Source organism: Lactuca saligna, chromosome 2 (assembly GCF_052625555.1).
Source record: "Lactuca saligna cultivar CGN05327 chromosome 2, ASM5262555v1, whole genome shotgun sequence".
Classification (NCBI taxonomy): Eukaryota; Viridiplantae; Streptophyta; class Magnoliopsida; order Asterales; family Asteraceae; genus Lactuca; species Lactuca saligna.
Window position 1 is genome coordinate 188,807,254 of NC_136418.1, and position 55,101 is coordinate 188,862,354.

The following is a 55,101-nucleotide window of genomic DNA, read 5'->3' on the forward strand; positions in this document are numbered from 1 at the left end:
TTAAAGCAAACTCGATAGTCGCCAACCGGAAATAAAAACTCTTCTAAGTCAACTGGATCAAAAGTAGTAGCTTCCTCGCACATAAGATAGTGGCATAGTAAAGGGTGGCATTCAACACTCTTTGGCATGTGCACATAATCACCAAAACATGATTACCTAAACATCGCCGCACAAACTGGTCGATTTTGTAAGCGCGTCATGATTTCGCGCCCAAATTCAGGTCTGTAGGTTGTAGTAACAACAGTTGGGTATGTTCTATCGTGCTACAATCAAAAGAATTATTAATTCAAGAGTTTTGTATATATGTTCCGGAGTGGAATTAAGGTTTTTGAGAGTATTCCGGAATGAGGGTTTTTTATTGTATTCCGGAATTAGGATTTTTTATGTATGTTCCGGAATCCAAAAATCAGGTATGGTATTCCGGACCATAAAGTCTGAACCAAAATTTCGGACCCAGTTCATTATATTATGAACATGATCTTCGTATTCCGTACTTGATTTTCGGATTCCGGACACGTTCCGGACTAGCAAAAATTAGGGTTTTTGGTTATAATGTATCATGTAGCATAGATGTATAAGTCTACGTAATCTTATAAATGCATTAACAAGATTAAAATTCACAGAAAACCCTTTAATACCCATATAAGCGCATAAATTAAACATTTTTTAACCTATACTAAAAAATTAAATGCATTTTATTAGAAACAAATTTGAAACTTACAAATAAAAGTTGCATTTCTTCACTGCTAGCAGAAGATATTTTCAGTTGTAAAGGTGTCCGGAATGAGATGTCAAAGTGTAGTTCGAAACAGGTTAAATGGTATTTATAGGAGAACATGATTCTTGGGTCAGAATTACTACCTGTTTAACTCAATTTGAAATCGGACTCGGAGCATTTTATTCCGAACCAAGTGGTCATTTTGTCAAAAAAAAAAAAAAAAAAAAAAAAAAAAAAATAGTTAGATTACTCAATTTTGTATTTTAAAGGCTTAATCACAAAAATATCATATAAGTAAAAGTGGAAATGAGTTTTTTAAAATTATCTTTTGCGTAATATTGCCTTATCGGTGGTCTCAAAAGAAAAATCTTCCAATTTGCAAAAAAATTTATTTCATGAAAATGATATAACTTTTTTCAGTGAGAATTCTAGGAAAATTATAGCAGAGCCCAATAAAAAACAATGATGTGGAAAAAAAAGTATTTCATGAACATAACATATCCGGTTCTAAAGCGTCTTTTAAATTAGGGATAATGATTTGAAATGGTAATGAACTTTCGATTTTGTTCACATTTAGTTATTATTTTTTTTTCTATTTGCAAGTGAACTATTGAAACTGTTCACATTTTACCCTTATGACCGGTTGTTACCGGTCATAACCGTAAAATGTGAGCAGTTGCAATAGTTCAGTGACAAATAGATAATGAAAAAAAGTTTAGTGACTAAATGTGAACAAAATAGAAAGTTCGTTTCCCTCAAAAAAAGTCCAATGACTAAATGTGAACAAACTTCCTCTTGTATTATGTTTTAGCAAATGATTTATTTTTGTTAAATTTTAGCAACATTTGTTGATGAAGAAATCTATATTAAAAAAAAAAAAAAAAAACACACACACACACACACACAAAAAATATATTAAAAAAACCAAAAAACCGAAACTGAAATAAAAAACCAATGGTTTGGTATTTTCCAAAATAAAAAATCAAAATTTCCAATCTAATTTTGGTTTTACAAAAAAAAAATGAATCATTCTCACTGATGTAAATTATGACCATTGGTTTGGCATGCGGAATTAAAGAACACACAAAGAACACGGTGATTTGGGTGTTTAAAAGATGCATTCGATTATGAAAGGTGTTTACAAAAAAAGATCTAGATCTAAATCTACATAATTAACACTCACTAACACTCTCAATGTTACATCTTTCAAGTACACCTCTACATATGGTATGAACCCACCTTATATAGAGGTGTTTACATCTCTCTCTCTCTCTCTCTCTCTCTATATATATATATATATATATATATATATATATATATATATATATATATATATATATATCATGGTTGCAGAAATCGCTAATCGGTGGACTAGCGATTAGGGATTAATCGGCTAGGCGGGGATTAATCGGGAGATTGATCGGGGACCATTAATTCTTAAGAAAATTTTTAAAAAATTTATAAATCTAACTTTAATTCTCGAAAAAAAGAGATTAATCGGCGATTAGGTCTGATTAAGTCCGATTAGGTCCGATTTTGTTCTGCATTGACCAAACCTGATTAGGTCCGATTAATTCCGAATTTGACCATCATTAACCAAGCCCGATTATAGTGACCGATTAGCAATAAATCTCATCGGGGAGGTCCGATTAGCGATTAATCGGCCGATTAGGCCGATTTCTGCAACACTGATATATATATATATATATATATATATATATATATATATATATATATATATATATATATATATATATATATATATATATATATATATATATATATCATGTTACAATGCTACTTTACCACATTCAAGTGGGTCTATAAAAGTCAAATCATTTACAAAGTTATACATGGATAACTTTGTACCAAACATTCTCCCCCTCAAAGTTAGAAATGAATGACCCACTTCAAATCATCCAAACTCGAGCAACATCACGAACCGAGTTCGTTTTTTGTAAACACCTTTATAATCGAATGCATCTCTAAAACACCCAAATCACCGTGTTCTTTATGTGTTATTTAACTCTGCATGTCAAACCAATGGTCATAATTCACATCAGTGAGAATGGTTCATTTTTTTGTAAAACTAAAATCAGATTGTAAATTTTGATTTTTTATTTTGGAAAATACCAAACCATTGGTTTTTATTTCAGTTTCGGTTTTTCGTTTTTTTTAAGATATTTTTCGTGGTTTTGTTTTTTTTTTTTTTTTTTTCATAGATTTCTTCATCAACAAATGTTGCTAAAATTTAATAAAAATAAATCATTTGCTAAAACATAATACAAGAGGAAGTTTGTTCACATTTAATCATTAAACTTTTTAGATGGAAACGAACTTTCAATTTTGTTCACATTTAGTCATTAAACTTTTTTTCATTATCTATTTGTCACTGAACTATTGAAACGGTTCACATTTTACCCTTATGACCGGTGGTAACAACCGGTCATAAGGGTAAAATGTGAACAATTTTAATAGTTCACTGGCAAATAGAAAACGAAAAAAAAAAAAGTTTAGTGACTAAATATGAACAAAATCGAAAGTTCGTTACCTTTTCAAGTCATCATCCCTTTAAATTACAACATACTTTAGTGTGACACATAATTTTATAAAGCAACGTAACAAAAATAGTTTATACACATTCATTTATACACATATTCATAGTAAAAAACTTCAAATAAAACAATCTCATATATATTTTTTTGAAGCAAAATTATTATGTAATGACTTTTCTTTTACAATGATTAATTTCTTTATCAATCAATTTTCGTGATCATTTGAAACTTTTAAACAACAATAATTAAAGAATAGTTACTTAAGTTAAGAATAAAAATAAAACTTGCTAGCAGCCAGTTTATTCTTTACTTATCGAAAGTTTTTTTTTTTTCAAACTCCACACAATCTATTAATCTTGAAACGCAAAATTGGTAAAAGTATGACAAAATTGCAAAAATATCCTTGTGGTATGCATTTTTTTGGGGTTTTAGTAATGGGTTTTATACAAACAATCCTATGTGTGCATGCAACCCTAGATTTGGATCTATGTTTTCACTATTAAGTATACAACTTTATGAACACATGAATAAAACCCTAAAGTAGATTGTTATTTTCGAAATTCATATATAAGGTTAGATCACATACCTCTTGTTGTTATATTACAATAACAACTTAAATCTTCAAACCCTAAGTCTTGAAAGCAAGCACCACAAGTGTAGTGCCTCTAATGGCTCACAAACACCACAAGCAATTGGAGATGCTATAGAGAGAGAAGGGGAGAAGTAGAAATCGGCATAGGGATCTCTTAGAAGCAAGTGTATCGATTTCTTAAGGCCTAGGGGTTTTTATATAGGGTTAGGATTAGGGTTTCAGTTCTTATCTTTATCCAGTTACTTGCCCACCTAGCAACCATACGATAAGCCTTAAAAACCCTTATCTCTTGGACCATATGGACGATTTCAAGGATATCCAATCCCTTGAATTCGTCCACCTTTCTCCAAGGATAACCACTGCCTTATTTTGCAACTATCACATAATTACAATTCAGCCCCTCTAGTTTAATTAATTACACTTGATCACAAAATTAATTCCGAATTAATTATTGACCAATATTAATTAACAAAATATGATTTCTCCTTTAATATATTATTCTTATAACATATTAATAAATCATAATAACCTCTTTCTCTATTTATTTCTCCATTCAAGTTGCTTTGGTGAAGGCAACCGGGTCAAGTATTTACCAAATATGGTTACGGCCTTAGACACTAATCCAACATTTAGTACAAACCCCAAATTTTTTTGGCTTCGTGGTCCTTTTGACCATGTTTGTATGTAAATTTGATCCCTCGTAAAATTGAAATTACTGTAATGCTGTAACGACCCAATTTTTACGTCCGAAAATTTCATTTTAAAATATTACTTTAGAAAACATTAATAAATAAAAACATTGTTTGATCACACCATAACACATCGTAACCATGTTCCAAAAGGTCAAACCATACATCCCATCAAAATATCAGAGTACAATCCCAGAAATTCTCGTAAATGCGGAAACCGAAGAGTGTGTGTATGACGTGCCGCTACCGCGCCGGCTCCTTCCCCTTCGATGCAGAGGTACCTGAAAACAAAACTGTAAACGTAAGCACAAAGCTTAGTGAGTTCCTCCGACGTACCACATACCATACAAACACATAACATACGTACTGCCAGGCTATTCTCGGGTGCCTGACTACCCGGTACGGCCATTCTGGGGTGCCGACCTACCCATACGGCCATTCTGGGGTGCCGTCCTACCCGTGTCAAGCCATTCTGGGGTGCTGACTACCCATGTCAAGCCATTCTGGGGTGCTGACTACCCATCGGTCCTAACAACCGATCCTCGGGGACTGGTCCCCTACCGCTACCTCTATCGCATAACATAATAGACCAACATACAAGCATACCATCACATACAGTCAGATAATTCTGGGGTGTCTGACTACCCAGCGGTCCTAACAATCGAACTCTACTACAATTGCATATAACGTATCATGATAGCATGCAACATAACAGATAATAGCAAACCTAGATGATATCACAAAGACAATCATCTATCATACATCTCCTACTGGTGGGCTGGCCGTGTGGCCTTAGACCCACTACGACTGGAAGGTAACTCACCTCAAAGTAGCTGCTGAACTGATCGGGAACTAACTGACTGCTGCTGCTCCGGGAGTCCTCCGGCTGCAATTCCCACAACATACTCAATCAAACACTGCTAACTGTCCTGTAGGTAAAATGACCATTTTACCCCTGGTCTAGCTCTAAGCCAATGCTAGAGTCAACTTTCAGTTGACCCGACTCGCCGAGTGGATCACCACTCGCCGAGTCCCTAGCAAACCATTGTCCTGGGTCCCTGGTTCTACTCGTCGAGTCGGGCTATGACTCGACGAGTTCACCTTCTAACTGTCATTCAACTCCTTCATCCTACTCGCCGAGTTGTATGAACAACTCGTCGAGTTCATCTTCATCCGAAGAACACTTTATGCTAAGACTCGCCGAGTTGTATGAACAACTCGCCGAGTCTGTTCTTGATCTATGAAGATTGCCTTGGACTCGCCGAGTCAGGGCATTGACTCGCCGAGTCCTAACATGGGTGAGTCCAGCTCCCAACTCACCGAGTCACCCCCTGTGACTCACGGCTCAACTCGACACATCATGAAGGGACCAAATCGGTGACTCGCGACCAGACTCGCCGAGTCACCTATTCGACTCGCCGAGTCGCCGCCATGCATCCACCAAATACACAGATTTACTCGATTTCAGTCCATGCCATTCATAGATCTGGGCTTCTAGGACCCAAATCACACGTAAAGTTTCCAACTTTACGTGTGGATATTCACTAATGTGGATTTTAGGGTGCAAAATGCCTCAAAAGGGTAGATCTAGGATGAACAAGCCACATGGGGCCATAAAGCTCACAGATCTGAGCTCCTGGAGCTCAATCCTGCCTAGATCTAAAGGTTAATCCACTTATTACGAAACATTAAGCACAAACAAGCTTGAAGAATTGCTCAAGAGTGTCCCAAATGAAATCCTAAGCATAGAAACAGGGGAAAAACGAGATATACCTCAAGGAAAATGTTGAAATGACACAAAGATGGCTGATCTCCTTCTCCTCTTCTTGATCTACTCCTCTTTCTCCTCAAAACCTTCAAGAACACACCAAGAACACTTCAATCTCTCAAAGAAATAAGGGAAAACGATGTTGGGGGAGTTCTGGGGGTGAATGGGGACGAGTTGGGGTGGAATGAGGGTTTAAATAGGGTGCAAACCCTTGAAACTTAGGGTTTCATCCAGCAGCGGTGACTCGCCGAGTCCATGATATGGACTCGCCGAGTCGCCCACTTAAAACGTGTCCTGAGTCACGTCCCTACTCGGCGAGTCGGACCCTATGACTCGCCGAGTCCAAGGCTAAATTAGGGCAATGCTCAAATAAAATTCACATACCGGAAACCAGGTGCTACAAATCTCCCCCACTTATTTTAGACTTCGTCCTCGAAGTCTGCTGCCCGGTCCTGAAACAGCTCGGGGTAATGCTCCATCATCTCGTCCATCGGTTCCCAAGTCCATTCCGAACCCTTGCGGTGCTGCCATTACACCTTTACTAGTTCTACCCTCTTGTTTCTCAACGTCTTGGTCTTTCTGTCAAGTATTGCGACTGGGCGCTCAATGTAATTCAAGCTGCCATCAACCTGAATATCCTCCAACGGTACTACTGCTGAATCGTCCACCAGGCACTTCCGCAGTTGCAAAACATGGAAGGTGCTGTGGATCTGACTGAGCTCGGCTGGCAGATCCAGCCTATACGCCACCATGCCCACCCGGGCTGCAACCCTGAACGGCCCGATGAACCTTGGGCCCAACTTGCCCCGCTTCCTGAATCGAATGACACCTTTCCAAGGTGAGACTTTCAGGAGGACCATATCCCCGACTTGGAACTCCAAGTCGGATCGACGTCTATCGGCGTAGCTTTTCTGCCGACTCTAAGCAGTCTGAAGTCTGCTCCGAACCTGCTGGATCCTCTCGGTCATCTCTAGCACCACCTCGGTGCTTCCCATGACTCTCTGGCCAACCTCCCCCCAGCATATCGGGGTTCTGCACTTCCGCCCATACAACATCTCGAACGGGGGTCGGTCAATACTCGCGTGATAGCTGTTGTTGTAGGAGAACTCAGCCAAAGGAAGATAGGTATCCCAGCTACCACCGAAGTCCAGTACACACGCCCGCAACATGTCCTCCAAAGTCTGGATGGTCCGCTCACTCTGACCATCTGTCTGCGGGTGAAAGGCGGTGCTGAAATGTAGACGAGTGCCCAACTCGTCATGAAATTTCTTCCAGAATCTGGAAGTAAAACGCACATCCCTATCCGAGATTACCGATACTGGCACCCCATGCCGTGCCACAATCTCCCTGATATAGATGTCGGCCAATTTTTCGGCCGATATGCTCTCCTGAATCGGAATAAAGTGAACACTCTTGGTCAATCTATCCACGATGACCCAAATCGAATCCACTCCCCGTGCGGTCCTGGGAAGCTTTGTGATAAAATCCATCGTGATATCTTCCCATTTCCACAGTGAAATGTCCAACGGCTGCATCTTGCCATGCGGCCTCTGATGTTCGGTCTTGACCTTCCTGCAGGTCAAACACCGCTCGACGTACCATGCCACATCCTGCTTCATGCAAGGCCACCAATAATCCGGACGAAGATCCCTATACATCTTCGTCGCCCCGGGATGAATAGAAAATCGGGACTTGTGCGCCTCCTCCATCAAAGTCTGACGCACGCCACCGTGATACGGCACCCACACCCTACGGTGTAATGTCAAAAGTCCTCTGCCATCATAATCAAAGGAGGAAACCTGACCCACCACACGCTCGCTCTTCCGATGCTCTTCCTTGATAGCCTCCTGTTGAGCCTCCCGAATCTGCTCCAACAGGGGAGTCACCACAGTCATCCTCAAACAGACGTCCCTGATCGGCACCGTCTTGCGGCTAAGCGCATCGGCCACCATATTGGCCTTCCCCGGGTGGTAAAGGATCTCGCAATCATAATCCTTCACCACGTCCAACCATCGCCGCTGCCTCATATTCAGATTCGGCTGGTCCATGAGGTACTTCAAACTCTTGTGGTCCGTGTAGATGGTACACCGAACCCCGTAGAGGTAATGCCGCCAAATCTTGAGGGCAAAGACCACCGCCCCCAACTCCAAATCATGCGTCGGGTAATTTGCCTCGTGAGGCTTGAGCTGCCGCGAAGCGTAGGCAATGACATGCCCCCTCTGCATCAGAACCGCGCCCAACCCTGAAATGGACGCATCGCAGTAAACCACAAAATCCTCTACGCCCTCAGGCAGGGCTAGGATCGGTGCCTCACACAATTTCTGTCTCAGCATCTCAAACGCAGCCTGCTGCTCGGGTCCCCACCGAAAGACCACGGCCTTCTTCGTCAGACGTGTCAGGGGTACGGCTATCTTGGAGAAATCCTGGATAAATCTCCGATAGTAGCCCGCCAATCCCAGGAAGCTCCGAATCTCGGATGGAGACTTCGGGACCTCCCATCTCATCACGGCCTCGACCTTGGCCGGATCAACCAGAATCTCGTTCTGGTTGACGAGGTGTCCAAGAAATTGCACCTCGCGCAACCAAAACTCACACTTGGAGAACTTGGCATACAAGCTCTCCCTCCTCAGGGTCTCCAATACCTCCCTCAGATGCTCCTCGTGTTCCTCCCGAGTCTTGGAATAGACCAAGATATCATCGATAAAGACTATCACAGACCGATCCAGCATCGGTCTACACACGCGGTTCATGAGGTCCATGAACGCGGCAGGAGCATTGGTGAGCCCAAACGGCATCACCACGAACTCGTAATGACCATAGCGCGTTCGAAACGCAGTCTTCTGCATATCCTCCTCCCTGACCCTCATCTGATGATACCCTGAACGCAAGTCAATCTTGGAGAACCAAGATGCTCCATGAAGCTGGTCAAATAGGTCGTCAATCCTTGGAAGCGGGTATCGGTTCTTCACCGTTACCTTGTTCAGCTCCCGATAATCTATACACATCCGATGCGACCCGTCCTTCTTTCTTACAAACAGAATCGGTGCTCCCCAGGGTGAACTGCTCGGCCGAATAAATCCTTTGTCCAGCAGCTCCTGCAGCTGCGTAGACAACTCCTGCATCTCGGGAGGAGCCAACCGATATGGTGCTTTGGCTATCGGAGCCGCACTGGGAATGAGGTCAATCCTGAACTCCACTTGTCGCTCCGGAGGTATCCCAGGTAGTTCCTCCGGGAAAACATCAGCAAAATCTCGAACCACCGGGACCTCGCTCACGGTCGCCTTACCCGCCTCCCGGGTATCCATCACATACGCGACATAACCCGCACATCCCTGCTGAAGGTAGCGCCTAGCCCTCGCTGCTGAACATACAGTGGGTCCACACTGCGGCCGCTCTCCATGAATCACTAACTCTCCACTGCTTGGGGTCCTGACTCGCACTAGCTGTTGTGCGCAATCTATCACTGCCCCATTAGGGCTCAACCAATCCATACCAATAATCACCTTGTTCCCACGCAATGGAATGGGAACCAAGTCTACCAGGTAACGCTCCTCAAACAGTCGCAGAACACAATCTCGAAACACCATCGATGCTCGCACCGATCGATCGTCAGCAATCTCTACCTCTAACGGGCAATCTAACTCGCCTGAAGTCTCATGAAACCTCTTGCTAAGAGCAAGAGAAACAAACGATCGGGATGCACCCGAGTCGAACAATACCCGAACCGGGATGCCGTTCACATGGAACGATCCTAATACACATGTATACATACGGAGCACATATCAATATCGTAACAACGAAAAATAAAAGATAGAAGGAAGGAATCATACCCGTCACCACATCGGGCGCGGCGCGTGCCTCCTCGGCAGTCAACTGAAATGCCCGACTCCTCACCACTGGAGCCTCTGCCTTGCCCTGACGGCCATCCGTGATCCGCAGGGTCGCTGGAGCTGGCGCCTTCACTGGCGCTGAAACTGTCAACATGGGGCAATTGGCCTTCTTGTGGCCCCTCTGGTTGCAGTGGAAACACAGCAACTCCGATGTCTGAATAACTGTCGCGGGAGCAGTGCAATCCCTGCTGATATGCCCAAACTTGCCGCACTTGTAGCAGCCTGACGATCCCATCCTGCACGCCCCCTCGTGCGGCCTGCCGCACCTCCTGCAGCGGCTCGGTCCCGACTGGCCTTTCGGCCTCCCATCTGATCCCTTGGGCTTCTTCCCAGAAGCCCCTGCTGCCTGACCGTCCTCAAGTTTCCGTTTCCGGATGTGCTCCAAATCTATCTCTCTCTCCCTAGCCCTGGCAATCATGGAGTCCAGTGTAGGGCAAGCCGAAAAGCTAACATGCTCCCGAATGTCAGCTCGTAGCATATCATGGTAACGAGTCCTCCTCATATCCTCGTCACCTGCATACTGGGGCACCAATAAAGCCCTCTCCCGAAACTTGGCGGTGATCTCCGCCACGGTCTCTGTCGTCTGTCTCATGTCTAGAAACTCCCTGGCCAGCTGCTGAAGCTCGACCGCTGGTGCAAACTCCGCCCTGAACCTAGCCACAAAGTCCGACCAGGTCATTGCCTCGATAGCCGAGGCTCCCATCGAGTCACCCACTGACTCCCACCAATCCCGGGCTCGGTCCCGTAAACACCCTGCTGCGTACCTCACCTTCGACCCCTCAGGGCAGAAGCTGGTCAACTGGGCGGACTCAATATCCGCAATCCATCGCCTGGCGACAATGGGGTCCTTCACCCCATGGAAATCCGGTGCACCACTGCCCCTGAAGTCCTTGAAGGTCAGTGTGCGAGATCCCGACTGGCTAGAGGCCAAGTCGCTCCTGAATGCCCGTAGGTGATCCTCCATCAACTCCACGATCCCTTCCTTGATCGACCCAAAGATGATGGGGGTCGACTCAAGGATGCCCCTAGTGATCTCCGACGTGATGAACTCACGTAGCCTCTCATCAATCGGCTCGATGCCTGATCCCGAACCTGACCCCTCTCCTGACCCGCCATCTGTCGGTCTCGGTCGAAGTACCACCATTCTGCAAAACATCATAATAATCATTAGTGGTACTGCTACTTTCTGAGGGATCTCAACTACTTACAGGTTCCTTGGTCTCGTCTTGGCCTTCCTCGGCTCGGGTACGGATCCTCTGCTTTCAGTAGTACGGGCCCATACTACCTTCCACATCTATCCGTACCTTCTCGAGGAATTCCTCGACTCCACCAGCTCCCCTTTACTACTGCTACTCTCTGTTATTCTCATCCTAGGCTTGCCCTAGGGAAAACTCAAGTTCAACACGACTGGTCCTCAGCTGCTGTAGGTCTCCTCATAATGCCAGTTAGCCACCACCTAAACACCATCACATGTGATGAGGATTAGATAGTCCTTCAAGTGAAAGATCCGTCCCTACAACGGTTGGACTCAAACAAGAGCTGCGCAGTAGGGCCAGTTCCAATACTTTGGGATTATTCAACCCTGATTACATGTGGTGTGATGTGTTTACCTAGTGGCTAACTCCCATTACTCAGAATCCCACCAAGCACGAAGCAAGCAGCATTCGGATAAGGGAAAACAGACTCAAGCCAAATCTATTTTTATAACAAGAAACGACACTTAACATAGGATGCTAAGCTCATACCTTCAGGCATAACCTAAACAGGCTATCCTACTGCTGTCTACTCAATTCTAGCATGCAATATTCATAAAACTGTAACACATAAGCAAGCACATAAGGCATCACTCCTAGATCCTTAGCCTATTCTAGCATGCAGTTCTACGTAAGCTGATAAACATAACATAAACTTGTATGGGTACTATGGGGAATACTTACTTGAGCTCGGTCGGTCGCGCACGTCACACACTTGCTCTTTCTTATGACTCTTTTCCGGGTTTTAAAGAACCATTTCTTTTGGAAAATCTTTCAATCCCTCGATTTGAGTCCAAACACTCCCGAAGGCGTGTCCGAATCCCTCAAACCAGGGCTCTGATACCAACTTGTAACGACCCAATTTTTACGTCCGAAAATTTCATTTTAAAATATTACTTTAGAAAACATTAATAAATAAAAACATTGTTTGATCACACCATAACACATCGTAACCATGTTCCAAAAGGTCAAACCATACATCCCATCAAAATATCATAGTACAATCCCAGAATTTCTCGTAAATGCGGAAACCGAAGAGTGTGTGTATGACGTGCCGCTACCGCGCCGGCTCCTTCCCCTTCGATGCAGAGGTACCTGAAAACAAAACTGTAAATGTAAGCACAAAGCTTAGTGAGTTCCCCCAACGTACCACATACCATACAAACACATAACATACATACTGCCAGGCTATTCTGGGGTGCCTGACTACCCGGTACGGCCATTCTGGGGTGCCGACCTACCCATACGGCCATTCTGGGGTGCCGTCCTACCCGTGTCAAGCCATTCTGGGGTGCTGACTACCCATGTCAAGCCATTATGGGGTGCTGACTACCCATCGGTCCTAACAACCGATCCTCGGGGACTGGTCCCCTACCGCTACCTCTATCGCATAACATAATAGACCAACATACAAGCATACCATCACATACAGTCAGATAATTCTGGGGTGTCTGACTACCCAGCGGTCCTAACAATCGAACTCTACTACAATTGCATATAACGTATCATGATAGCATGCAACATAACAGATAATAGCAAACCTAGATGATATCACAAAGACAATCATCTATCATACATCTCCTACTGGTGGGCTGGCCGTGTGGCCTTAGACCCACTACGACTGGAAGGTAACTCACCTCAAAGTAGTTGCTGAACTGATCGGGAACTAACTGACTGCTGCTGCTCCGGGAGTCCTCCGGCTGCAATTCCCACAACATACTCAATCAAACACTGCTAACTGTCCTGTAGGTAAAATGACCATTTTACCCCTGGTCTAGCTCTAAGCCAATGCTAGAGTCAACTTTCAGTTGACCCGACTCGCCGAGTGGATCACCACTCGCCGAGTCCCTAGCAAACCATTGTCCTGGGTCCCTGGTTCTACTCGTCGAGTCGGGCTATGACTCGACGAGTTCACCTTCTAACTGTCATTCAACTCCTTCATCCTACTCGCCGAGTTGTATGAACAACTCGTCGAGTTCATCTTCATCCGAAGAACACTTTATGCTAAGACTCGCCGAGTTGTATGAACAACTCGCCGAGTCTGTTCTTGATCTATGAAGATTGCCTTGGACTCGCCGAGTCAGGGCATTGACTCGCCGAGTCCTAACATGGGTGAGTTCAGCTCCCAACTCACCGAGTCACCCCCTGTGACTCACGGCTCAACTCGACACATCATGAAGGGACCAAATCGGTGACTCGCGACCAGACTCGCCGAGTCGCCGCCATGCATCCACCAAATACACAGATTTACTCGATTTCAGTCCATGCCATTCATAGATTTGGGCTTCTAGGACCCAAATCACACGTAAAGTTTCCAACTTTACGTGTGGATATTCACTAATGTGGATTTTAGGGTGCAAAATGCCTCAAACGGGTAGATCTAGGATGAACAAGCCACATGGGGCCATAAAGCTCACAGATGTGAGCTCCTGGAGCTCAATCTTGCCTAGATCTAAAGGTTAATCCACTTATTACGAAACATTAAGCACAAACAAGCTTGAAGAATTGCTCAAGAGTGTCCCAAATGAAATCCTAAGCATAGAAACAGGGGAAAAACGAGATATACCTCAAGGAAAATGTTGAAATGACACAAAGATGGCTGATCTCCTTCTCCTCTTCTTGATCTACTCCTCTTTCTCCTCAAAACCTTCAAGAACACACCAAGAACACTTCAATCTCTCAAAGAAATAAGGGAAAACGATGTTGGGGGAGTTCTGGGGGTGAATGGGGACGAGTTGGGGCGGAATGAGGGTTTAAATAGGGTGCAAACCCTTGAAACTTAGGGTTTCATCCAGCAGCGGTGACTCACCGAGTCCATGATATGGACTCGCCGAGTCGCCCACTTAAAACGTGTCCTGAGTCACGTCCCTACTCGGCGAGTCGGACCCTATGACTCGCCGAGTCCAAGGCTAAATTAGGGCAATGCTCAAATAAAATTCACATACCGGAAACCAGGTGCTAGAAATGCCCTTCTGATATATATTTTTATGTTTTTTCTATTTAATTTAAATGAAAAAGAAAATAAATAATTATTCTCTCTCTCTCCCTCCCTCCCTCCCTCCCTCCCTCCCTCCCTCCCTAGATTAATTTCTTCAACTCCACCAATCCTTCATTTGTTCTAAAACTAGCAACTTCATCGAACAGCATGCACTTCGCAGGGGAAACACACACACAATCAAACAATGTTCTTCAGTAAGTGTCATCTTCCCCCAAAAACCAGCAAACCCCATATCAAGAAATTAGCTTTAATTTTCTGATCATACAATCCTCTCTACCATGTTGTTCTAACCATTTCAAGATCGATGAAGAAGTAACCATGGTTTCATTATTGACCTTCGATTTTGAAACCTTCAAAAACTTCATTGATGAAAACAGGAGACCTACTTGCTCTAACCTGATTCATTTAAATCTCATAATTTTTTGCAATACCCACATCGTGATCTAGTTCAACATATGTGTCGACATTGATGGTGGTGATTCAACTGTGTTTCGATCTGTTCATTTCCAGTCTGCAGTTGATCACTAGCAACAACGCCTCCTACACCTACCTCCGGCAAAGACACGTCTGAATCGATTTCTGGTTTGGGAAAATTCTTTTCGGTAAGCAGGAATTAGGAGATATGTGTGTGTATGCATCTGAAATTGTTTCAAGAAGGTATATTTGTGAGTGAATCAGAAATCACTCCTTCCTCCGGTCACTGCCCCTCCTTTCTTAATCGGAAACAATTGTGCTTGCCACCATATTTGGATAAAAAACTGGAGCTGGAGAGGACGAGATTGGAGCACTGATGAGGTTCTACAACAAGAATGACTCTACAAGATGAAGATCGGACCTGAGTTTTGATGAACACGATGAAGACCAAATATGGGTTTGTTCTTGAAATGGAGGTTGAAGATAGAAGAGCACAAGAACCAAGAACAAGAAATCGTTTTTCAATTCCAAATCGAAGCATATCATTTAGTGTGTGTATATATGTGTAATTACAATGTGTATCTATGTGTGAAATTGTGTGGGTTTACTTGAGGAAGAAAATGATCATTTAGGAGAGAGAGAGATATGTGGGTTTTTTTTTATTATTTTTTAATTGTTAAAATAAATAAATAAATATTAAATTAAAAAAAATGAAAGAAAAATGAAAAATAAATGCCTCAAGGTATTATAGTCATTTCAATTTTCGAATGTACTATTTTCATATACAAAGTAGTCCAAAAGGATCACGAAACCAAAAAAAAATCGTGGTTTGGATTAAAATCCTAAAAAAAATACATACCAGAGAGATATTTTTACAGTTTTATCTAAAAATATTTGCAACAAATTGATTGTTGCAAACAAAGCTTACTCAAATGTCAATAATCAAACTGCTACAACTAAACAATCCATATAATGATGAAAATATACCTACTCTACTAACAACTGAAATTGACTGGGTTTTTTTTTAATTGAAACAAGAAACAATTTATAAATGAAACTTATAAACAATAACCAATTGAAACATAAAAGTAGAAGTGAATATTGAAAGATGATCATTTTGTAATATTAATTTCACTTTTTTTTTTTGGTTATTGGTGTGACGAACCCTTGTTTTCATATGACTAATGTAAGGAAAACATAATTTTATTTAGAGTAAACTACAATAAAAATGGTTCATGTAATGTGCATTTTCTTTGGTTTGTGTTGAAATATTTTTTTTGCTTTTTGCTATTTTTGGTCCTAAACACTTTTTTCTTTATTTTATGTTTATATTGCTTTTCATATTTATTGATTTATTACTAAATATCGTGATTATTGTGCAAAACATTTCTAAATGTTGGCCTAGATTAAATTAAGATTTAAACTTTAAAGGCATGAATGCATGATTATTTGTTATTCTTTCACTTGAGTCTTGACTTGCCCAAGCTCACAAATGGCCCAACCGCTCATTATTTTATTATATTTATTGTTTTTTTTTTAAATGCATGCACAAATTAATCTACTCTTATATAATATTTCTGAATTCTATTTATCTCGACTTGAACCTCCAATCTTATGGAGGGAAGCATCTCACCACACATATAGATTAAAAAACTGTTGGTTATTGTTTGGATAATTGGACATTCAAATTTCACAACAACGCAATAAACTTTCATAGTCGTCGTGTAATTGCTTATTGAGTTTAGTATTTGATTGCAATTGCGTATAAAAGGTATTTGGATATCACTGGAATCCATTTTTAAACATAATTTGTTGGCTTTTTTTTTTAATTTATTTGGCATTTAAAGGTTAGAGACGTGAAAAAGAAAAGAAAAAAAAAATCATATCAACTTAAGGCAGGGATATAGTTCGTTTTTTTTTTTTTTTCATCTCTCACTGTCCTCTTACATCTTTACTCATAAAAAATATCACCTTTCATTCCCTCAAAATATACAACAATGAACATTATACAGTACAACAACATGAAACATGAAAAAAAAAAAAAAAAAACACGGTGTATCTTCTTATGTAGGGATCGGACCTCACTGCACACCAGAGGGTGTGGTGTTCACCGCACAACCATCACAGTACACCTCATCTCTCACTGGGGTATGTGAGTACACTCTTGCCTAACAATGTTCGTGTTCAAGAGAAAACAAAGGTATCTAAATTTAGATATAATTTGTTGTTTTATTGGTAAAATAGTTTAGAGTACATTTATGAAATTTGCATTTTCAAAAACTATGACCCCGCACGGGGAGAGAAAGACTTTTCACTTTTATACGGAAACCTTTATCTCCTTAAAGTTAAAGCCAAAAACAAAAGGGACATGAATTGAATATCAACGGGGCTTTTTAAAATCAACTTTTTAATTTATTTTTCAATGATGATGATGATTGACATATAGAGAAAATATTATTGTTTAATACTGAAACGTCCCCTCCTATCCTCCACGTCCACTTTCCACAATAAATATAGATTATCTTTTAAAAGGAAATAAAAATAGGTTACAACCCATGAAAATTATGGGTAAAATATTTATAAAACATTTAAATTATTTATAAGATTTTTTTTTTTTTAATTTCTTGGTTTACTCTCACTCCACTTACACTAGGTGATTCGATTTTTTCATTACATTCCTACTTTATTGCTAAATAACTTAGATCCAATCTGAAACTAAGATTTAGTTAAACCTTAAACAAAAATGGATTGAAGGTGTTTGGTGTTGGAACTTTATTGTTGTTTCAAAATTTTCAAAATATGCTTTGTTTCAGATTTTTTTTTATTAGATTATACATTGTTTCAGATATTTAGTGTTGGAAAATAATGTTGTTTTTTTTATTTCCATATTATGTCTTGTTTCAGATTATCAATTATTCTAGCTTATGCCTTGTTATCAAAAATTTCAAATTATCAGATTGTTATTTGAACATCTAATGGTGGTGAAGTTACGGCGATATTAATATCAAATTGAAAGCAAAGGTTATCACTTGTTTATAATATAATGTTTTTTAAAATAAATCAAAGATAGTGATATCAAATTGAAAGTAAAATGTCATCTCTATAATGTTGTTTAAAATAAATCAAAGTATTACAAATCATGTTTTTTGTATTATCCCCTATTAGTTACAAATTTGTATAAATGGTCGGTCAAAACTCTAAACTATAAGATTATAATGATATTCACAAAATTGGTCCTGGTATCATGGGATTTTATTTAACAAATTTCTATAATGAATTTCGAATTTTAAGCATTTTAAATTTGTTGATGATATTGTTGATTTTGAATTGCATTTAAAGCTTATCATATTCCAACCTTTCTAAACGTAAATTCAAATTAAAATTAAAAAAGTCAAATTTGTGAAATTTAATTTAAGATACTAGGATATGCAATTAAGGAATACCAAATTTAAAATAATCAAGGGTATTGAAGTAATTTAACAATGAATTGAAAATGAATTGTGAGAGTAACATGTCATCAAAAGGTTTCTTTTATTAATATAGGAGATTAAATTTAAGAAAAACATTATTTATATCTTGTTTTTGTTTTTCACCACTTCATTTTCTTTTTATGAGAAAAGCCCATCTGGTTTTTCTAATTTTGTTAAATTTGTGGTTTTCGCAAGTGTTTACAAGTTGTTTTAAAAGTGACAATTATTTATCTATGTGGTTTGAAATAACATGATAAGATCATATCAATATTGACGAGTATATATCATTGTTTGGTAATGAACTTTCACCAATTAGTTTAAATGGTCCCTAAGGTTTTTTCCTTACTTTCTATGGACACAAAGTACATATTGACCTGCTTAATTGGTCATTGTTACCTGATTTAACCGGTGTAGAAGGAATCTAATTTAATTCATTGTCTCCAACACATTGTTTCCAAATCAAGAACAAAGAAAAACACAATTTTTACAAGTTTTGGAGCTTTGATCTGAACTCTCCTTTTTTTGGGTTTCACTTTTGCTTACAAGAGATTCAACAACAAGAAGATATTCAAAAACAAAAGGAAAGAAACTCAATTTCATAGAGATTATGTAAGAATAGTAAAAGCTTGTGTTTTGCCCAACACCGATGCAAAATGGTTATGTATGGTCAAATTTCTAGGAAATGGGTAGAGCTTTCGATGAAATTAGGCATACCCTCAATCACACCATATGGAATTGTGAACCGGCAGAATCGCACAGTGAATGGGTAATCATGCTCAAGAAATCATAGATGAAGGGGTCATCATGTACCTTAATCTGCTGCAAGGATGGGTATTTGTATTCTCACAATAGGGGGCGTCAATAGAACTCTAGAATCATAGCTGTGTTCAAAGTTGCAGAGGACAGGGTTAATTTGAGATTCTCGAGTCGCACCAGAGGAAGTGTACTCGGTAAGCGTCGATTGTTTGGGCCCTAGTAGTCTTTGAGAGGGGCGTTGGTTAAAATGATAATGAAGAGGTTTTAAGAAAAGCGTGTGATGCTTCTATTTGTTCATGAGAATAGCGAAGAAATCCAAATCATCAGAAGGTGTTGGAATTTTTTTTTGTATAAATTGCATCTTATGTTGCAAAACATGTGATCGGTATTTAGTAGTGGATGAGAGGGGCTTTAGATTTGTTCAATCTCAAATTTTCTTTTCATTTAAACAAAAACCAAACTTCCACTCTGTTGACTAAACTGCCACATAGATTTATACCGCCAATGGAACCACCAAGTCGTCTAAGTTACCTAGTTATCCAGTCATATCTAAAATTGACCTTTTAAACCTCAAAAAAATGCACTTTGTGCCCAACATATGAAAAAAAAACTTAAATGACCATTTAAACCAATTTATAAAAGTATGTTATCCGATAGTGATATTATCTCCCTAACATTGACATATCTAAAAATGTAATTGTTTTTTGTTTTATTTGCATAAAAACTTTGTGCCAAAAACGAAAAGCACGATATGTTAACAATTATATATATATATATATATATATATATATATATATATATATATAAAAGTGTATATATCTTTGCCGAATATTTATATAACAAATAAAATTAACAACTATTCACTACCAACTACCCGTTAGTTTTGCCAAATACGTAAACTTGGTTTATTTTATATATGGAAAAAAAATAGTAGATTGGTATTCATAGACCAATTATTAGGTTACTCTCTCTATATTTAATGTTGTTACGAAAGATAAAGTTTATAAAAAAAAATTAAGGAAAATATCAAACTAACTTTAAAAAATGAAAAAGAATATCAAAACCAGATTTTAAAGATAAAGGAAATGTTTGGCAGTTTTTTAAAAGAAATTATGGGTTTTTACTTTTTTTTCTTTTCTTTTTTTTTTGTAAGAAGAAGGAAAGAAAACACGATATTAAAAACAAAAATAACATATAATGTAGTGGCTTTTTTTAAGGTTTGCCTAATATAATAATTTGTTACTAACGCAAAAGAAAAAAAAACGTTGATCAATCAAACTTCTTTTCTTTCATAGAAATCTAATAAAAAACTACAAAAGCACTTATAGAAAACTCGAACTTATAAGGTTGTGTTATAAGGCTATTCCCGTTAGCAATCAAACACAGCCTAATCTTTCTATAAAAAAATTTCTTTCTCTTTCATCTTTCCAAAGCAATCCAATCCAATTATTCATACTCATAAGCAACCCAATCCAAACATATTTTTTATTTAATAAATATAATCTATGTTTGTTTTTATTTTACTAAAAACTAATAGAAATATTAAATCTAAATATTTTATTTCAAAACAAATAAATAATTAATTTAAATATAAAATTAAATAAAAAGGATTTAGATATAAAGAATTGGAATAGGATATGAAATACGTTTACAGGGCAAAAAATTTACATATTTTAGTAATTTTTCTATATATTTTTTATTAAGATAATATTTGTTTGTTTAAAAATGATATGTTTTATCTAAAAAAATATTAAATAACCACTTCAAAGATGAACACATATCAAAAAGTTGATAAGGAAAGCAGGCAAAGATCTAGCCTAGGCCACCAAAAATAAATCAATTTTAATTTTTTCTTTCTTAAAGATTTAGTAAGCGGCTCGTCAAAACCTCCGGATGGAGTAGCCTAAGTACTCTTCTTAATTAATTTTATCTTCTAATATCAATCTAATCAATTATTTAAATTTGATTTTACATCATATTTTCTTTTTCTTTCTCATTTTGTTTTTTTTTTTCTTTCTTTTATTTTATATTTTATTATTATTATTATTATTATTATTATTATTATTATTATACATTTCAATAATCATATAAAATTCGAACAACATTTTAAAATTCGGATAACATATTAAAATTTGAACAACATTATAAAATTTGAACGGCTATATAAAATGGAACAAAAGCAAAGTTTATCTTTATTTTAGAAACAAATGATACAATTATCGTCTATTGATAAATTATGATTCACCCTAACCGTTATGTTGTAGTTGATTACAATGAGCATACCTAATGTCTGATGTTTTGTCTAGACTTCTCCGTATATACAAATCAGAATATCCTGCAGCATGAGTATATAATTGTTCAACTAAATGCTTTCAGTCCGCATAACGCACCATGCAAATGTAATACCAAATTAATTAATATTTATGATAAATAAAGACAAACTTTGTTTTTATTCCGTTTTATATAGTCGTTCGAATTTTATATGGTTATCGAAATTTATAATAATAATAATAATAATAATAACAACAACAACAACAACAATAATAACAATAATAATAATAATAATAATAATAATAATAATAATAATAATAATAATAATAATAATAATAATAAAGAATTAGTGTAACACACACGTTCAGTTATCATGTTTTGTAGTTTAAAAATAAATAATATTATGAAATATTATATGATATTGAGCGTTGAGTTCTAACAGATGGTGTTTTTACTAGAAATAAAGTAAAACTATGTTTAAAATCTCTCGGAAAATATTGGAAGTCTTAAGAGATTCCAATCAAATGTCAAATATTGAAATTTCACGAAAATATAAAATTTGAAATAGTAAAATTTTATTATTGAAAGTTGTAAAGAATCTCGTTAGAAACATTTAGGCAAAAACTTCATCGAAATCAAAGTTATAACAAAGAAGTTATGACCAATCGAAGATCAACGACAAAACCGGCAAACACTATTTAGCATAAAAAGTGAGTTTTTGATAAACTGCTTTTTAGCCCTAGTGATTTAAATGAAAGTCGTAGTACTCGTTAAACCGAGAATTTTCATAAAAAGAACATCCAAATCCGACTCCGTATTAGGAAGTTATGATTTTTATAAGTTTTGGAATAACAGTAGACAACTAAAAATCCGAAAATAAAGATCGAGTGATTTTTAGTCGACACAATCTAAATGAGAATCGAATGTCTCGTCAATAGAAGTACAACGGTAAAAAAAACAGACGAAAACAGACATCGGATGAAGAATTTATGAATTTTTAACGGACTTTTCCTGTCTCGGTCTGTTAAAAATATAATAATAATATTAATAAATTCAAAATTAGCCGACGGAGTCTAAACGAAAGTTTTATAGCATAATTTCACCTACGCGTGCATATAAAGAACGTAAAAAAACGGAGCTCGTATGCGAAATTTATGGATTTTTGAAGTTTGGGACACAAAAACCGAGAAATTCACAAAATCCGAGAAATTTCGCATGGCCAGGGTTCGGCCACGTCACCCTTGCCCGCGAAGTACCCATGTGTCCAATCTGATGAGTCATCCGAAGCGGAGGTCCAACTAGAATCCGACGTGTTTCTTAGTCACGCCACGTCCAAAGTGAGCTGTCTCCGGTTCCGACGTGTGTGCTGCCCTCGCATCTGTTGCCGCATGTCACCCTGTGTGACATCCCCATTTTCACGCCCAGAAAAGACCGATTTTGTTTATGCTTTATAAAAATCAGAGTACCCCTTTTAATAAAAATGTTGCGGAATTTGTTCCTAGTAAAACATGATAAATACGTTGTCAAAGCATTTCCAAAGAAAAGTATTTTTATTCATTTTAAAACGTTTGGGATGTTATCGTCAATACAGAAAAATAAGCATAAACAGAACTTACATTCATTATCACTAGTGATTTATATCTCCTTAATCTCTCAGTGTAATGTGACTTCATATCAACACCTGTGATATAAATAAATTGAATGGGTCAGGTTGGGAAATCTAGTGAGTACATAGGGTTTCAACCCACAATAATATAATTATTATGTTTAATCATCAAACAGTTAACCCAATTACTCATCCTCATTATCTTCTTTACTCTTAACGATCTACCCTAAGAATCAGCTATTTCGCATTCATTTATTCCTAAGGATTATCCTAAGGAATAGGTACGAAGTCCATCGTTGTTAATGACACAACTATAAAGCATAGTTGCTAGTTCTATCACTTAGGCGCAGCTGCCAGGATTGTGACATTCTCTATGAGGCGCAGCTGCCGGTATTGTCCTTCGGGCACAGCTGCTAAGGTGATTTCGTTTATTGACAGTATCATTTTCGAGAGTTCACTCGCAATACATGTCAATGGGTTTTTAGAGTACACCGGTGAACACATCGTTCACAACACCAGAGGTTGCGAGCTTGCTAGTGTTCCACTGGACCGTCTAAAATAGTCTGCGGTTGTCATCCATACTCTACTAGATGACGAGGCCAACATTTGGGAACAAAGCTTCTCACATTGTCCACCTCACACCCTTACCTCATGGTCTATATCACCTCTCAACTCATCATCCAACTCATATTTCATCTACCCATGTTTTACCTAACATATTATGTAGATATAAAGATATATACAGTTTAAATCATATAAAACTTGTATAAAATCATTCATCCAGTATATATAGAAAGTATACAGATAATATGCACACATAGCATGTAGTTTATATAAAATACTTCATATCTATGTGTAAGATGAAAGAGACCATGCACTCACTTGAAAAGTTGGTGACTCGGCACTCGGACAGCACTTCGTTACTCTTAACACAATTTTTCCTTTGACAAACCCTAGTATCATTACCACTAGAGTTTAGTCTAATATTCACCGAGACTAATTAATGGTCTTGCTATTATTACTAATATATAAGAACGAAACAATATTTCTCAACCACTATATACAGACAGGGGTCAGACATAAAACACCAGAGGGCAGGACCATTTTAGCATATAGCACTTCTGAAATCCAACAACCCTATACAGCCCTTTAAACCAGATTCTCCGTACCGCAAATGGTTATAAGATATTATAATGACACTTATATAACTCATAATATTAGCCCAAATACTTATTATAATGTCCTAATAACATTGCTATATTAAAACATAAGATATACTAACGAGAGGGTAGGCGTAGCTCACTTACAGCGGGTTTTTCGCAAAACCGGGCTTCGCTGGAGCAACGATCCTGAGCCAAAAATCTCTTTTTCTCGGAGCCTTCTGGCGCTCCAGGACTTGCCTCTAGCACTTGGAAGTTGTTAGGGATTAGGTAGGAGAGGTTTGGAGTATTGAGAGAAAAAGAATGGTGAAGGTGTGAGTGATTTACGCCTCTATTTTTAGGCTGAGTTCGGTGCGAACGTAGTGCATTCCCAAAATGAACGTCGCGCGTTCGTGAACACGGCATGTTCCCTACATGAACGCAGCGCGTTCGTTGCCACGTGTCGCCATCTTGTTCCAAGCCGTGGGGAAGAAGGTGTGGCCTAGATTACGCCACGTGGCACTCATAGATTACCCCACAAACTAATTATCTTCTAAAATCCGTAAATTTTGCATATGAGCTCCGTTTTTTATGTTCTTTATATCCACGCTTAGGCGGGACCGTACTTTACAAATTTCGTTTAGACTCTATCGGCTAATTTTGACTTTATTTTTAAAGTTATATTTTTAACAGGTCGGGACAGGAATAGTCCGTTAAAAATTCATAACTTCTTCATCTGACGTCCGTTTTTGTATGTATTTTACAGTTGCACTACTATTAACGAGATATTCGATTCTCATTTAGGTTGTGTCGGGCAAAACCGCTCGATCTAAAATTCGAGTTTTGGACCCTGCACTGCTATGCCAAATCTTAGAAAATTCATAACATCCTCATACAAAGTCAAATTTGGGTGTTATTTTTTTGTATGTTCTCAGTTTAATGTATACTACAACTTTTGTTTAGATCACTAAGGCCAAAAATCGCTCTACTGTAAATTCACTATTTACGTTACCCGGTGCTGCGTCGGTTCCGTTGTGAAACTTCGACGGGTTGTAACTTCTTCGTTATAACTCGGATTTCGGAGTTATTTATATGTACAAAACCCTTTAGAGATATTCTAAAACTTGGTTAATATTATTTATTCTAAATAATCTTTTGTCGAAAAGTAGTTTTCGACCCCTATTATCTCTAAATTGACTAGCCCGGATCTACGGTCGTTACACCCCGTGTCTCGGTCTCGAACTCGCCACCTGCCCCCTCGCCTGCGAAGCTGCCGCGTGGATCCTCCTCCTCCATTCGGATCCGAGCCTCGCCCTATAAATAGGAAGGTGCGAACCCTCCCGGCTAATGTTAGAAAATTTCATACTTTTCACTCATAAACCCATTTCTAAGCCATTCCAACTTTCCCCCAAGCCTCTGGATCATACCCAACACCCGAAGAACGTCCCGAAGTGTCCGAAGACCTTGAAAAATTTATCCTTTCGGTTTGAAGCTCAACCCTCGCAAGGCCCGATGTCCAATAAAGTTCCCGGTTTCATCGAAGAAAGTTACTTATGGTAACGAAGTGCTGCCCAAATTACTATTTTAACCCCTAGTAAAATCACGGTGAGTTTAATATATATATGAAAAATTGTATGTTATGTGTTATATGTGCTATGTGCTTTTCCGTGTTATTATCTTGTGTTATTATTTCATGTTATTATGGTAGCAAAAGTTGTACCCTTGACCATGACTTCTATCCCTATGGCATTGACAGAAGGCTGGATAGGGCTAAAAGCCTGAATTCTACTAAAATGTTAATTAGAAAGTGTATGTCTTCTATGCCATTTGGGCCAAAACTTTATTGATGTATATCAAGTATGGAAATTGTTATGTCTCATTGATTGATATGGAAAGCTTGTCACATGATTCAGATATGCCTTTTTTGTTCCTTGTTCCTCTTTGCTTCTGCCATATTGAAGTGTGTATATATATATATATATATATATATATATATATATATATATATGGCATAACGTTATATTGTATCTATTATTGACCTCACTAAGCGTCACTGCTTATCCCTCTCAGTGTTTAACCATTGCAGGTAATAAGGATCCAGTATATACATATACTGTTAGAAGATTTTGAATAGATAATACTATTACTTTGGTAATTAGTGTTCATGTATGTATAAAACTATAATACCCTAGGTAGTTATGTAATAAATATAATACTTTGTAATAGTCTTAATAGTCGGTTTGTACCCAGTCTTTTGTAATTAAACTATCAATGTAAAATATTGTTTATAAATATGCATGTAACATGTTTTGGAGTAATATGATGTGGATAAATTTTAGAGAGGGGTTCTCTCGATCATATGAAGTGTGGGTCTTCGAATCATGGTATCAAAGCAGTAGTTTAAATGAACTAAATTCCATAGATTGATATTTAGACTTAAACCATCAGAAGTTCAATATATGAATAGATTCATTGTAAGTATATGGATACAACCCTTAGGAAAGACTTAAGTAAAGTATTAGGTAATGATAAACCCAAATATTATAAAATACAATGTTACTCCATATTGCAGAGCAATGGTTGTACAGGTAAGTAGCCATACACTAGAGGTGGGTGGAGATCCTCAACCTGATGAAGTAAATGTTGGATTAGTGTCTAAGTCCATAACTATATTTGGTTTGTATTTGAACCGATTGTGCATGGTCCTTTTAGGTTGCCTTCACCAAAGCAACTTGACTTGAGAAATAATAGAGAAAGAGGTTATTATGGTGAGACCTTCTCACCAGTTGCGAAGATAAAGTCTATTAGGGTAATGCTCGCAATAGTTGCGTTTCATGATTATGAAATATGGCAGATGGACATGAAAACCGCTTTTCTTAATGGAAAGTTGGCTGAGGATGTTTACATGAATCATCCAGAGGGTTTTTTCGATGCAAAGCATCCCAATAGAGTGTGTAAGCTTGAGAAGTCCATTTATGGACAGAAACAAGCGTCTTGGCAGATAGAATCTTTGTTTCGATGAGAAAGTTAAAGAGTTTGGTTTTCTGCGAAGCGAGGATGAATCATGTGTATATGTCAAAGCCAGTGGGAGTATAGTAGGCTTCCTCGTATTGTATGTCGATGACATACTACTCATAGGAAATGACATCCCGATGTTGCAGGAAGTAAAGTCTTGGCTTGGGAAGTGCTTCGCTCTGAAGGACCTCGAAGAGGCTGCCAATATTTTGGGAATAAGTATAATAAGAAATAGGAGTAAAAGACTAATAGGACTTATTCATAATACTTACTTGGACAAGGTACTAAAACGTTTTAGTATGGAGAATTCCAAGAAATGGGAGTTACCAATCCAAAGTAATGCCAAGTTGAGTAAGACTCAAAGTTAGAGTACCAAATTCAAGATAGCAAAGATGAGTCGAGTACCTTACGCTTCCGCAGTTGGCTCGATCATGTTTGCTATGACTTGTACTCGTCCTGATGTGGCCTTCTCCTTGAGCATGGTCAACAGATATCAAGGGAACCTTGGCAAAGCACATTGGACCGCAGTTGAGAATATTTTTAAGTACCTTCGGAGGACCAAGGAATGGTTTCTAGTCCTCGGTGGGAGTGATGACTTATAGGTGCGATGGTACAGTGACGCCAGTTTTCAGACCGACAGGGACAACTACCGTTCACAGTCGGGCTGGGTCTTTACCCTTAATGGAGGAGCAATGACTTGGAAAAGTTCCAAACAGGAGACTATAGCTGATTCAACGTGCGAATCAGAGTACATTGCAGCGAGCGAAGCGTCTAAGGAGACAATATGGCTGAACAACTTCATTGGAGACCTTGGAGTTGTGCCAGCCAAACAAGAGCCCATGGAAATTTTTTATGATAATGAAGGAGCGGTTGCCTTAACCAAGGAACCGAGGGATCATAGTAGACATATCGACAGAAAATATCATTTCATTCGACATCAGGTAGAAGAAAGACTCCTCGTAGTGAAGAGGGTGTCGTCAGAGGTTAACCCAACAGATCCGCTTACGAAGGGATTGAGTAGGGTTAAGTACATGCAGCACGCTAGGAGCATTGGGCTGAAGGACGATATTAGTTTAGATTAGATTATTTGGAAATGAGTAATAGATAAATGTAATTGACATTTGATGAATAAATAAATGAGTATTATTTATGAGTAAAGTTATTGTCTTATGTTAATTGTTTACCTATTGTTTCATTTTGCATGTTTTGGCTTCCTGGATAATAAAATTATTCGAACGGTCCACAATCGTTCGTATGTTGGAAGTAGATATGAATGAAGATTGTCATAAATTGGTGTGTAGATTGTCTAAAGTGTATTAGACATTCATGAGTGCTTATTAATTAGATTTGAGCAAATGTTTGAGCATTGGAATAAACCCACGCTTGTTGGGATCACTTCATAGAATTTATCACGAGTGATCGCAAGACGATAATATCATATGGCCTTAAAACCTAGATATATGGTTTATTGTTTACTAATTGGTTATGCGTTGATAATGCGTAAACACATCAGTAGCTTGATGTTATAAAACACATTTATGTGTATGATTTGATTAGTGAATAGTAAGTGTATATAAGTCGAAGTTTATATGCTCCTTTTATCCTATGAGGATAAAAGTGATATCAAGACCCCTCGATGATTTGATTTGACTTATGTGTCGGGCCCGGTCAGGACTGAATTGATGTGTTTGATTAAGTTCTATGCCAAACGAATCTGAGATCGAGAAACAAACTGCTAGACAATAAGTATGACTATGTTCAATGTAATTGTCTACATGATATTTAGAATAGAGGATTATACGATCTCATATCTTAAGGAAAGGTTATTGATAAGATCAAGAGTTTTGAGAACTGCGATTGCTAATCGGATCCAGAAGTTGCATATGCATTTGTAGTTATTAGACTTATCCAAGTGGGAGACTGTTGGATTAGTGTCTAAGTCCATAACTACATTTGGTTTGTACTTGACCCGGTTGTGCATGGTCCTTTTAGGTTTCCTTCACCAAAGCAACTTGACTGGAGGAATAATAGAGAAAGAGGTTATTATGGTTTATTAATATGTATTAAAAGAGAAATCATATTTGTTTAATTAACATTGGTCAAGAATTGAATTAATTTTGTGATTAAAAGAAGTTAATTGAACTAAGGGGACTAAATTGTAATTATGTGATAGTTACAAGGTTAGGCAACGAAACCCTAAATGATAAGGTGGACGAATTTTAAGGATAAGGTCTTAAGAATTCATCCATAATGAGATTTTAGAATTAGCTTACGGGCTGCTTGGTGGCTAAGTAACCAGATAAGGATAACGATTGAAACCCGAATTCCTACACCTATATAAGAACCCCTAAGGCACGAGAATTCGGCCACTTGAACCCTAGAAGTCCTAGAGCCGAATTTCTCATCTCTCCTCTCTCTCTTGCTTCCTCCAATTGTTATTGGTGTTTGTAATTCATTAGAGGCACAACACTTGAGGTGCTAAAATTCTCAAGGCTTCACGAGGTGTCCAGTTAGCTGTTATGATATGTAATTACTCATTAAAATACTATGATTTTGCTATGTTTATTGCTATAAAGTTTATCGTCATTTAAAAAAATAGTTTATGAAATTTAATTCATTACACACACATTATGACATTCTTCTCAAATTGTTTGAATATTGTTAAAATGCTTAAACCCTAATTGTGACGTACTTCTCAAATGACGTAATTTTGATATGAGTAGTTATGCTACAAGCCTACATGTTTCTCTTTAACCCCTTTACAAGGCACTCGAATTATATAGTTCCTATATGCATAATTTTGACTTCTAGATTTATAGTTTAAATTTAACTCATTTTAGTAGTGTTCTTTCAAAACAATGTTCTTCTTGTGTTTAAAGTTTAAACTTAAACCTGTTTTCTTTTGAAATGTTCCGTTCTTAAACTTATAATGATGTTGTTTTTATAGGATCTTATGATTATTATTTTGCAAAGCATAAAATGATTTTATGTCTGATCTAATAACCTACTCAAAACCAATTATTATTTTGCAAAGCATAATAACGTTTTTATATAGTTTCTACAGTCGGTTACAAGGAAACAAATACGAATTTTATTTATTTATTTTTTTTAAAGACTTTTGTTAGGTTTGAGGCCGTGTGGACCGACAAGCTATCTGTCAAAAGTCTTCACTCCTTTTTTAAAAAAAATTATGGGCCCCGAAATTTGAACTACCGCCCAAATACTTCACTTCGCACTCCCAAAGTTCCAAGTGCGCGTTTAAAGCCGCCTCATTTCTCCCCTCTTCTTTGCTTTCTCTCTTAATTTCTTCAATTCACTATAAATTAGATTTGGGAAACGCCGGCGATGGTAAATGGGTAAGACAACCAGGTGGCTCCGGTCTCTTTTCGGCTCCAAAAAGTCTTCAAGTAAGTCGGATTCCAAAAGACAAGCGCCGGAAAACCACGGTTTGTACCCCAAACTATCCGATGACAACAAGCACGCCATAGCAGTTGCGGCTGCCACCGCTGCTGTGGCGGAGGCAGCGCTCGCGGCGGCACATGCGGCTGCGGAGGTTGTGAGATTGACAAGCGCCGGTGGTAGCAATAGCAGAGCGTATTATGTCGGTGGGCGACGCCGGGAAGTGGCGGCCGTGAAGATACAATCGGCGTTTCGGGCTTACCTGGTACGTTTCGTAACTGTTAATTTACCCAAGTGCCCTTGTATTCCAAATATAAATTAATTTTTAATTACTCCAACAAATCTTCATTGATTTTGCGCATTGGGTCCCGCCACTTCATTCATCGGTGGTAGAGCGCCCTCGGACTTTTTATATTTCTCTTTTGGACCCTTGTTATTCCCGATATCAACTTCACTTCTTTATCTTTTATAGCATCTTCACCTATAACATTAAAAATCGTTTTTTTATATTTTTTTTATCTACTGGACCCTTTTTTTTATATCAAATCTGTCCATCCCAATATCATTTCAACACTTTTTATATTATTTTGATATTGACAAATATTAAAACATAAATTTCGGTAGATCTTATTATTTATTTGCAATTTGATATTTAGTATCTATTTGCTTTATATACAACTTGCTTATTGTTTTATTTCCACTATCACTATAAATCTATGTGAATATATTATTAGTTGTACGTGTGATAAAATGTGTAACCAGTTTGAGTTAATTATATGGAAAAGCTTAGGAAAACCAACTTATTATCCTCTGATGTTTAAAACCTTTTTCTTAATTCAGTGTCTACTAAAAACATTATACTTTATAATTTTGATTAAATTAATGCTTCGCAGTTCAAAAGGTTTGTTGCATAATCTACTTGTAACCAAATTGATTACATGACATTGTTAATTTCTAGACACTGTAATCACTATTTCCAGAAGTTGTGTCACTATTCTATCTAAGTTTTATAATTTGAATAAATGTTCTTATGTACTTATTATAGTTCCACGTAAGCTATGCAACCAATATTCTTACGTTATATGCGAACCAATAATATAACGAAAATAAAAAGTATAATGGTTTTAATAGACATAGAAATAACATAATGTCTTTTTTAAGCATTGACCGGAGGAAAGACGACGGTTTTTTTTTCCTCTTATTTATATGCAATTAAAAGATGAAACGTTGATGTATAAATATTAAATAACCTTGATGTGTATACAGTATGCTGAAAGAGTTACATGTGTAGGCTAGGAGAGCATTGAGGGCACTTAAAGGATTAGTGAAGCTTCAGGCGCTTGTACGTGGTCACATCATACGGAAACAAAGCGCAGACATGCTTCGAAGAATGCAAGCCATGGCTCGGCTTCAGGCTCAAGCCTGTGCCAACCGAGCCCACTCATCGGCTTCACCACATTCAACCGTCAAATCCTTCCGGTCCCACCATCCCGTAAGTAAAAATAAGAAAAAACCCTAATTCATAACCATTTTATCTTCTTGTATAATTCGAGTGTGTTCTTATGGATTCCATTACAAAACATACACAGCGATCCAACTCGATGTCTTACATCAAAGGTGAACCACGATTCCATCATAGCGGACCATATTGGTTAGACAATTGGATGGAGGATACTTCATGGACAAGCAAACATGATGATAAAAGCGACAAGATTCTTGAAGTGGATACTTGGAAGCCAAGGAAGATTACAACCCCAAAAAAACCTAGTAAATCTCGGTTAACCGATTCAAGTTGGGGAACAGAGAAAACACGTGGAAGTGGGTATAAAAGCCAAAGTAGGAGTCCGTTTACTCCGGCTCATAGTGGTGAGTACCCACGGAGCCTATTTGGGGAGTACCCGAGTCACCCTAACTACATGGCTAACACAGAGTCATCTCAGGCGAGGGTTCGGATCCGGTCAATCAGTGCTCCGAGGCAAAGGAGGCATTGGGATTACTCAGATACTCAGTCTGAGAGGGGTTTTCGAAGGTAGGTTTGGCGGATCTTTGATCAACCAAAAATGGCGTCGTGTGGTTTTGTATAGTTAACATTTTCAAGGTTATTTGTGTGATTGCAAAAACGAATTGTGTTATGGCTTGTGTAGACACGGTATTACAAACATGTTGCATTGATTTTGATGTTTGACTCTGAATGAAACTAATGTCAATGGGACAAAAATTGTAATTTTTTTTTTGACTACGAGGGAAATTGAAGTCATGTAACATATGTGTCGCTCCATCTGGTATTGTCTTGTGTAACGAACAAAGGTTTAAAAGGTCTTATTATATGTACTTTTAATATATGTATGTAATTACATTAACAAAGAAAATGACTATAAAATGAATTACATGTATTACAACCAAATTAAAAGGTATAAAGTAAATTCTATGAAGTAACCTACATGGTTAAATCAATGAAGTAAAATGCTAGTAGTGACCAAACAGAAAGTGAATGCGAAGCTCTTACTAGCCGCATTCGGTGGTGGGATCAGTGAGAAAGCCAAGCGAGACACCACAAAAACCAGGTAAAGTACAAAAGGCATTAGCTTCGTCTGGGGTGTAGGTAGCATTGATAACACCAATGAAGCAAAAGCATAAAGCGTGTCTATCAATGTCATTGTAAGCAAAATAACCAAGAGTAGTCATGGCTTTGCAACAGCTGGACCCTAAATACGGGTATTTTGTCTCGTTGTTGACAAACTCAGAGCAAGTAGATAACAGAGCGGCCACGGTTATACAGTCCACTGCCAATACCACCACCGTATCCACAACCACAATCACCAACAACCAACTACCAATAACCACCCTTAAACTCACCATCTTCATCATTCTTTATCATCACTAAAAATGTGATTGGATGTGTATAAAGTGGCATATAGGGTAGGTAGGCAACAGGAAATGCATGCTCTAAGATTCTAAAGGATTTTTCTTTTCATTCTTCCCATTAAGCTGGAGACCAAATAAACAGTCTAAATGGCTCATTTTTCCTTAACATTCCGACAAATTTTAACATGAGATTTGAAAAAAAAAAAAAAAAAAAAAAAAAAACAAAAAGACAAATAGGAAAATAGGAAAATGTCAAAATGGATAGTGTCTCAATTGCACGGGTGAGAGGAGAGATATACCATGTAGAAAGTGGGAAGATAATGTAATGTAAGACTTAAAGAGTTGATTTTTTCGATGACATGACCTTATAAAAGAGTGTGAATGCTTAGAATTAGGGTGGTAAAATAGTTGGTATTTAAGTATTATTATCATTCTGTTTTTTTTATTGCATTTTTTACATTTTGGGAGGGCTACTAGATTTGAGTCCGACCATTGTTTCTTTTTTATTTTCTGTTTGTATGTGTTAGTACCCATTTCTAGCTTGTGGCAAATGTCTTCTGCAACATTATTGCTAATTCTTGCATTTTTTTTTGTTTGTTCATTTGGCCCTCTTCAGGGTGACATTTGATTGTGCTTCTTTGCATGTTAGCTTGGTATTTTGCATGCCTTCTAAGTCTTGTGATGTTCGTTTGTATTCGTATGAGTATATTGGCTATATTCTTTACTTCCTCACTCATTGTATGCTTCATCACTTGGCGTATGTTGTATTTGTTAGAAGTGTTTTGCCAGCCCCATGTTTTATTGTTTTGGTTTACTAAATCAATGTGAATACAGCCAGTTTGCCCATTCCTACCACTAGGGGTGGCAAATCGGACCATCGTGTCATGTTTTTGTCTGACACGACACGACACAACAAAGTTTTTTGTAATACGAACACGACACGACATGATATCGTGTCTTTTTCAACTAACACCAAAACGAACCGATTTAAAAACAACAAATACAACACGACACGAAAAAGATGATATAATATAACAATTAATTTGTTTAATTAATACTTAATCATACATAACACGATAAACACGACAAACACGAAAAACATGACTGGTAAATGCTAAATCGTGTCAATTTTGCGTCGAATTTTGAACACAAACACGTCATGTATTTTATACTTTGACACGAACATAACTCAAATTTCAGTTTCGTCCTAATTTTGTTTCGTGTTTTGTATTTTTTTTGTGTCATGTCATCAATTGCCACCCCTACCTACCAGGCTGCCACTAACATTCTTTATTATCAGCCCAAGTATTTGAAAAAAAATTCCCTAAGGGTGGACGGAATCATAGTGGATTTAGCAATGGAGGGGTTGAGCAGGGTTGACCAGGAAGGATGAGAGAGATCGGCGGGAGGAGAGCAAGAAAGAAAGAGAAGGGTTTGCGGGTTCAAGAAACAGGAGGTTGGAAGCAAAGAAGGAAAAAGGGGAAGCCGGGTTGAGAGGGATGATCCAGCTTCAGCGGGTTCAGCAAGATCACGGACTCCCTCCACCTTTGGTTTGGCGGCTTCAACAGGTTAGACGGGAACAATTCCATCCACCCTAATAGCCGTCATCCCTCACCGTATTACTATTTATTGAATTATTCATTTATTTTCCTATTAATCTTGTGGATTGACGTTTAATTTTATTATGCTTATCTTCAAAGAAAATCAGGCATTAAATCTTTAACAGAAGCCCACTAACTTACCTCCCCCTTACCCTATTTTTGTAAGACTGGGGTTTTGCTTAACCCACAAAGTCATTTTGTTTAGAGATTAAAAAAAATGGAACCGTATATACTATATAGTTGTCCAAATTAAGTGTCTAACCCATGAAGCTCATTAAACAAAAGAGGGAAAAGGTCCCTATGTTAGGGAGCTGCATAAACATGTGATGTATTTGTACTCATGGTGTTTCAGTCTCATACCAAATGCAGTTTGTACCATTAACACAATTGATATCAGTTTCCGTCTCATACCAAATGCATGGAGTGTGGTTCAAAAGTCGATATTGTTTTCATATTGAAAATTGTAAATGTCTCGATGGAATTGACATAAAAAGTAACAACCATTCAAAAGTTCTCTCCTAGCATGTAAAAAAACACAAGTACCAAATAGGAAACTTCAACGTTTCCCACCACCACCTCCAAGCTTAGGTCCCTTCCCTCCTTTAGCCACATTTCCACTCTTTCCTTGTGTCTTTTGCTTCGATACTACCTCTGCTTTCTTTGCCTTCTTCTCATCTTTAGTCTTCTTGATCCTCTCCTTGATTTCACTTCATTCATATACAAATAACAACCGATTTAGTTATGCCAAATTGGTAAAACAATTAATGTCACAAAAAGAAAAAGCTATCTTACCGAAGAGCTGCCTCCCTAGCAGCATCACGAACTTCGGGTTTCTCACTTCTTTTCTTCTGAATGACTTCCAATGTGGCTCCCACAATAGCCCTGGAGTATGGCTTCTTTGTGGCACGACGCCTCTTCTTCACAGCTTCTTGAGCAATGTCCTGTTAGTTTTTTTTTTTTTTAAGAAAGGGCAAATTAGTAATTTTATCAAAATACAGTGAGAATCATTATTGTTGATTGATGGGATTTCTCACCTTCTTATGTTGCTTCCGGTACATGGCTGTCCATGTGAGCTTTGAGGGCTTCAGTTTATTATGGAAATACCTCTTGCATTTGGAATTTGCAAACAAAAAGACCTAAAATTGAAAACATGCAAATTAGTTGCAGTAAACAAGTTAAAGATAAAGATATATAAAAGCTAAAGCACACATTGTTTTAAACTAATTCCATACCTGAGAGTCTGATCGAATGAATCTAATACCCCTTCCAGGATAAATCTTCTGGCCACTGAATCTGCAGAGCTCAGTCCTATTGTTACAGATAGACAAGGTTAAATTCTAAAACAGCCCAAAAAAATCCCTTAGGAAAATAAAAATATACGGATAATAATGACTTTCATAAATCAAATAGATTCAGATTAAACGATTGGAGATATAGCAATCACGATTAAAATCTTAACAAAAACGTATAATCCGATATTTTCATAAACACTGTAACACTCGTGAAGAAGCAAGAACGTGTGAGTAGAGAGACTTGACGGATGTTTCTATCGCTATAACATCAAACCGTATAGTTAATCGTAGATAACATTTATCATCCGCTGATGCAATGAGCACTTATAAAAGTGTAATGCTCATGTGAATTGAACAAAAACTGTATCCATATGAACATGAAACAAATTCGTTAGATTCCGTGAAAAAAATCCATGAAACGCATAAATCATTAAATCTTCAGAATAATAGAGTATAGCTGAGTGCTGCAACGATCGGATTTCAAGCTTTAATTTGAGCATATTTTGTTCGAATAGGATGGATTGAAAACACTAATATGAACTATGACCACATTTACAAGGCTAAGAACCTTGTTGGGGAAATGAACGTTAGCCAAATGTCTAGCGACTAGCGAGATTGGTCACGTTCTTCCATTCAAATCAACACATCAAACGCTTAACAGTTGCATATACAGACGACGAGCAATTAGGATGAATCAAATTAACGCATAGAAGGAATCTTACTTTAACACCATGGCGGCGGCGGCAGCAAACTTCTTTGTCTTCGATAAATAAAACCCTAGAGACCCTAATTCGGTTGGTTCTTATACAGCATCAATTTGGTCGTATAGTATAAGAAAGGGTTTTGAATAGGCCATATACCCTACTCCACGAAACAAAACATACATTTCTAGTCCCTCCAGTTTAGTGTTTCGGAGTTTCTATCTTGTTATGCGATTTTTTTTTTTCTTAATTTATTTATTTAGGTGGAGGTGACATAAAGAACCAATAAATGTTTTTTAAAGTCAAGTGCAAAGTGGGGTAATCCGAAGACGTTGTGATGGGAATAAAGAAGAGGAGAGGTGAGCTCTCTAGCGGTGGTGTAATTTTTCTGGTCAATTTTGAGATTTTTCCAACGATTTTTAATCAAAACCTTTTTATTTCAGTTTATGGTCAGTTTATCAGTTATGTTGAATCAAAACATAAAGCCTCTTACATCGAGGGTAAAATCAAGGTACTCTTCATTTCATCTTTTTAACTTTTGTAAATGAAAATTTGATTCTCTTCTTTCATCGAATCAAACTGTAGTTATATGTGGAGGAGTCTTGAAGCTTGTAGGGGAAGGTACTTAAACATAAAACATGGGAAGATGGTTGGAATGACGGCATTTAAATGTACTAATGATATGGGGATGATGCTTTAATTACAGTAACCCTATAATAAATTTTTTTAGTGAGTTTTCATAAATATATTCAGAAAAAAACCTTAAATGGGTTGGAGTTACCGGATGAAAGCATGAAGCATCATTGTTAGGGAGGTCCGGATGGATGCAACTATCAATCAGGTAAGTTGTTTGGAAACTGTTACTGACCCAAATTTGAGTTGAAGTCTTTCGTTATCGAATTCAAGATAAAGTTTAATATCTATTGGTATTCGTGATTATAATCGATCCAAGCATATATGACTATTTTATGGCTTATTACATAAGGTTTTTCTTTAAAATTATTGAAGGGTTTTTGTTATAAATTTGAATTTACTTTATATTTCAGCCATCGTATTGTGCATTATAAAGGTTATCGATGTCTGAATGTAAGCAATTGTCAATCAGGTGAGGTCTTTGACAAGTCTAACCAAGCCAAATCTGAGTGAAATGGTTTGATTATTTAATGCAACATCAAAATTAATTGTAAAAATATGCATGTGATAACTAGAAAAAGGGTTAGAAACCAGCTTTGGTTTGTGTAGATACATTTAGGACTGAAGTATTTGATCAGCTGTAGTAGAATCCAACAACAACTAAGATTAAGAAAAAAAAAGTTCTATTTGATTCTGCAAACTCTGATATAAATCATAAAAGGCGATGAATATCGATGTTTGGATGAATAATTAAGTTACGAAATTCATCATATGCTATGAAAACTTTTACCTTTATGATAAATTTAGTAACCATCCTCACCTTCATGCATCAATATGAAGTCACACCCTATAAAAACTTTTGTGGAAGGTGTTGAGAGGTTCAAAAAGAAAAATTATGATATTATTTTTGAAGAGATATGTCTAAGTTTCTAAAGAAATGGTAAACACTTGAGTCATCTGATTCCATTTTGATAGGTCTTCAACCTTCACAGGTAGTTCTTTTATTGTTGGCTTATGCATAATTCTGCTACTTGCTCCAATGAAAGATAGAAAATATTTCTCTCTAGCATTGGTGATAATCTTTTGTATATATCTGACAATATAGAAGAAATTTGTTTACAGATGGTGTTTAGACCCAAGTTTTGGTGAGCATTTACATCGGCCATGATTGGTCTCTAGCAGCTAAATTAATGAGCAGTTGAGCATATTGGATGCCTATACAAAAGGCTTACTACATGGTGAATAAAGTTTTAACTAATCGACACCTCTTCGATGGTGAGTTTAGGTGGATTGATGTCATTGTTGATCATGCTTGTTTAATTTTGGCATCATACTTTCAACTTTTCCGCTAAATTTTTTTTATCTCTAGAAATGAAAGTAGAGTGCAATAACAGTTAAATCAACACAACTGCATTACTACTTCTTGCATCTAACTTTTCTTTTTAAAATTTTAAGTCTTTTAATTTTTGGTATAAATGTAAAGAAATAGCAACGTACTTTGAATTTTAACTAATTTTGTATCAGAAATTTAAAATAAATAAATAAATTAAATCATAGTTTGAATTCTTATTTTCTATATTTTGTTAAATTTCACAGGTTTTGAACCTTATTGTGTGTGAATTTCCTCCCGAACACCCTTTATCCACATCCATACCTCTACGTCATTCTATTGGACATACTTCAGTACAAGTTTCCCTTCCATCTTACACATATAATGAAGACTATTTGCATGAAAACAACACTAGTGAGATTCTGGGATGGACGATTATATTTATTTCAGGACAAAAAGATAGAGGAGTGGAAGGTCATTTGAAAGATATGGAGAACAAAACTCATCATAGTTTCATTTGTTTTGGAATTTGTTCTTCAAAAATTGCTTGTATGAACATTAAAGGGGTTATTTTCCTATTTTTGTAATATCTACTTTTAAATGCAATCCAGTTTCACATATAGCTACATTATGTTTACCATTAAAACAAAAAACAAAACCCCGCTTGACCTATGCAAAGTATGGATCCTTCCCTAGTTGTTAGTAATTTAGTACATAAATTTGTATTATGTATTTATGCCTAATTCTCTTGTATTTTGTATGTATGTAGCCCGGTCCATGTTTTGTGTATCTTGTGTATTAATATTTATATTGGTTCAATAATGAGATGAGGTGACACACAAGTTTATTCATGTTAACATGGTATCAGAGCAGTAATACCAAATATATCATCTCCATCATCTCATCTTAACCCTAATGTTGCCTATCCATTCTTTGTTTGGCACACCATGACAAGACACACAAGCAAAGGCATCCCCATTACCGAGAAACCCGATGGGATCTCAAACATATAGGCCTCAATCCCTTTTGTTATTGACTATGATTGCATTAATTATGATGTATTAAAGGAACTATTTGAGACTCATTGTTGTGGTTTCATGGTTTTAGATCATCTCAAACCGCCGAAGGACCCTACCTCTTCCAACCTGGAAGAATGGGAACGTATTGACTCCATAGTCAAGAGTTGGATGTACAACATGTTATCTCCACTGTTGCTTCAAATGCCGTTGAAGAAGAAATCCAATGTGTAAGGATTGTGGACTCAACTTAAAACCCCATTTCGGTCAAACGCAGATTCACGACCCATGCAATTAGACACCCAACTTCGTTTCATAACCATGGGTGATTCAATTGTTGATGTATATTTCACAAAGATAAGAACTATACAAATTCCTTGGAAAAACTTGATGCGGAAATACCAGAAAAAAAAAAAAAAAAACTTGGTTATTTACACTGTCAGTGGATTGGCTCCTAAGTTTGGATATATTGTTAGTCAAATTTGCCACACGAAACCTCTTCCGTCTTTGTCCATACCCATGCAATGCTAGAAATTGAAGAACGACGCTTGATCGAACATGATCGACGCAAAAATGGAACTTCCCAATTCTCAAATACCTCCTCATTGTCTACCCTACTCGCCAATAAATTTGTTCACAATCCTTCCAGTTGAGATGTAGGAGGTCGTAGAGGTAGGGCGGTGGTCGCCACAGGCGTAGCGAAAGATTTGGCAGAGGTCGAGGCTATGACATCCCCAAATTTAAGGTTACTTTAAAACTTTGTTCTTTATGCTTATTTTACATCAGAGTGGTATTTATAAATGTAGAATTGGTCCCATAAAAATATTTCTGGAGAAAATGTTTTTCATTGATTATTAAAACTTGGGATGTCATAACCGATTCAAAACATAAGCAAAAAAATTACTAGCCTTATAGTAAATTAGTGTACTAAAGGCCTAAACTCTTGAAGCCATTGATCGCATAGAGAGAAAACGATGATGGAGTTGCCTATTGTCTGTGAGCAATCAATGTTTGATATTGTTTTTATTAATAAATAATGAGGTTAAACCTCATATAAATAGGGATACATAAGAGACCTAATCTAAACCCTATAGGGCTTGGGCCTAAACCCTAATCACTAACATCCCTGTAACACCCGTTCCGAGAAGGTTCGTTTCTAACCCTTAACTCTTTAAGTTGCATTCTTGGTCCATACACCGTGTGTACTCGGGGTGTACGCACGGCGTACTCATGCATGAGGAACCCAGGTTCACATGTGTACGATGGGCGTACTCATCATGTATGTGGTATGTACGTTGTTCAGCCTTTATAATCCCTTTATAGACCCAAGACCTTCACCCTCATTAGCCTCCACCTAAAAATCATCCCTCTAGCTAACTCTATTTGCGGAAAGTGCACCTTGAGCTCATTTGTGTGTTTTAGTGGTATTCTTGAAGAATAAGAATGTGGTGGAAGGACTTTAGAGCTTGGAAGAACTTTGGATATGGGATTCTCACCTTGCTAGTAACCTTTAAGAGGTAAAAATCTCCTAACTTGATCATCTTTTCTTATAGATCTAGTTATTCCTTCATTTAGGAAATTTTTGGTCCCAACCTTGGTGATTCTTTAGCATGGCATGCTCTTAACAAAATAAGTCGTCCTTTTAGACCTATTGAGGGGTCCTAAGTCATAAAAATGAGATCTTGATGCTTAGTACTTCCCCATGCATGCTATAGAATGTCTTTAGGGATTAAGAAGTTAGGATTGTTGGTATCAAGCACTTAATGGACATGTAAAGTCATAAAGTTTGAAACTTTAAGACTCTCAGTGGTAAGTAGCCTTGGATCTATAATTGGAACGTAAGAGATTAACACATTAAGCTCTTATTATGGACAATGGGAGTCCAATGCGTATGTTTTGCATAGTTTTAAGTATGTTGTAACACATGGTTCGTATTTAATTAAAAATTTATTCATTTTTATAAAGAAACTCGATGAGTTGGTAGCCCCAAAATCGTCGAGTAAAGATTAGAATGGACGCAGGTTTTAAGCAACCTACTTGACGAGTTGAGAGCCTCAATTCGACGAGTAGGCCGACAGGGGTGAAACCCAAATTTCGGGCTTTTGCACCCTATTTAAGCATCTTAATCCCCTCATGCTAGCCTCATTCCCAACCTCTAAGTCCTAAACCCTAAATCCAGAAACCCTAATGTAATTGTGAGCTTGTAAGCCATTTTTTAGTGAAATTTTGTGTGTGTTGAAGCTTGTGAAGGAAGGAGAAGCTTGTGGAATCAAGAAGAAGTTAGTAGATTTAGAGACTCCATTTCATTCTCATCATTTTCTTGCAAGTAAGTCTCAAACTTGCTTAGTAACTTCTTAGATCTCCTTATTGTCCTTTTATTGGGTTTTTGGTCCAAGAAGCTTGATCTTTGGGAAATGGACGTCCCAAGTGAGTATACCTTCAGATCTAGAACCTAGAAGGGCTATCATGGCATAAAGGTGCATATTTATAGCCATTGAAGCCCCATGCAAGCTTTAGGATGTTATTTTGTCCTTTTAAGCTTTAGAAGGCTATACATGGAGAAAAAGTGGAAGTTATACGTGATCTTGTAGTGTCTAGGTTCCATATCTCAATTTATATGTCTTGATTTAAAGTATTGATGGTGTTGGGATCAAGATCTAGGTCTTAAAGAATTAAGGTTTGAGCTAAACCCATTATGTAAGGCTAATAACGGGTAAAATTGGAAACTTTACCCTTAAAAGGACATTCTAAGAGTATATGCGAAGTATGAAGCTCATATATGAAGAATAGGGACTTAATCAATTAATATATCTTAATATACTAAAGAACTCATCGAGTCCATAGGGGAGCTCGACGAGTTGGTTCGAAATGTACCGACCCCATAGAAGGAAAAACTCGGCGAGTTAGAACGATTTGTCTTAACTATGTAAAGGGTAGAACTCGACGAGTCTAGGAGGGACTCGACAAGTTGACTCATTTTATCACTATTCTGCTAAGCATGGAACCTCGCGATTCAGAGGGATAACTTGACGAGTTGAGTTAACTCGGGACATTGACTTTGACTTCGACTGGATGTTAACTTTGACCTTAACCTTGGCTTTGACAAAGGTTGACCTGTGAAGGGGTCTTATGTATAAAATGGTATCTAAGAGGTTATTTCTGTATAGGGAGTGAGTAGAGCGGTTGCACGAACATAGATGTTCAACTATTTCACTTGACATTTGAGGTGAGTTTTCCTCGAAGGCACCAATGCCAGCCCGTTTATGTATGTTAGCTTATGTCGGACTAAGGTATGATGTCAGGATGTGCTAGATGTAGGTTTATACGTTTCCGAACTTCGTTCCGATGTTGGGTCAAGCCCGAGGAATGTTTGTATGCTTGATGTCTTCGTGATTCGTGCATATGTCTGCTTATATGTTTCCAGACTTCGATCCAATGTTGGGGCAAGCCCGAGGAATGTTTATATGCTTCTGGATTTTGGTCTGATGTTGGGCGGGGCCCAAGGAATGTTTATATGTTTGTGTTATGTGTTTATGTTTATATGTATTTGTTGATATGCTTTTGTATACCGAGCTTTGCTCGATGCAGGGTGGGGCCCGATGCTGGACTTTGGTTCGATGTCGGGCGGGGCCCGATGTAGTGGGCTAGGCCCAAGTTATATGTTATATGTTTATGTGATTATGTGTATGGTATATGGTAGTTTGGGGAGATGCAATAAGCTTCATGCTTATAATTTTCAGTTTTGGTTTCAGGTACTTCTGCTAGTAAGGGGAAGAGCTCAGGATGACTACATTGTACAAACCACAACGTTTAGACCGTGGATGATTTACTCTGCTATTTGGACATGTGATTTTGATACAGTGTTTTGATATGATGTTTTGAGATACTATCAGTTATGTTTTCATGAGATAATTTGGGTTACTATGGTTTTATTTATAAATTAAAAATGAAAATTTTGGATCGTACTTTTTGGGATGTTTCATATGCCATGCGTACGGGGTCAACAGCCTGATCCTGGTCAAGGCTCGTGTACGCCTAGTGTACAAGCTGAGTATGCCCCACGTACTCAACTGAGTTGACTCGTTGACCTTGACATTTGACCAACGTTTTGACCTAGGGGTATTTTGGGTATTTTGAGTTGTAAATTAATATTAGGTCCTTGGTATTGGTTAGGTGACCGTTGAGCCAGTTTTTGGAATCGTCCATGGTATTGTGCATTTTTTTGTTCTCATCTAATTGTCAGGTGAGTTCTTCGTCATTATACTTGGGGGTAAAAGGCACCAATGTCAGTCTAATAGATTAGGTATACTGGTTTGAAGGATATTAATATGCTATATTGACCTATTAGATTTGTATAATTAATCGAATTAGATGTTTATATGTATATATATGTCGATATATGTTCATTGGGTTGAGGTCACTGCTTTGTGCGGTAAACAGACAGATCGGGGCAATCCAATCGGGAGATTGTGGGCTAGGCCAATCCAACTGGGAGGTTATAGACCCATTTTTGAGGCAATCCAACCGGGAGGTTGTGACCCCAACATGCATTGTATATTTTTATTTATCTGTTGTGCATGGTATCTTGGGGAATCTCAATAAGCGTTGGGCTTAAGATTTTAGTTTATGTTTCAGGTACTCCAGATGATCGGGACAATGCGAGGGCGTGACTGGGTGCATCTTCCTTGATTTGATTTGATATGATTTTCTAGGATACTATGATTTATGATTTTCTACTTTTGAAACAACGAATTGTAAACATTGATGTTTTGGATTGTATTTTTAAATGAAAAGAACTTTACAGTGATTTTGGGATGTTACAACCCCCCGTAGTTTGATCGGGAGGGGAAGATTAAACTACAAAAAAAACATAACATAACATAAATGAAGAAGTGATAGTAACGGTGACAAAGCTCTAACAATGATGACTAACAACAACTGCTCATCGGAAAAAGAGAGAAAAGAAGCGACGACCAACAGCAGTTCCTTTAGATAAGAAGAGAGGAGCGATGGTGATGATGATGATTATGCGACCGACAGCATAGGTGTCCGGAGAATGGAAGCATGAAAGAAAGAGAGTCAAGTTACAGTGAACGGAGACAACTTTTGCGAGATCGGCGACTGCAATGTTGATAGAGAAAGCGACGATTGTAGATCAAAGACTACTCAGTGGAGAAGGAGTCATTAAAGAGAGGCAACCCCAACATCAGAAGGGGATAAATCAGAAAAGAGATATGAAGAAGTGGCTAGCCGAGGAGGAAGCAAATGGTAACGAGTCAGAAGTAGACGAGGCAGTAGAAAAGCCAATGAAGGGGTTTTGGTTTGGTGTCAGTCGTCCGTTTTATTATTTAGGTTGAGAAGAGAAGAAACAAAAAATAAGGAACATAATGAAGGGCCCTCCAACGACTATTAGAGAAGGTTGCTGGATGTGGAGGGCGGCTACTACGAGTTGTTGTCCGCAATAGGGTTTTTAACCTAGAGCTCTAATACCATGTAAAATAATAGATTTTTTTATGTGACCCCCAAATTGAGTAGATATAAGATTGGAAAGGTGCAAGAATTTAGCAAAAACCTCAAATTTTTGTTGTATGGGATATACCCAAAGGTAATGTGTGTAATGATCAAGAAACATAACATAATATTTTAAACCACCATTACTAGAAATGGGAGATGTCCACAATTTAGAATGATTAATCTCAGTATGTAACACCAGATTCAAAGTACTTTTTAGTTTAGACCCTTGTCGTGTTAATGTTTTTCAGTATTGGTCTCTAGGGGGCAAAAATTGCCAACTTCTAAAATGTTGGAGTATGTTGGGCGTACTAGCCTGATATCTTGATCATGGATCCCATCTACGTATGTTGGGCGTACATGGAGTATGCATGGCGTACGTGAGCATGAGTGAAACCCTAATTTTTACTGTTTGCACACTATTTAAACATTATGATAGCCTCATTTGATCATTTTTAGCCAACCTCCACCTTCCTTTGTCCTGAAATCAAAACCATAGTGTGCTTTTGTGAGATTTGAGCCTTAAAGAGTGTTTGTTGGTCATTTATGACGGAGAAGAAGAAGAGGATCACTTGGAGAGGTATCTTGAGCTTGAAGATCTGGGATTAGCTCATCATTTGCAAGCCTTTTGAGGTAAAAAGATCACATCTTGATGATCCATGATGCTAGATCTAGTTATGTTTCTATTTTATGCATTTTAAGTCCCTGGAGTGATTGATGAGCTTCTTGACTCACTCTAAAAGTATCGGTGTTAGATCTAGGCCTCGTTTGGTTCTTTTCTTTATAAAAATGCGAGCTTTATGGTGTATCTTTAACCATGCATGTGTTGTAACACTTGGATTTGGGTATGTTTCCTTTTGCCCTTTATATTTAATTTATTGCAATTTAGTCCTTGGAGTTAGTACGTGGGGCGTACCATTTGGGTACGCTTAGCGTACGAGCTGAGAAGCTAGTATGTGGGACATACCACATAGTACACTTAGCGTATTAAGGAGGGCACCAGATCGCGGAGTAGAAGCCTTGTATGCTTGGCATACGAGGGTTACACATGGCGTACGTGGAGGATAAGAAAACCCTAATTTTAGGGTGTTTCACCTTATATAAGGTCCTTAAGCTCCTAGGGTTGGCCTCCTTACCATCCTTAATTGCCCTAAGACCTTAATCTCAAGCCCTAATAGCCTCTTTTGGGTGTTTTTGAGCGTTGATCTTGATTTTGGTGGTTTATGATCCTTGAAGTGAAAAAGAAGAGGTTGGTAGACTCATTCTTTGGAAGGAAGCTTAGAGATCCAGATTTAGCTCCATCTTTTGGTGACTTTTGAGGTATAAAGTCCCAACCTTTATCCTCATGTGTTTTGATCTCTTCATGTTATGGTTTTTGTGTTTTTTTGTCTCTTTTTGGGTTAGTTTGATGAGTTAAGTCGTTCGAGGGGCTTATTCATTTAGGTTTGGGCATATTATGAGTTTCTTAAGCTTAAAGCTGCAAGATTTATGGTGTTTATGGTCTCATGCATGCATTAAGTAATCTATTAAGTCCTTTTAAGCTTTAAGAGCTTCATTAAGCCATGCGTACACGTAAAGTTAGCAACTTTACATGATAAACTAGTCCAAGGAAGTCAGATCTAAGTTGTAGAGTAATGTCTTAATCAATTAAGAGTTGGAAATAGAAGTTGGCTGAATGAGGGAGTACGCTTAGCGTACAAGCCTTAAGGAGTGTACACTTTGCATACGAGCTGAGTACGCCCAACGTACTTAGTAGGGTGGTCCTCGAAGCCTGTTGGATGATCGGGCCATAATTGCGCCTTTGATGATTTTTTTGGTAATTGGGCCTTTTAGATTGTGGGTTTGGGCCATAGTCTTGGACCAAACTAGGTAAGGGGTAAAATGGTATTTTTACCCTAATTTTGGACTAATGGTTATGGATTGGAATCCAATTATTAATTAGACGTTATTTTGTATTGATATCTCGGGGATTTATTGGACCAGCAGCCAGAGATTTATCATTGTGATTCAATAGTTTGAGGTGAGTTTCCTCACTGTGTTTAGCGGGTCGAAGGCACCAAGCCAGCCTATGATTATGTTATGTTAGTGTTTTAGATGTCTGCGTGACTTTTGCATGTGTCATGTACTTGTATGCTTAACTGATTGGGCCCGATGCCGGGTGGGGCCCGATGATCATTTTGTATACTATGTATCTTTGTAATTATTGCATGTGTATGTGCTTATATGATATATGTTTATATGTATTCCAGGCGGGGACCGGTGATAGTCGGGGCCTATTATGTGTTTATTGTGTATGGTATGTGGTATTTTGGGGAACTTATTAAGCTTTGTGCTTACGGTTTTCAGTTTATGTTTTAGGTACTTCCAGTTCCGGAGGGAAGAGCTCGAGATGATTGTAGAGCACACACCACCTCGTTTCGCATTTTCTTGATTTACTCTAATGTGATATGATAATTGATACTTTGTTTTATCTGTATTTGTACAATGATGTTTTCGGGATACTGGTTTTATTAATTTAAAAATGAAATTTTTGGGTCTTATTTTTGGGATGTTACAAGTTGGTATCAGAGCCTTGGTTTGAGGGATTCGTACATACTCTCGGGTGTGTCTGAACTCAAACCAATGATTTGGTAAAGCTTTTAAAAAAGAATTTTATTTTTAAGAAAAGAGTTTTCTAAGACAAGAAATGTTGTGGTGCATGAAATTAGCTGAGCTAAAGTAAGCTTTCACAGAAAACCCATACATGTTATTTGATATGATTTGATTTGTGAGTCACATGCTAGTTAGGGCTAAGGACATACTCAGTTTTTTCATGAGGAAAGATGCCATGTATGCCTATTGTATGAGTTTGTAGACTTTCATGCTAGTACTGATCAGTCAGTGGTAGGATGGCCTGATTAGGTGATGCTTGGATCTGATTACTTGATGCTTGAATGTTGCTTTCTTTGTGCTTTCTAGGAGTTCTCACTAGTTTCAGCTAACTAGTTAGCAAATATGCTAAGTTACATATTGTGGGAACTAAATACTTTTAGAATGTTAGGTTTTAACTCTATTGCACAACTCTTGTTTGAGTCCAATTGTTTTAGTGTGAGATCTTTCATTCGAAGAATTATCTGGTTTTAGTGATATTTAATTGTATTCGTGAACTAGTTAGAGGAAGTTAGCTGGAGTTCCTTCTGTAGCTGATGGCAGAGAGTGGTGTGGAGTTTTCCCTAGGAAAACTTTGGATGAGATCTAGTGCTATGAGCCTTGTTTTGATGAGGGTTGATTGTATGGATATAAGGTGACTTGGCGGAATCAAGGCAATCCTTGAGGAAAGTACAAACAGATGTGAAAGGTAGTATGGACCCGTACTACTAGAAGAAAATGATCCGTACTCGAGTCAAAGAGGGCCACGATGAAACTAGTGAGCTTGTAAAGTTTTGATCCCTTGATATATTTTGATGCGTATTCTTGATGGTTTATATGGTCTATTTTCAGTATGGTGACATTACGAGGCAGACCTGTTGGCAGTTCTGGTGTTGGAGAGGGCTAGGTTTTCAGGTTCTGGAGCCGGGCAGTTAGATGATCAGACGAGGGAGTTCATCTCGTATGAGATTATGCGTTGCATTCTTGAGTAGACTCCTGTGATCTTTTATATGGTCAAGGAGGGCATTCTGGAGATTCTTGATTAGTGGTTGAGCGCCTTTCACTCTAAGATGGTGGCCTAGGTTGGGGTGTATTCATTGGCCTTCAGGGAGTTCCGGGCATGTGGAGCTTTGGACTATCACGGGGCGAAGCACCCGATAGCGAGTAGGAGGTGGTTAGCAGATGTTGCTAACGCCTTCCGCACCAATAGTTGGCCTGATGGGGCAAAGGTCAGACTTGTCTCCTGTCTTCCGAAGGACAGAGCACAGGATTGGTGGGAGGAGGTCGAGCACGTAGTGGGTGGTGAGGATACTGATTTGATGACTTGGATTGATTTTGTGACCAGGTTTAGGGTTGAGTTCGTAACCTAGTGATTGAGGTACAACAGTTGGCGCGAGAGTTTCAGGATCTTCGCTAGACTATTGAGACAGTGGCCGAGATCACCATGATGTTTCGGGAAAGGGTACTTTTGGTTCTGCAGTATGTGGCGGGTGAGGAGATGAAGAAGGCTATGTATAATGAAATGATGATGAGTGACATTCGGCAGTTTGTGAGTCGGTCCAGCTACAAGACGCTTGAGGAAATGATAGTGTGGGCTAGAGAGAGGGAGATTGATCTGGAAATGGAGAAGAAGAGGAAGGAAGATTATGTGTCGAGTGTTGAGGGTTCGGGAAAGAGCCCCATGGTATCTGATTATAGGTCAAGAGGCCATCAGGATCAGAGCTGATCTGGCAAGTGTGACTAGGTGTACAAGGGAGCATGCATGATTGGTGGTTTGGGTTGCTTCAAGTGCGTCCAGACAGGTCATATTAGCAGGGATTGTACTGCTACCACCACCACCATCCCGATATCTTATCTGACTTTCTTTCATTGCAATTAGAGGGTCCACAAGAATTCCCATTGTCTGAGTTTGGTTGTAGCATGACTGATGTCAGCACTCGATCCTGCAACTCTTCAGATTACTGATGGCCGCCAAGGTCAGGCAAATGCACCTGTGGTGAAGAGCAGAGCTTTTCAACTGACAGTCTAAGAGGCTCGTAGAGCTCACGACGTGGTGACGAGTATGTATCTTCTACTTATCTATTTATTTTTATTAAATTGCTTGCTTATATTTATGTGTTTTATTTTAGGATCGTTCCTCGTGAATGGTATTTCTTCTTTGGTGTTGTTTAATTCGGGGTCTACCCGATCCTTTGTATCGCTTGCACTTAGCAAGAGGATTCATAGAGCTCCAGGGGTGCTGGATTGTCCATTAGATGTCGAGATTGCAAATGAAAGGTCTATTCGGGTTGTGAAAGTCCATGGGGGTTATACTCTCTAGTTGTTCAGTGAGTAGTATTTGGTTGATTTGGTTCTCATTCCTTTGTGTAGGAACAAGGTTATAGTGGGTATGGATTGGTTGATCCCTAATGGGGCAGTGATCGATTGTGAGAAGCAGTTAGTTCTGGTTCGGACCCCAAGTGGGGGGAGATCTCAGCGTGGGATGATTTTGTGTTCAACAACGAGGGTCAGGCGCTATATTCAGCAGGGTTGTTCCGATTATGTTTTCCTATGTTATGGATACTCGAGATAGGAATAATGCGACCATGGTTGATGTGCCGATTGTGCGAGAATACCCATATGTGTTTCTAGAGGATTTTCCTGGGGTGCCTCCGATGAGGCAAGTTCAGTTCAGGATTGATATGGTTCCTGGTGCGGCTCCAATAGCCAAAGCACCGTATCGGTTGCCTCCTCCCAAGATGTAGGAGTTGACTACATTGCTACAGGAGCTATTATACAAGAGATTCATTCGACCGAGCAGTTCGACTTGGGGAACACCGATCATTTTTGTGAATAGGAAGGAGAGGTCTAACCATATATGCAACAACTACCGGAAGCTGAATAAGGTAATGGTGGAGAATCGTTATCCACTCCTAACGATTGATGAACTTTTCGACCAGCTTCAGGGTGCATATTGGTTTTCCAAGTTTGATCTACGATCGGGTTATCATCAGATGCAGGTTAGGGATGAGGATGTGCATAAGACAACTTTATGGACCCGTTATGGTCATTATGAGTTCGTGGTGATGCCTTTTGGGCTCACCAATGCTCCATCTGCGTTCGAGGATCTCATGAATCACATGTGTAGATGTATACTTGATCGACTTGTGATTGTATTCATTGATGATATCTTGGTTTATTCCAGAACTCGGGAGCAACACAAGGAACACTAAATGGAAGTGCTGGAGACGTTGAGGAGGGAGGGACTTTTCGCAAAGTTCTCCAAGTGTGCCTTCTGGTTGCTCAAGGTCCAATTTCTAGGGCACCTTTTCAACCATAATGGTATTTTGGTTGATCTGGCCAAGGTTGAGACCGTGATGCAGTGGGAGGTTCCAAGGTCTCCATCTGAGATTCGGAGCTTCCTTGGTTTTGTGGGTTATTATTAGAGATTCATCTAGAATTTCTCCAAGATAGTTGTTCCTTTGACTCGGTTAACAAGGAAGACGATTACATTTCGCTAGGGGCCTAAACAACTAGCAACTTTTGAGACCTTAAGACAAGGGTTATGTGAGGCACCGATTTTGACCCTATTGGAGGGTGTTGAGGATTTTAAGGTATATTGTGATGCGTTGATCATTGGATTGGGGGAAGTGTTGATGCAGAGAGGTTGTGTGATCACTTACGCTTCGAGAAAGTTGAAGCCTCATGAGGCAAACTGTCTGACGGATGATTTGGAGTCGGGGTCATGGTTTTCGCCCTCAAGATTTTGCGGCATTACCTTTATGGGGTCCGTTGTACTAATTACATGGATCACAAAAGCCTGAGGTATTCGATGGATCAATCCAATCGAAATATGGGGTAGTGTCAGTGGTTGGATGTGGTGAAGGATTATGATTGTGATATCCTTTATCACCCGGGGAAGGCCATTGTGGTGACCGATGCTCTCAGACGCAAGGCGGCCGCAGCTCCGATCAGAGACATATGTTTGAGGATGATCGTGATTACTCTGCTGTTGGAGCGGATTCTTAAGGCTCAGGTTAAGGCTATGAAGGAAGATCACTGGAAGAATGAGCATATTGTGGGTCAGGTGGCTTCCTTCAATTATGATAGTTGTGGGTTGTTGACTTTGCATTGATGGGTTTGGGTTCCTTATTGGGGCGGTTTGTATCAGGTTTTGATGGAGAAGGCACACAAATCTATATTCTCCATTCATCCTGGGGTGGGTTTGGGTTCCTTATTGGACCTGCATAAAGCGGGATGTAGCTTGGTATGTAGAGCGGTGTTTGACTTGCAGGAAAGTCAAGGCCGAGCATTAGAGACCTCACGAAAAGATGCAACGGTTTGAGATTCCTGTATGGAAATGGGAGGATATTAAGATGGATTTTATCACAAGCCTACCCCAGACTGCGTGCAAAATGGATTCGATTTGGGTCATCGTGGATCGTTTGACCAAGAGCGCACATTTCATCTCGATTCAGGAGAGTTTTTTAACAAAGAAGTTGGCTGAGATTTATATTAGGGAGGTTGTGGCATGTCATGGGGTGCCGATATCGGTGGTTTCTAATAGAGATGTTCGGTTTACTTAAAGGTTTTAGAAGATGTTGCATGACGAGTTGGGCACTCGTCTCCATTTCGGCCAGATTGAGCGGACCATTCGGACCCTAGAGGATATGTTGCGCACATGTGTTCTGGATTTCGGTGGGTGTTAGGATACATATCTTCCGTTAGCAGAATTTTTGTATAACAATAATTACCATGCCAACATTGATCGACCTCCTTACAAGATGCTATATGAGAGGAAGTGTAGGACCCCGATTTTTTGGGGCGAGGTTGGTCAACAGGTTATTGGGAGTAACGAAGTGGTACTCAAGACCACTGAGTTGATTCGGGTTCGAAGTAGGCTCCAAACAGCTTAATGTCGGAAGAAGAGTTATGGCGACATGTATCAGTCAGATTTGGAGTTCCATGTAGGAGATATGGTTCTCCTGAAGGTGTCACCTTGGAAAGGTGTCATTTGGTTCAAGAAGCGAGGCAAGTTGGGCCCTAGGTATGTTGGTCCTTTCATGATTTTAACTCGAGTGGTCCGGGTTGCTTATCACTTGGATCTTCCATACGAGCTCAGTTAGATTCATATCATGTTCCATGTCTCTTAGCTACAAAAGTGATTAGTGGATGATTCCGTAGTGGTACCGTTGGAGGATATTCAGATGGATGACTGCCTGAATTATATTGAGAGACCAATTTTGATCCTTTATCGAAAGACGAAAACCTTGAGGAACAATGTTGTCGAGTTGGTGAAGGTGCAATGGTAACATTCAGAGTGGACTTGCGAGCCAGAAGATATAATGTGGGAGCACTATTTGGAGTTATACAGGGCAGCAGACTACGAGGATGAAGTCTGATTTAATTGGGAGAGAATTGTAACTCTTGGATCTTGGGTATGTTTCCTTTTGCCCTTTATATTTAAGTTATTGCAATTTAGTCCTTGGAGTTAGTACGTGGGGCGTACCACATGGTATGCTTAGTGTACTAAGGAGGGTACCTGATCGCGGAGTAGAAGCCTCATATATTGGGCATATGAGGGTTACACATGGCGTACGTGGAGGATAACAAAACCCTAATTTTAGGGTGTCATACCCTATATAAGATCCTTAAGTCCCTACGGCTGACCTCTTTACCAGTCTCCATTGTGTTAAAACCCTAATATTGAACTCTAATAGACCCTTTGAGTGTTTTTGAGCCCTGATCTTGATTTTGATAGTTTATGTTCCTTGAAGTGAAAGAAGAACAAGTTGGTGGACTTATTCTTTGGAAGGAAGCTTAGAGATCCATATTTAGCTCCGTCTTTTGGTGACTTTTAAGGTATAAAGTCCTAACCTTTATCCTTGTGTGTTTAGATATCTTCATGTCTTGGTTTTTCTGCTTTTGGTCTCTTTTTGGGTTAGTTAGATAGGTTAAGTCATTTGAGGGGCTTATTCTTTTATATTCGGGCATATTATGAGATTATTAAGCTTAAAGGTGCAAGCTTTATTGTGTTTATAGTCTCATGCATGAACTAACTCATCTATTAAGTCCTTTTGAGCTTTAAGACCTTCATTAAACCATGCATGCATGTAAACTTAGCAACTTTATGTGATAAACCTGTCTAAGCAAGTCAAATCTAAGTTGTGGAGTGATGTCTTAATCAATTAAGAGCTTGAAATGGAAGTTGGGTGAATGATGGAGTAGGTTGAGCATACAAGCAGGTACACCTAGCATACAAGCCCTAAGGCAAGTATGTTGTGTGTACGAGTTGAGTACACCCCACGTGCTCAACTAGGTGGGCCTCTGAATCTTGGGTCTTTGGTTTTGACCATAGTTTGGGCTTAGATGTTTAGGGCCTTGTTGGGCCATCAAAATTCAAGTGTTTTGGGTTAAGAATATTTTTAGACCTTGTATTAAGGCCCGTGAAATGGTTTGGGCCAAACCTAATTTGGAACTTTGGGCCATAAATGGGCCTTGGATGATTATTTTGGTAATTGGACCTTTTGTATTGTAGGTTTGGGCCTTAGTCTTGGACAAAACGAGGTAAGGGGTAAAGTGGTCTTTTTACCCTAATTTTGGATTGATGGTTATGGATTGGAATCCAACTATTAATTGTATGTTATGTGGTATTGATAGCTTGGGGATTTGTCGGACCAACAACCATAGATTTATCAATGTGATTCAACAGTTCGAGGTGAGTTTCCCCACTATGTTAAGCGGGTCGAAGGCACCAATGCCGACCCCATGATTATGTAATGTTAGTGTTCTAGATGTCCGTATGACTCTTTCATGTGTTATGTACTTGTATGATTACCGGGCGGGGTCTGATGGCGGGCGGGGCCCGATGGCTATTTTGTATACTATGTATCTTTGTGATTATTGTATGCTATGGGCCCAATTTTTTGGACTAATGGTTAAGGGTTGGGATGCAATTATTAATTGGATTTTATTGGTATTGATAGCGCATGGATTTGTCTAACCAGCAGGC

General features: G+C 38.4%; 3 protein-coding genes across 3 annotated transcripts; 1 reads left to right on the top strand and 2 right to left on the bottom strand.

Moving 5' to 3' along the window:
* Positions 1-4,633: 4,633 nt before the first annotated feature.
* Positions 4,634-14,491, bottom strand: LOC145029452 (uncharacterized). Its single transcript, XM_078977973.1, has 5 exons — positions 14,411-14,491; positions 14,032-14,112; positions 13,103-13,165; positions 10,153-11,357; positions 4,634-4,835 (listed from the first exon to the last, which is right to left on the bottom strand). Exons 4-5 carry the CDS (start codon positions 11,354-11,356, stop codon positions 4,798-4,800), a joined length of 1,242 nt encoding a protein of 413 aa, XP_078834099.1. The 5' UTR covers position 11,357; positions 13,103-13,165; positions 14,032-14,112; positions 14,411-14,491; the 3' UTR covers positions 4,634-4,797.
* A 15,880-nt stretch (positions 14,492-30,371) lies between these two features.
* On the top strand, positions 30,372-32,795 carry LOC145028549 (protein IQ-DOMAIN 24-like). The gene is made up of 3 exons (XM_078977244.1): positions 30,372-30,798; positions 31,825-32,025; positions 32,123-32,795. Exons 1-3 carry the CDS (start codon positions 30,487-30,489, stop codon positions 32,564-32,566), a joined length of 957 nt encoding a protein of 318 aa, XP_078833370.1. The 5' UTR covers positions 30,372-30,486; the 3' UTR covers positions 32,567-32,795.
* A 2,630-nt stretch (positions 32,796-35,425) lies between these two features.
* On the bottom strand, positions 35,426-37,145 carry LOC145028550 (large ribosomal subunit protein eL24). The gene is made up of 5 exons (XM_078977245.1): positions 37,014-37,145; positions 36,232-36,307; positions 36,034-36,135; positions 35,792-35,940; positions 35,426-35,706 (listed from the first exon to the last, which is right to left on the bottom strand). Exons 1-5 carry the CDS (start codon positions 37,022-37,024, stop codon positions 35,556-35,558), a joined length of 489 nt encoding a protein of 162 aa, XP_078833371.1. The 5' UTR covers positions 37,025-37,145; the 3' UTR covers positions 35,426-35,555.
* Positions 37,146-55,101: the final 17,956 nt, after the last annotated feature.

What these genes read in the sequence shown, in the direction of transcription:
- LOC145029452 (XM_078977973.1), bottom strand. Translation starts at nt 11,356, where the DNA reads ATGGTGGTACTTCGACCGAGACCGACAGATGGCGGGTCAGGAGAGGGG. An exon ending in CGCGCCCGATGTGGTGACGG is followed by an intron (nt 4,836 to 10,152) that starts GTATGATTCCTT and finishes TTTTGTTTTCAG; the next exon opens with GTACCTCTGCATCGAAGGGG.
- LOC145028549 (XM_078977244.1), top strand. Translation starts at nt 30,487, where the DNA reads ATGGGTAAGACAACCAGGTGGCTCCGGTCTCTTTTCGGCTCCAAAAAG. An exon ending in CGGCGTTTCGGGCTTACCTG is followed by an intron (nt 30,799 to 31,824) that starts GTACGTTTCGTA and finishes TTACATGTGTAG; the next exon opens with GCTAGGAGAGCATTGAGGGC. An exon ending in CCTTCCGGTCCCACCATCCC is followed by an intron (nt 32,026 to 32,122) that starts GTAAGTAAAAAT and finishes AAACATACACAG; the next exon opens with CGATCCAACTCGATGTCTTA.
- LOC145028550 (XM_078977245.1), bottom strand. An exon ending in TCATTCGATCAGACTCTCAG is followed by an intron (nt 36,136 to 36,231) that starts GTATGGAATTAG and finishes TTTCAATTTTAG; the next exon opens with GTCTTTTTGTTTGCAAATTC. An exon ending in GCTAGGGAGGCAGCTCTTCG is followed by an intron (nt 35,707 to 35,791) that starts GTAAGATAGCTT and finishes ATATGAATGAAG; the next exon opens with TGAAATCAAGGAGAGGATCA.